This window comes from Marmota monax, unplaced genomic scaffold (assembly GCF_021218885.2).
Source record: "Marmota monax isolate L192 unplaced genomic scaffold, Marmota_monax_Labrador192_F-V1.1 WCK01_AAM20220418_F8-fsc00017, whole genome shotgun sequence".
NCBI lineage: Eukaryota > Metazoa > Chordata > Mammalia > Rodentia > Sciuridae > Marmota > Marmota monax.
This window is the reverse complement of record NW_026695241.1, coordinates 9349834-9421922: the sequence shown is the minus strand read 5'-3', so window position 1 is coordinate 9421922 and position 72089 is coordinate 9349834. Positions and strand designations below refer to the sequence as shown.

General features: G+C 36.5%; 1 long non-coding RNA gene across 1 annotated transcript; it reads left to right on the top strand.

Moving 5' to 3' along the window:
• Positions 1-24458: 24458 nt before the first annotated feature.
• LOC124090376 (uncharacterized) lies at positions 24459-33879 on the top strand. Its single transcript, XR_006851077.2, has 3 exons — positions 24459-24612; positions 33450-33537; positions 33658-33879. It is a non-coding gene; the product is annotated as an uncharacterized LOC124090376 (long non-coding RNA).
• The last annotated feature ends 38210 nt before the right edge of the window (positions 33880-72089 follow it).

The window sequence follows — 72089 nt, the reverse complement described above, 5'->3', positions numbered from 1 at the left end:
TTTGGGCTCATAGCAACACATTTTTTGATCGTGCTCTTTTCTATTTCATGCCCTTCCTCCTGAGGTCAATCATAGTATGTGTATTGTTGTAGATCTTTATCTTGTGTCTGATATCTGCTACATTATAAACTCAAATCTCCTGTAAAACTTCTTATTTTTCCACTTTAATAAGTCCTTCTACCCTGTCCTAAACTAATAAGTATAAAATCAATTCTTTCAATAGGAGGTGAGGTCAAGAATGCTTTTAGGACTCCATTATAGTGATTTTTAGAACTACTTGACATCTTTTTATCCAATTTCCTCAATCCATTTTTCTGATTTTCACTCTTTTGTGATGGTGTAGACTGATTTTACTTAATAGGAAGCAATTAGAACATTAAGAAGAAGTACACAAAGACTAGGGGCCTGGTTCTTTTTCTAAACTTTGCCACATTGCATTCTGACTGTAGTTTCCTTCTCCCTAATTTTCTGAATCTGGCTCCCTTCTTTCCAAAGTCTTTTGGCTTCCAGCCCTCAATGGTGGGCCCTAAAGCAGTTTTAAATCTTAGACTTCATTGAAAGCTTTATAAACATTTTGTCATTGATAGTGCATTCTCCAAAAAGGCATCCAGGAAAGGAGAAGTGAAAACGCAAATGCCACTCATCATTCATCTACTGCAAAGTGACATTATTCAATAAATCTGACTTAAAAATCTCTTGAGAAAATCTGAAGCATTGAATTTAATGAAGACTTTTAAATTTTTCTGAGAGAATTTTAAATCTCACCCCTCTTAAGAGACCCAGTCTAAAAGCCAGTTTCATTCAGTTTTTTGAGGTTCTCTTTTATTGATTTTTCAAAAAGAAAGAGGGAGCAGTGTGAGGAAATATTGGAACAGAAGAGTTTTGAAGGAGCAACATGACCCCTCCCATGGAATAAATGAGAATACAATCATATCATTGAACTATAGTAGAACATCCTTCCAAACAAAAATTAGCATACCACAAATGTGCAATTAACAAGCAATAAATCGCACTAAGAAGTGAGTCGATAAATTAAGAGGTACCAGTCATCACAGTATATGCCCATGTCCTACACTGGTGAAGGCAAGTGGTTCTCATATTACAATCACCAGGAATTAGGTCATTTCTGCAGTTGAATTGTTGCAAGCAGTTAAATATCTAGTAGAGATGCTACATGGTGAACAATAGCCATTGCCTTTAAGTTCTGCAAACTATAGGGGTTGTTAAACCATTTTAAAGATAATAATAATAGTTGCTTTTATCTGGAATACAGTGATTTTGCAAGAACATTTAGATAAAGCAAAAATTTATGGCTTGGATGAGAATGATTTTATTTGTTTTCTAGGTGCTATATTTACTAGCCAGAGTCACAGATAACAAAGTCATACAAAACATATTTTAAGCCAAAGACAATTCAAAAGTAACAGATGCATGATTTGTGAATGGATTCCAGAGAAAACACCATCTGAGGCGGTGGCAATTGTTTCCTAGGATTCTGGGTTTTTCAATCGTGAATTGATACATCAATGGTTTAAAATGAAAATAGTGGAATGAGGTAAAAATTAGAAAATTTGTGCTGTCATGTAGAATATGCCATAAATTAATCAATTTAAGTGGAACTGAGCATTCTATTTATTTCAAAGGGTGTAGACAAGAATTTAGGGGAGGAACGTACCAAAGATACATTTACCTGCACATTTGAAGAAAACCAAGTACAGTTTGGAGACAAAAATAAATTTGTAAATTTGTGCCTTATTTTGTTGATAGTAAAAATATCAATTATAAGATTCTAAGCAAAGGCGTGAGCTGATATGGGTTGTATTTTAGAACTATTATTTTCCCAACTGGTCTACAGAGTACAGAACACCTCAGAGCTGGGATCCTTTAAAAACTGAGAGATAATGAACTTTAAGAACATAGCAAAGAAATGGTGAGCGGTGTTTGGACCCAGTTTTCATTTGGGAAGTTAAAATTGGGCTTAATAAGAGATTGCGAGTTGGGAAAAGGGCAGTCAAGTGTGACTTCACGTTACTCTTACCAATTCACTGGGATTAAACCTTTATAGAGTTAGAATGCTGGTGGAAGCAAGTGTTTTCATCATTTTAACATTTAAATGTTTAGTAGAAATCTATCTAGCACTATAGTTACACATTTAAATATGAATCTAGGATTGGGGCAAGATGTCTATACTAGTGTTGGAAACTTCAGGATCTTTAGACCATAGGTGATACTTAAAGTCATGGAGCGGGCTGTGGAATGGGAATATAAAATAGAGGAGCTACAAGATGAAAGTCCCTGGGAATTTTGAGACCTGTAAACTAGTAAGAAAATACCAAACAGAATACAATGTCAAATAGCAATAGGATTTAAAGAAAAAGAGAGGTTAGTGTTTTATTATACTTTGTTTTCCTAAGCTTCTGTGATAGATTGGGTTTGTATGACAATGGGAAGTATCTCATAGACACACAGAAAAGCTGATGGTTCAGCAAGGACATAAAATAAATTTAAGAACTAACTCCATTGGATGTGGTGAAGTGAGACACAGAACAAGAAAAGTAGGGGTGAACTTACCTGTTTGAGAAGAAGGAGAAGGTGGAAAACTAAATATTCTTCTTATTTATTTATTTTTTTGGGGGGGAGGAGTATCAGTGATTGAATTCAGGGGCACTTAACCACTGAGCCACATCCCAAATCCTATTTTGTATTTAATCTAGAGACAGGGTTTCATTGAACTGCTTAGCACCCCATTTTTGCCCAGGCTGGCATTGATCTCTCAATCCTCCTGCTCAGCCTCCTGAGCTGCTGGGATTATAGGTGTGTCCTTCTTCTTAATGACTGAATGTCAAATCATACATCATTCTTTTCTGATTTAATCTACTTTTCTGTTAAGTATGTAGCTAAGTAGTATGCAGAGAGGAGGAAGACGTTTTGGATACTGGTGGAAATAAGAAAAAGGATGATCTGTTTGTTTCCAAGATTATAAAAAGGAAATCACAGGAAAGGTATTGGGATGGTATTCCCGTAGGGAAAATTTGTTATTGTGATTCTAGATTGGAAGTGAGTTCAAATAGCATGATCGTGTGGTTTTTATACAATAAAATTCAGCTACCTCATTGCAAGAGAAAGGTTGAGGAGATAATTGGTTTTATCCAAAAGAACACAACCTAGAATGGGTCAGGGAAAAGGAGGGAGAAGGGACACAGAGAGAGAGGCAATTGAAGGTGGTAACCTGGGAGTGGCATCAATGAAAAATGGAATCTAAATGGGGCAAATAGCAAGTGAGGCCTACACAGGCTGGTGAGTAGCCAAAGAGTCTGAATTCATGAATGGGTTATAGCTAGAAGGTCAGAGTGTGCAGTATTTGAAACTGAGATTTGTAGGTAACAGATTTGCTGGTAGTGTCCAGGCATTAAGTTTGACTATGTGAGTTAGTATCCAATGGAGGATGCATGAAAAGGGAAATAAGAAGCTGGGGAAGAGGCAGACATGATCATAAAAGTTGGTGTCACCATGAATGAAGACAGATATTGTAGTGGAGAGTATAAGAGACATCTCAGTGCTGGAAACTTCAGTGAATACAGATTAAATGAACAAAGATGGACTTTGAGAGGGAAGGACTTATCATATATAGGACAATGGGGATGTCCATTCTGAAGAAGAGGAATGAAGAATAAAGACCTATCACACCACCAGGCCCTGATACTTTGAGACATGAAGAGCCACTTCATGGTCTACAGCAGAAAGCCATCATCTCTTCAGAGTTATCACATGTTATTTTACCAAACAACATTTTATGTCTAAGGGTTTCCCTCCTTCAGCAGATTTCTCTTCAAGTTATTTAGGTCATGTCTACAAAAAAATATATTGATATAGCTGATATTGAATGCTCAATGTCCACAGGAAATTCTGGAGAAAATTAGTGTACATTAGTTTTAACAATAAATGTATTGAGATGAATGCAGATGCACATAGCAGAGGGCTATAAACTTTGGAATCTGAAAAATCTCTGTGTGTGTGTATGCATGTGTGTGTGTATGTGTGTGTGTGTATGTGTGAGTGGGGGAGTGTTTTCAGCCACTTCCTACTTACTTATCCTTTTATAAATCATTAACTACTTCTGACTCTTGATCTTCATACCTGGGAATTAGCAGTAATGGTAGCTCTTAGCAGAACTTCTGTAAGGATTAAAGCCCTGTGTATAAAATAATTATCACAGTGCCAATGCATGTCAGACTCTAAGTAAACAACAATTATTGTACTATATTGAATCAATATAATTTTATTATTATTACTATATATTACTACATTCATACACACACATGTATGTACGCAGACACACATCTTTTAAATTTTCAGTTACATCTTGCAATTTGTATTTAGCTCATTTATGATAAATAACGAAACAATATATAGGAGAAATGTAATAAGAGGAAGCTCTGGCTACAAAATATTTTAATTTTGAAAACTACACCTTATTTCTCTCATCTTCTTCTGAAAAGCATCCATCTGTTTTTATGCACTGAAGCCATAGTCTTTTCTGATTAACATACAATGATCCTCAGCATTTCATTAACAATTCTGTTTAATTTCCAGGCTGTTTGAAGTACCTGGACTAGCTGCACACAATAACACAAAGAGAAATCTGAGCTCATGCTGCATGATGGTGAATGAAGTGTTTGAAGAATAAGAATCAGAGAAGTGAAGTCAATCAACCAAATGTCTTTCAACTATAGGACTTAACTCCTCTCTTCATTTGTCATATTCACATTAACTTGGACTCAGAGATTTTTCTGGGAAACATATTTTATGAAATTGTAATAATAGCACATGCTATGTGGAAGCATTGTTCTACACATTAGACACACATCATCCCATGAAATCCTTACACCAGACCCTTAAGGTCTGGAAGGAGTTTAATTCAAATTGTTTTACTCAAAGAACTTTCAAGTTAAAATTATCTTTAGAAATTCTCCAAGTGCAAACTTGTTAACTATGCAAAGAATAGAGAAAAGAGACTAATCAGTCTGAGAAACCTGCTCAAATATCCAGAATTTTCTTGCATAAGTTCTATTGAAGCAGTGCCAAAAATTCAACAAAACCCTCTCTCATTTGATGCTACAACAAATGAAACTATCAATTGCTATTTATTTTGAATCCATATATGCATGCAGTTGTACATGTGTAGTTTTATGAAAAAAATATCTGAAGTGCATAAATTTGAAAATGGAAATGATTATCATAGTGGATATAGAGTACATATCATCTGAACTCAATTTAAAAAAATGTGTTCAGAGGTTAAATTGAACCATATGAAAATATTGTTTTGTAGGTTAAAATCAGTAGAATATCAAGAATTTCATACAGATCAGTCTTAAAGTAGCAGTGGTGGTTACTAGGAGGTGAGGTTATAAGAGATTTCAGAGCCTGCTAGAACAACTAGGACACCCACAAGGGGAAAAGTAGTGTTTCAAAGAAAGAGGAACATTTGTAGCTAGGATGCTCCTGTTGCTACAGTGACAGAGTCGGGGATGACCATGAACACTAAAGCATTTAGAACTAAATAGAGCTCCTCTACGGGACAGCAGGACAGTGAACTCTCACCTCTTCAAGCAGTGGCTCTCTCTCTTCCTTAGAAACCATGCACAGCTTGGATTTGCACTGGAAGTTTTTGCTTCTGTGCTATTTCCCCTAGAGGGAGAGAACAAACATACTTTGTTATACTCATGAATCATAGGAATACTCAGACTGAGTACTTAGTAGTGCTCAGAAGATAAGAGAGGTTTCTGGTTGTGATTAATGCCTTCCTCTTCACAAGAAAGAATAAATAACACAAATGAACGTGGCATTGTTATACAGGTAGATCCACCTTAATCTTCTGGTTTATTTGGACTGAGCAAGATTCCAAATGGTGTAAAGCATATTACTGCAAACATATAATGGCAATTTCCATGAGATTATCAACTGGCTACTTCTGTGTTCAGTGCCTAGCTCTCTGACCATCCTACACATGTAAACTAGACTCTTGTTTGGGGCTCCATTGTCATTTCAGAATCCCTCAAGGCTCTGTGAAAATGGTCCAGGCCTGTGCTCTCAGATATGAACCATCTCTGGTGCTGAGGACTCTCAACCTTGCTCCCTTCTTAGCATCCATGAAAAGCTGGCTCCTTCTTACAATGCAGGACCACAGCACATCCTCCTACCTCTACCCCATTATAACTCACAAGCTGGAGTCAGTAGAGGAGGGTGCAGAGTCTAACAAACTGTGGGTGTCAGGTACCAAGTTCTGCAGTGGTTCTTGAAATTTGCCTCCTCAGACTTTAGATGAGGAGGGAGCACTCTCCCATCCCTGAGGATCAAGGGAAGCCTCTTCTGCCCTTTGTCATTTCCTTGGAGAATGGCGTGCTAAGGGCCACCAAACCAGGTCTTTTCCACTTTCTTGGGAAAGCCTCCACATGAGGGTGAGCCCCTTACTTAGGGATGTTGGACATTTGTCACAAATGTTTTACTTTTGTCCTTTGGGACTTCAGCTGAAATATTAAGAAAGAACTCATTTAGCTTCCCATTAAACAGATGGATTTGTAAAATAATAATAATAATAAATGTCTTTTAGACTTTAATACTTTATTTCTTATTCACAACAACTTCTCATATCCATTATATACAACTGCGGCATCATACATTTGCCATAATGCAAATAAAAAATCAGAGTTCTACAAAAGGAAGAGACTCTCTTGAGACAGTCTGGAATTCAGGGGCTCCACAGAGCAGGTAGCTGCTGCAGATCTGAATACAGTGTCATGCCCCAGCCACTTGAAGTTAGCAGGGACTGATTATCCAGCTGTCTATGGGTCACTGGTTTTGAAGCTCTGATAAAGTATTGGTATTTGCTTCAAGAAAATCCTATCATTAAAAGTCTATAATTTTATTCTGGGTAGACACCTATTGAGATGATTGTGTAGCTGGAGGAAAAAAAAAGTTCCTGCAAAAAGAAATATCTAAATTTGCTAATATATAACTTCTGGAATGTTTTAAACTAGAAAAGACAAAATGGCAGAGTGTCACCAAACATAGTAATTCAGAACAGACTAAAAATAAAAATACAAATGGTTGAAAATAAGGGCAATAATATTAGATAATACCATCATTATGGTGATATCATTGCATATATTTATGGATGAATAAGTCATCTAATTATTCTGACTTCATCTTCTCTTGGCATGCAATAACTTCTGTCAACTTACTGAAAATCTTGTAACTACGCAAGTGGAAAAGAATGGATACAAACACTGAAAGAAGCAACCTTAGGCAGGGGTCCTTGGGTGTTTGAAGTTAAACCAAGGCTAGAAAGAAGGAGTGTCTGTACAAATGTTACCTCTACATATATTAGTCCAGTATTAAGTAGTTACTATATCCAAGCTATGGTGTCCCATGTTAGGGACATAGGTGTCGAGGCATGATGCAAGTCTTATTTCCAAGACTCAGAGAAAACCCATGTAGCACATTAGAGATGATGTAACCTATGAAAGAACAGAGATATAAACAAATAATCTGAAATAGTAATAATTTTTAAATGATGCTAAAAGATTAATGTGAGAAAGGCCAATTTTCAGGCTTGAACTGACAATCCTGTAACAATCCTGATATGAATAGGGACAAGTTTTAAAGCCCCATCCCAGATACTCAGTGAAAATTCGAGTCCCTTCTATCATTGAAAGTTTATAGTTGTAATAAAACAATTTATAGAAATATTGCCCCTAGCCAGGCAGCATTTCATAATGGCTTCTTCCTTGCCTGTCAGACAGAGATGCAAAGATAAAAATTTTTCATTTGATTTGTTAACCCCAGGTCAAGAAATTTTATTTCTTTCTCTGCTTATTTGATAATGTATTGGAAGTTTAAATAATTAGAAGAGATTTAAATGCACATAATGTGCATTCAGGTTTGCCTCTGTATGGTGTATGTTTATAATTTTAGTATTGGCACTTAACCTCTGAGTCTCCATTTACTGTTCACTAAAATGGGCTGTTAGGAGGATACATAGGACAAAGCATCTATTATAGTACATTGCACAGATAAGTACTTTGAATTTGACCTGTGATAGTGCATTTTGATCTATTATAGTGCATTATGCAGGTAAATACTTTGTATTTGATCCTCAAGATGAAAACTAAATTAAATTTTATCCAAAATGTAATACTGATGTATTCTCACTCATAAATTTTCATTGCGTGCTTACTATTAGGAGTTAGGGAATTCAGAGATGGTAAACTCACAAACAGTTTCTAAATGGTTTACCTACTAATTGGGGAAAACTTAATAGCAACAAATGGATTATAAAATAGCATGACACCCATAGGAAAATGTCAAATTTGATATGGCTGAGCATGACACAAGCATTAAAAAAATCATGAATATATTAAACTATAATTGCTGTGTAAGTCCAGTATCAATTAGAAACACCCCCTAAATAAAATATTTATAAACCTTCAGTCAGAGTTAGGGGCTTCACCTTAGGTTGATGTGTTACTGGCCAAGATATCTTCAACTATCACTATTCTTATTCTTGTTTTCTGCTCCCATGTCCCAAGTTCTTGTTAAATCCCATTTCTCATTTCCTGTCATCAGAGCTAGAAGGCTAAACATCTCAGTCCCTAGATTTTTAAAGTTCAAACTTCAACCTGAAATAAATTTCTGCCTATATTACATAGATTTGATTACTGTTCTCCCATAAATCTTTCTCATTTTGTTCCCATTTACTTTTGCTAAAATCTGCTTCGTGTGGTATATGGTAGACAATAGTTTTCTTCAAAAATTAAATCTGGGGATTCTATGAGGAGGGAGAGTTCATAGATATCCTTGTGCTTACAAAGGAAAATGATGCACATTCCACTTCAGTGTTGATCCATATTATCCTACCACAGCCCCAAAGGCTTTTAATTTCTCCAACTCTCACCCTCAGCAACTCCCAAATCCAGATTCAGTTGCTGAATTTGAAAACTATCATCTGATGGTAAAAATATACCTGAATAGGCATTCTCTATTTAAAATCACATGTTTATGACATGTTGATATGAAATATTGTTTTTCTATTACCTCAAATATTGTGTAAGTTCCAGTTCCAGCTGTCAGAGCATGATTTAAATTGATGACACTAAGAGACATAAAACTACTTACTAAGGTACATTGATAACTTTTGTGAAATAGTGTTTTGTGACTAGCACCCATTACAAAGTGCCAGAAGGACATTAAATATAGCTCAATGGGTTTTGTGCTGTTTCTCCTTTCATAAATATAACACAAGCAGAATTTAGAAATGTGATACAGTTTCAGTTTTATTTCCGTAGTTTCCTAGTCAATATCCATACGACTACTATGTCTTCTATAATGTAGCCATTACCTTCCTTTCTAATAGTATATTAACAGTCTCAAATATTAGAGGAAGTTTCTCCATGCAACCAACTTAAATTTTTAATACCTTTGAAGAATAGTGTTCCAAGTTAAGACAGTCTCAGAATTGTGATCAGGCCACAATGATCAATTCACAAAGTAACAAATTTGCAATGAATACTTAAAGTGATTTATGGCGTGCAATTTGTTTAATGGTGCAGTTATTGGGGTTCTATATTTCTGTATTTGAAAAGCAAAATAAACATACATAAAGATGAAAAGAAGGATGATTACTAAATTCATGACAGGTGTCTAGAACACCCTACAGAAATGTTGAAATTCAGGGGGTTGGATAATAAAGTTGGACAACTGAAAAACAGTCAAATAGTCTGATCAAGATATTAAATAAGCAGTAGACTCATAACCTTGTTCATTGTAGGTTTCTTATGTTCTGAAAGAATAAATTATGCACATGTGTCACCAAGTATTATACAGGATGTGTACATTTGCAAACATTCAATTATTTTCCTTGATTGATCAGCTTCATTGCCAATGAATTCTGTGTAACTTCAGTTACCAGGTAGCTTCATTAATTTTAGTAATTTCTTCATTATGATAATAAGTCTGCTTGAAGCCCAGGGAATTTTCCGTTTTCCCCCAATTCTTCCTACCCCATCTTTTTCCTAAAAGATTCAAGTTGTATTATTTTGATCCTTACTTAAGAGGTTTTTTTTTTTTTAACAACTCCCCAAGATGGAACCCCTGTGACACCAGATGGACATTTAAGACTAATTTTCAATTCATGAAAATACCATTTTCTTCAGATATACAAAAATACAATTTCCTGAGCCTTCCATGGAGTTTTTCCACAGTCGGTTCTTTTTCCGGCTCTCCTTCCCTTGGTATATTCTCCTAAATCTAGCTCCATGACACTCCTGAAGTGATTGATCACTGGCTTTCCTGTATTCCCATCTTAGTGAGTGTATTATAATGCTTTAAAGGTGGGCCATAGTTTCCATATGAATTTATCTTCCCTACATGCTGGGAGCTGATAGGAGACGACCAGACAACTGTCTTCTGCTTCTGTTGCCATTTACTTCATGGGAATCCGAACTGTTCCCCTTCTCATTCTCTGAGAAATCTCCATCTGCTTAGAACCAGGTAAGTCACCTCAGATGTGTGGTCCTGGATGCCCACCTGATGACTCTCTTCTCTTTTCCTCTCCTCTTCCTACCACCACCACCACTACTACTACTAGTTCTCCTCCTCCTCCTCCTTCTTCTTATTCTTTTTCTTTTCTCTCTCTCTCTCTCTCTCTCTCTCTCTCTCTCTCTCTCTCTCTCTCTGTGTGTGTGTTTTAATCAGCTTTTTCATCACTATGACCCAAAGAACTGACAAGAACAATTAGAGGAGGAAAAATTTATTTGGAGGCTCACAATTTCAAAGGTCTCAGGACATAGATGGCCAACTGTTGGGTGGAGATGAAGCAGAACAACATGGCGGATTAGTGAAATGGAGGAAAGTAGCTCAGGACAAGATGATCAGAAAGCAGAAAGAGAAAGCTCTGTTCAACAAGCACAACATATCAACCCCAAAGGCATGCCCCCAGGACCCAACTTTTCCAGCCACACCTTACCTGCCTACAGTTACCACTCAGTGAATCCATAGCAGGAGATTAATGTCATGATTAAAAGCTCTTGTAACCCAATCATCTCACCTCTAAGCTTTCTTGAATTGCCTCACTCATGAGCTTTTGGGGGGAACTTCATATGTAAACTGTAACATTTTGCCTGCTACCTCATGCATACACATATATGTCATACTGATTTGACTAGGAAAAATATATTCAGAATCCTGGCAGAAAATGGCTTCTGCTATTGTTTCCATTATCATCAGAATAAATCTCAATTTCATATTTGTTAGAGATGTAATTCTATGCTATAAATCAAGGCAAAGGTTTTTAGCATACACATTTTCAAAACAAAGTTCAGTGATGATGCTATTAACAAGCTTTATTTTTTATAATGAACACCACAGAGCCTTCGGTTGCTGCACTTTTAGTGGCAATATGTATATCCTGTCATTAATAAACATACTATATTAAAAACATTTGGCAGAATATGGTCCAGCAATAATAATAATTTGCACTCATAGCTCAAAACTAATAGCTCAAAGCACTTCACAATGTGCTGTATAATTTCTTCCCTTTCCCATATGCTACTTAGTTCATCCTCATTCATCCTGCAAGGGAGGTGAGTATATGACTCTCATTAAAATAATAAAAATAAATGAAATGTTTAATATGAAAAAAATAGTCTTGTATAACTTTCTAGAGTATCTGGAGAGCTGGAAGTAGGGGCAGGAGACATTGTAAGGAATATCCGTATTTTCTCTGAGCTACAGGGTAAGAGGGGTTGGGGGCAAAAGAGCTTTTGTGGATGAAATGCTAATTTGGGTAGTCAGGCTTACCTGGAATCCTAAGGATCCAGTTTCTGAAAATAAGAGAGGAGACTTTTCTAGGAAAGAGGAAACTGGTACAGATTTTCTTTGTAGAGCAACTGGCTTGAAGTTCTCTATAGAGGATTCTGAGATCTATAACTAAACCTCAGTGTGTGTTTGGGAATCTCCGAGTTTCCCCTCTGTACCTGGATTATGAAGGTTCCTTCTGACAGAAGGCTGGATGTTTTAACGTGTTTACCTGGTGTGGTTCCCATCTCACAGAGTCACAGTCCCAGAGCAGCTGTTGGCTCAGGTCTGAAAAAGTATTGATTCATACTCTGCTCAAGTGCCTAGCTATTACCCATAATAAAGCCCATCCTCTGCTCTCCTTGGAAAGTTCAGCCTCTGCTATTCCTTGGCTACAAGTGGAAATCAAATTATTTTAATAAATGTGCATTTATCTGGATGTTTCTGTGTTGTTAAAAATAGGTTTTGTAAGATTTTTTTATTCTTTTTTATCAAATTCCCTTCAGAATTTTTTTTCTTAATGTAGTCATTATTTTCTTAATGTCTGGAGTATCTGTCATTATTTCTCCTTTTTCATTCCTAATGTTAGTCATCTGTCTATTTTCCTTTTCCTTGATCAGTATGGTTATAGTTCTATCAACTTTGGTTCTGTTGTTCCAGTATATTTCATTTTTCTTTCTTTGATTCAGAGAATGGTGCTCTTTAACTAAGCCCAATTCAGTGGTTGGGTGGGAGACAAATGTGAATGAGGGTTTGCTGAACCTTAAGCAAGTCTTTCACATCAAGCTGCATCTGGTTTGATGCTCTACTTCTGTGAGTTTCTCTTTGTCCCCTCCAGTGACTAGCTCATATTAACCTTTGTTTGTTTTGTTTCCCAAACTTTGTCACTGACATTTTGGGATTGGAGAGGAAGATTGCAACCAAGCTTTTTGGAAGTGACAACTGAGATAAGCCTGCTGTTACATGAGCTTGTCCAAAACCCTCCCCTTAGGAAAGATTTATTTGCCATGAGCATCAGTCGGTTTTGGCTCTTTCCTTTCCTCCTCAATACTTCTCCCCACCTTGTCTCCTCCTGCTCTTCAATCTCTACTTTCCAGTGACATTTCTAAAGAGAACAATTGGGTTCTCTCCTTGCCTTCTACTTTTCAGGCTGTGTTAATGAGACCGGAAGTTTCTTATCTAAAATGCCTCATCAAGGCTTATCAAGTGTTTTCTGAGAAAGATGTACTATAATTATTATTCACAACATATTTTTCTAAGTAATATTATTTTAAGAAAAGTAGGTTATTAGTCTCTCCCTCTCGGAATTTCTCAGTCTTTCTTCATCATGATAAATACACGTATGCATGAACACACACACACACACACACACACACACCCACATACAAGCAGGCATACTCCATGTAGAGTGTTGCATCAATAGATGGGCATAGTTTATGCCAATATTTGTCAGTAGAATAAATTTGGAAAGATATCAGTATAATCTTAACAGTGATTTCTTGGACAGAATGGAAATGAGAATACAATGAGGAAAATATTTATTTTTGCTCATGTTTTTTTTTCCTGTTAGCTTATAATATATTTTTATAATACATATTTTAAATATATATTTAAAGGTCATGCCTATTCTGTGTTCCATTTTATTTTATTAGCTTTCAAGTTAACAAAGACAGTATAAGTGAAAGATTAGTAAAAAAATGTTTAAAGCACCATCTCATAGAAATATCAGTTTATTAGGGACAAGTTATACATTTTTGTCTACTAATAATTAGTCTACAGTATTGAAATATTATGGACTCATGTGTTAAAGTATTTTAGAGGCAGGGATATTATTTTATGGTAGTGCATATTTAGAAGTGCATATTTAGAAGTGAGGTACATCATTAAAATAAGTTACCCTTTACTATGATTATAATATGTTCCTCCAAAGTTCTTGTGCTGGAAAGTGGTTCCTCAAAGTTGATGGTACTTGGAGGAATGTCATCTGAGAGGTAATGGGAATTAGATGAAGTCACAGTAGGGGACCTGATTATTATATTAGTACCCCTATATGAAGAGGAAGAGAAACTAAAGCTAGCATGCTTGCTCTGTCTTGTCATGTGATGGATATTGCAAAGTTATGAGACAGCAAAAAGAACCTTGTCAGATGCCAACACCATGACCTTGAACCGAATAAACACTTTTTTTTAATTTTTACAAATTACCTAGTCTCAGCTATTTGTCACAACAACAGAACACAGACTAAGACACTTTACATTCGAAGAATCTCATTTCTCAAAATACTGTCATTTGACACAGAGTTAGGCAAAGCTTCTCTGAGCAAAGATTCTGGAGCCCTGTGGACTATGAGAAGCTCGAATACAAATTCATGATAATGAAGAAGATGGAAAAGGAGCTTAAACTTTAAATTTAGAAAATCCTAGATTGAAATTCAGTTCTGCCACTTCCTAATCTTGTGACCTAAGTTTAATCATGCCATGTAACTCTCCCTGACCTCATCTGTGAATGGTGTATAATCGCCTTCCCAGAATGGGCAGAGATTGCATCAGGTGAGGAAGGAAGGCAGAGCAATGAATGGGCCCCTAAATGGAGGCTTCTTCTTCTGCTTTTATTTCAATCTTTTGCTGAATTTATATCTGAAATTTACTTATTTTCTCTTTCTGAGCCCAATGCAGATGCTTCGTTATTTATGTTGAAGGGCTAAAGAGAATTCATTAACTTTGGCCTCCAAAAATATTCACCAATAAAGTTAAAATACGTGAGGCCCCCAGAATCAGGCAGATGATTTCCCAACCTTAGTTTAGTCTTCCCTCATCTCTTATCTACACTCCTCAAGAAAGAAGAACATTGCAATACTCATTCAAATTACGATTCTTTTCCATTTTCTTTAAATATACCTTTAAATTACTCTTGTCCACTGGGTATTATAGCTTTATTATTTTATCTGTTGCTCTTTCATGGGAGCAAAGTATAATAGAAGTTGTCTCAGCTTTTGTTTTAGTAAAATAATAATCATGTTAATTGGATTATCCCTATTGGTAAGTATATTTTTTGTTTCTTTCGGTATCATGAAAAAAGTACAATGATAGTTTAGGTTTCTCTACTTTAATCTTGAGATTCTTTCCCTGACCTGTGTTTTGCAGGTTGTCTGTTTAAGGGATAATTCATTTTGGCATTTTCTTAATGGAATATGTTGCCCTTGAATCCAGTTTGGTGTGCAGTCTATCCAAACTTCACAAATGGCATTACTTGCTTGCAAAATTTCAGAAAATTCCAGTTAACCTCTTCCCTTCTTTAATATAGGTCAATATTAAATTCCTTCCCATCAGATTAGTCACTGGGTTGACAGCCGACATTTGGTTATCTGTATTTAGCCATCACATTTCCTGGATTTTAATGAGCTTGATCAAATTTATAGTTCAAGACCATAAGTAAATAATTATTATGTAAGCAATTTCACTTTGTTTCCATAGTAATAGAAACAGGGAAGTTCACTTCATGTTCAATGTGGAAACTTTAAATAAAAGACAGTATGAAAATCTATGCCAAGAAAGGTTATAAAGGCTCATCTTCTACTCAAAGTCTTTAAAGTCCAATGACCATGACCTTATCTGTATCAAGCAGATTTATGTAAGTTCTATGTATTAGGAAGCAATATCTTATAATAATAAAATCTCCACTTATCTTTAATTTGCTTTTTGTCTGTCTCATTTTATGCTTTAAACCACAAGAGAGGGACATAGAAATAGTCTAATTGGTGAGATAGGTACATAATTATATGACTTCAGACATAAAAAATTCACAAATAAAACTCAACATTGTATGTAATGAAGCTCTAAATTGTATGATGTAAATAAGTGGAAGAAAGGGTTATTGAATAGTATGGAGTAGCTGAGAAAGTCTTGCTTGAAAATGTGAAGAGATTGTTTAATCACCGGGGACATTTAATTCATTGAAGACAATTTTTAAGCCCCAATTATGATCTATATATTTAACTTGGTAACAATGATAAATGTGTTTACTGTTTTTTGGATGCTATATGATTTAGTGGACCATGTAGATGCATTAAACCCCAAAAATATAGTGTGATGAACACCATAATATCAAGGGAATTTGGAACTAGGGGAGTGAAATATTTAATTCCTATGAGCAGATAAAGTAAAATCTACATGGGAAGGTATTCTTGATATGCCTCTTGAGGTGTAAGTAGGTGTTCTAGGGAAAAAAATGCAAAAGTTTCTAGGTAGAATAGGAGGGTATGGGAAAATGGTTTGCTTATTGTATTCACGAACACAATTAATAATAACCACTCTCTATTTAGGCCTTTTGACTCTTACCTGCATGATCCTTAGCCACTCTGATTCTAGGCTCAGCAAATGACTCTTAGACCAATAATATGTTAACAATTTTGGTGGAAGCATTCTTATAAAGTCCTGCAAGTCCCAAATGTATTGTGTGTTTAGTTTTATTTCAATATAGTTGTTCAAGTCAGATTCATGGAAATTCCACAATATTTTAAGGGTATGTAGAAGATAAAATGTATCCAGTTAAAATTTAAAGTGTCAAACAAGCAAAAGTTATTAAGGCCTCCTTTTATTAAAACCTCAATTTTATATTGATGAAGAAAACAGGCAGTGAATGTTTCTCAAAGGGCATATGTTCTAGTAAGTTCTGTAGAAGTCGTTAAAGAAGATCACGGAAATAAGCAGTTCAAAGAAGTCAGGATGGACACAGCTGAACTTGGCTAATCAAGTTTTAGTCTTCACCTCTGTGTTTCAGTGCTTCACTGACTTCTGATAGCCAGGGACAAGTGACTGCTTCATGGGTCCCATTCTGTTTTTTTGCAAATGATAGTGACTATCATGAATATCTTGCCTATCAACTACCACTATGCTTTGGCTGAGTAGGAAAATGATACCTCGTGAGTACATTGCTTTCCATAGCAAAAGAAGCCAGATCTAAGGGGCTTCATGTAGACACGAAATTTTATACAGAAATTCCACAAGACCCTGAAAGTTGATACCGAAGGTGTGATCAGTCAAGAGTCGTAGCTGTCTCGGCAGTGCATTTTTCACATGAAGGCTTATGAACAATTGGGATCATTAGGGGAATGTTATGACTTGAATCTGGAATGTTTCCCAAAGGTCTTTTCTTGAAGCCTTTGTCTCCAGCTGGTGAAGTGGTATAAACTATAGCAAGTGGGATTCAGTTTGAGGTAGTTGGTTACTGGGGGCCTGTCCTTAAAGGGAATCTCTTGTGTCCATCCTCTCTCTATCTCTCTCTCTATCTCTATATCCCTCAACTTCCCTGCAAGCATAAGCTGAGCAGTTTGGCTCCATGTGCTCCCTTCCATGATTTTCTGTCTTATCACAAACCCATAGAGACAGAGCCAAGCAACTATGGACTGAAAGCTCATAAACCTTGAGACAAAACAAACCTTCCCTCTTTAAGTTGTTTTTCTCAGATACATTGAGAAATATACCTCAGTGTATTACCTCTATCCTGATATTTTGTCCCCTAATCTCCTCTGCTCTGTCTTCGGGTTCAGCTCTGCAATGTGCTTAGTAACTGGGATGTCAGTGATGTAGTCAACAAGTTGAAAGGTGGATTTCAGCTGGCAATCTGTACAGTTGTACTTGCTCTCTCTTAACCAGCAGAGCATAATACACATGAAAGGCACATTGAGTAGTGATGAGTCACCAGATAAAGGCCATCTAGAACAACCAGGTGACATCATCTAAATGTGTAGGTGAGACTGTTTATGGACAGAGATGGGAACTTCTGGTTTATGTCCCATCTAGATCACTAACTTTGACTGGAGATCATTGTAATTGGTGGTTATTTTAAGGCACAAATTTGGGGAGTCCTTTGCCATACAGCATTAAAATAAGATAAGGAATGTGTGATTGTGTCCTATTCAAAGACAGAAATAATAAAACTAAAACAATAGCTGTTGGATGGTTACTCTGTTAGGTGGTCTTCTCAGTTATGTGTACTGGAACATTTCTTGTAATCCTTATAATAAATTTTTAAATAAATAATGTTATTACAATTTCTATTATATATAAAATAACATATATATACATATATATGTTATTTTATATATAATATATATATACATATATACAGAGAGAGAGAGAGAGAGAGAGAGAGAGATATGAAAGCATAGATGTTTTCCCATTGATTCACTTGAATTCTCATAGCTGCTAAATGGCAAAGAGAGTGAAACAATGCAAGAAAACATAGTTTTTACCATATAAAATATGAACGTAAGTCCTTAACTTACAGTGAACTTCAGTTAGCCACATTGTCAAGGAGATTTCAGGTTTCATTTAACATGGTAATAAATGCCAGAATTGTATATTGAACTGGCAAAGAGTCACTTTGGTAAAGAAAGACAAAGGAAAAGAACTGAAAGTATCAGGAATCAAGAGGCAGATATTGGTGGAAAAATAAAAGATAATGGGAAAAAAGTTAGAAAAGAGGGAAGATAGAAAACAGTGATGAAGGAGGAAATAAGTGAGCAACTATATTTCTTGTCCAGAGAAGCTAGAATTACTTAAAGACTGATTGATTTCCACAGCCCCAGTAGAGTAGTAGAGGCCAAATTGTAATGGATTCAGAAGTCAATGTGAATTCAAAATGTTAAAGGTACAATTGTGGCCTGTTTTTCTCTACTGAGAAAGGAAAACTAAAAAGCAAGAAAGAGCACATTGAAAGTATTATTACTGAGAAGAGAGGGGAGGGAAGAAATTATAGGAAAACACACGAAAGATACACAATAGGGTTAAATCACTTCAAAGGTGGGAGAGAATGTAATCAAGAACTAAAATACAGTAAACAAGAGAATGTTAGCCTCTTTCATTGAGAAAAAATTGGAGAGAAGAGGCATCAATACAAGTAAGTACGGACATCACTAGTTTGGCAGGTAAGGGTGTTCGTGACAGATAACATGTTTTCCTCGGAGAAGCAGATTCCTCTGCTGAAAATGAGAGCCAGAGAGGGTGGACAGCATGCTTTAGGAAGATGGTTATGGAGAAGGCATGACATCAGTCAAGTAAAATAATTGATCAGCTGTGTTAAGGTCTTAATGGAGTTCAGACTCTCTGAACGTGTGTACTAATGAAGTACATCTTGTGTAGTGCAGACATCAGATGCAGCAATAAAGAAGCCCTTAGCAATGGCAGGAACAGCATAGAGAAGCGGGAAGAAATGAAACAGTAAAAGCTGCAGGTGAGCAGCAAAGCTGTCTATCTTGGGACCAGGCTCCAGGAGGGAAGAACCTAAAGGTGGAATGAAATTAGTAAGAAACACACCCTTCTTCCCATGACCGCAAGACTCTGGTTAAAACATATTCCTCTGTGTTCCTTGGAAACAATAAGTGTGTTCTCAATCCATGCATCTGTCCACAAATTTCCTCTGCCCAGAAAAGTCTTCCCCAAGATCTTTGCTTACTAATTTTTTTTTTTGTCTGTGAACATTTTAAACAAAAAATGCCACTTCCCCCATGGAAGATACCCCACCTCACAGGATAGGGTAATTTCTGTTGCATTATTTGCCCGGCTCACTGTGTTTATCACTCGTCCCACTCACTACAGTGTAAGCTGTGTGAGAACATTTACTTGGTCTCATTCACTACCCTTTCCTTCTTCTTAACACAGTTTGTCCTTAGAATCAGTGAATATTTGTTGCTTTGTCAATGCTAATGATCTGAGAATCGAGGATAGAGAATTTGGCAGGTGGATTAATATGAATGAGGAAAAGTTCGAGAATGTGGCCACGAAAGCAATTACTGAAGTAGAGTATAAGTGAGGGCCCTTGTTATTGAGGAGGCCAAGGATGAAAGTCTAGAGAATTTAATGGAGTTGCCAAATATTTGTTTGGCTCACAAGATTTACACTGTAGAGTAAGACAATAAAACATGAATCTGATTCTTCAACAATAACAGCAAGTTTCAAAGGAAAGTGAGGTGTAACTGAGAATTGCTGGGAGTGTCACCACATTCTCTGACTTGTGAGATACAGAGAAATGGTCATCTTAAAGGTCTGTTTGAGACCTTAGTGGGGATTTTGGACCTCAAAGATAGCCTAAATAGAATTTTTAATTGATGCAGGAATAGTGTCTTTAGTAAGGGTAGAAGACACTATGCTTAACATAAATGACTATTTCCAGACATGCAGTGGGTTCTTTTTTAAGGATCTTTCAGTTTAGTTACCCCTGGATAGAATATGATATTTTTAGGCTTTGAGTCAGAGATAATACGGACATAGTAGTCTCAGTCCAGAGACTGGCACATGTTGCACTAATTAACAAACAGATGATGGTAGATCTTATCAGGATTCAGCACCTGTGGCCTTTATTTGATTTTATTTTGAGTTGATGAAAACATTGACATTTTTGTCTTGCCCTCCAACTGTTGTGTCCAATATGGTAGTCACTAGTGCATGCGATGATTTAAATTTTAAATGAAATTAAAATAAAATAAAATTAAAAAGTCTTTCAGTCTCACTAGTCACATTTGAAGTTCTCAGTAGCCATATGTGGGCTAAGAGCTACCACATTGGTCAAGGTAGATAAGAGAATATTTCCACCATTACAGAAAATTCTATTGGAGCACACTGACACAAAATAAACACAACTCTGGCCCCTTTTTCCTAACTCATTCTGCACATTTCATGCATTTTGACCTTCTATCCTGTTCTACCCTTTTCCCTCTAAGAATGTGGGGAATTACATTAAAATGCATGTTCATTCACTGATACTACATTAATGCTCTGCAAGCTTGTTTGAACACTAGGCCACCATCAATTCTGTATTTTTATCCTGGCTTCCTCCATATCTTGTTTTGCTTTGATTTCCTGGAAACCAAAGTTGCTAAGTCCCACTATGCTTATATCTAAATTACGAGACTGTGCATCAACTGATGATTTCCACAACAGAAAAAATAATTGCTCTGATTTTCCATTTTGTAAAATTGCATTCCTTGGTGAAGGAGGATGGGCCTGAAAGTAAATGCTTTGTTCTAGCTCCTCTGGCTCCTAGATTTATCATGTTATGTTCGATTTTGTAAAATAATTTTTAAAATTTGTTTTCTGTTTTGATCATCAGTAGAGCCATTTGCCTGTTCATTAACCTTTCTCTTATTGTCTTCTTTGTGACTTAGGTAGTTAGTCATTTTTTTCCCTTATCACTGTGATCATTGTTGGTATGTATTTATAAGATTTAATGGTCACAATTGACAATTTCTTTCTCTGCCCTGCAATCCACATTAATTATTCACTAAGCCTATTTTACTTGAAAATTATATTTTTAATTCTCTAAAATTCAAATACATACAATGCTATGTGTATTGAAGGTAAATATAATAAAAGGAATGTAATGGTTTTTGTGTGAATGGTATGTACATACTTAAAATTTCTAAATAGATAATATGCTAATAGTATTGCATTTCATTTGTTTGAGAACAAAAACAGAAACACAACAAACCTTTATAACCTTCTAAAATCCTATTAACGTTTCTGTGTTCAGGAAGGAAATGACTTTGACCAGATGGCCATATCATTGTGCTTTCTAACTTCCAAGAATATGCTTCTAAAACTCAATTGATATCAAATTTCAACTTTTAACCATTTCATAAATGTTCAGAATAGTAATCGGATGAAATTTTGTGATCTTCTTAGCAAACACTTAAGAGAATCATATTACACAAGTGTCCTAAAAGTAATCAAGGAAGTGGATTTGTTTTTGATTCTTAAAATCTAATGCTTTTTCTTTCTTGTATTCGTTATTTGCTAATAATCAAGTATGAAAAAAACTGATTTTGTAAAATTGATTGTTTCCTAAATAAAATTTGAAAGGAGTAAACATATTTATTAATCTGAAAAGCCACTATGCATAAAAGAGAAGCAGGAATAAAGATTTTTGCTTTGTCCCATTAGTTCTCCAACTGTTGCAAGCTATTTTTCCCAAACTATTTATCAATATGGAGTGCAAGCCCCACCTAGGCCACATTAACAGTGAAATGGAGGAATAATTATTTTTTTAAGAAACATTTGGGTTCTAGAGAGATACAACCTCTGGCTGGTTGGTATTAATACCACTTTTGTAAGTTTGTGCCTGTCCCAGGGCCAAGTATGTGTTCTGGATAAGGCTATGCTAGACCATCTACAACAGGCATACAGACAGCCTGGGGTAACTGTGACCTGAGCTAATGAATTGTGGAGAGATAATTTTCTCTGCCTTTTTTTTCCCTTTAAACAAATTGCAGCCTCATATTTCAACCAAATGACCTTTCTAAAACTCCACAGTGACTAATTATAAGAGAATGAGGGGCATTTACTATTAACAGAAACGAGATTAGGTTTTGCTGTAACCTTGGGAGGCAATGTAGTCAATGATGTTTATAATCGGGGGTGATTAGAGGGGGGTCTCCTCCAAAGGCAGCTGCAGATTGCTCCCAGCGCCGGGCTGCTGAGCTGTGTCTATTTGATGCCACTAAGTCAGCAGCTTTAAATACCCTGTCTGATTTCTAAGTTGTTAATAATCTTCAATGTAGTACTATTAGAAGTGGGGAGCATAGCCAGGAGGAAAAGAGAGTATTTGAGATGAAACAGCATATGAGAAAATACACATAAGAAAAAGTAAAAAAAGATTAGATGAAGCATACCACTTTACCTATTCCCAAAATATTTGTGGAGAACCCATGATGGATAAACCCAGAAGTTCTGGGAATTTAGAGTGCAGAGTGGGCATGCAGAAGCCCTGACTTTCTGGTGCTCACAGCCAAGTTGGGGACACAGAACAAAAGTAAGAAAATAAGTCAAGGAAACATACAAATCGTGACGTGATTCAAAGAAAATGAAGAGAATGTCCAGATGTATGTTACTAAGGAATTCTCCAAAAAATTTCAGAATGGTTTTTAAGATAAAACTGAAGGTTGAAAAGGACACAGGCATTCCAACATTTTAGGAAAGAAGGAGGAAGGAAGCAATGAGAAAAGTGAGCAAGTTAATACACAAAATGCTGATGATGCTAAGAGTTAACCCAGCCACAGGTGAGTGGGAAGAACAGGTGCTGGAGAGGAGCCTTGGATCTGAAGTATCTACAATGGCAGATCAATGTGCCCGACTCTAGGTGAAGGAATTACTTTAGGGTACTGAATAGTTGATATGTCTGGTTTTATATTTTATGGGGGAGTGCACAGATTAAGCAAGGAGAGGTGGAGATCAACAAGATGATTGCAGGAGCCCAGTCCAAAGGTGATGACGGTGGTACTTCTGCAGAATCAGAGACATGGAGAAGGCTGTCATACATTTTGGAAAGAAAATACATAAGCTTTACTGAAGGATTAGTAGTGGAGACAGGTGAAACTGAAGATTTCTCCCAGGTTTCCAACTTAAGCTCTAGGGCTCTAAAAAGAGCCTCATGCCAGTGTATTAGAGTTCTCCAGAAAAAACAAACCAATAGGTTATAGATACACACACAGAGAGAAATGAAGATAATGTGGTTTTATGGCTATACAGATATATATGATAGGTAGACCGATAAAGATTCATTATGAGGAATTGACTTAAATGATCATGGAGGCTAAAAGATCTCAAGATCTGCATTAGGTAAGCTGAAGACCCAGGAGAGCCTTGGGTATAGTTCTATTCCAAGTCTGAAGGCCCAGGAACCAGGAGACCACATGATTGTGAGTTTCAGACTGAAAACCATCAGACTTAGGACCCAAGAAAAGCCAATGTTCCAGCTTAAGACCAAATGTAGGAAAAACTCAATGTCCAAGTTCAAATAATAAGAAGAGTACCCTCTTAGCCCTGGGAAAGTCAGACTTTGATTCTATTCAGACTTTCCATGGATTGGATGGGCCCATCCACATTAGCCAGGGAAACTTGCTTTGCTTTGCTTCATCTACAAATTCAAATGTTAATATTCTTTAGAAACACCCTTGCCAACATACCCAGAATAATATGTGGTCAATTATCTGAGTAATTCATGCCTCAAGCAAATTGAGGCATAAAATTCATCATCATATCTGTAAGCAGAAATTTAAAAGGTACAAGCATATAGTATCTCTGTCATGGGAGGGAGTGAGATCACTTAAGGAAATAATATAAAGAGAAAAAAAATAAAGCAGAGAGCCTGGGACTAGCCCTTCAAGAACTGCACATTTTTAAAGTTGGGAAAGTGGAAGAAGCCAGAAAAGAGACGTAAAAGTTGTGTTTTCATTTAAGGAAAACCTGACGATGGGTACCAGATGAGCCAAGAGAGCCATCATTAGCTCTATCTCCTGAATAAAATTTGAAATTCTGAGTCTGTCTTTTTAAATATAATCTGTGAAATTTCAGTCTTCTTGCACTTTGCCACGCTTTTGCTGTGCGCGCGATTACTTATCTCAAAACAGGAGTGTACGTTCAACCCTGACTTTTCCTTTTTTATGGTTCACATTGCATGCTTGTTTTTATTATACAGAGTCATCTGTCTTGCTTGGTTTTCTGCTCATAGAGCATAATACCAGACTAATCATTTATAAAGAAAAGTTTATATCTCACAGGTCTGAGGCTGGAAAGTCCAAATTCAAAGCATTGCCATCTGGTGAGGGCAATTCATTTGTATGAATGCAGTTCATGGTAAGAAATAGGATGCAGATAATGACAGTGAGTCACAAATGAGAATGGAGGGAGCAAAGCAGAGGAGGCCTTAACAGAGCTCACATGTCGAAGCCATGCTGGGCAGGTCATCATATGGGTCCAAAGAAAGGTAAGCTTCTAGATGGAAGGGAAGAGAGATTGATAGTCCCAGGAAAAGGTGGCCAAAAGTTACATCAAAAGTGTACTTTTTTTTTTTTGGTGTATATTCAATACTCAAAAAAAAAAAAAAAGGATGAAACGTTATGTATGTTTTTTCTCTTAAGAAAAGACTAATGGTAGAAAATGCCAAATCTGATTTAGTGATAGCACACAAGACCCTATCAATTTCCACATTTCACATAGCTCTTTTCCTTGATCTCACTCTTCATGGGAGCAAGACAGCAGTGGCATATTGGAGGAGAACAAAAGCAATAAGAGAGGCTAAGGCTTCATTTATGCTGTTCTATTTTTACACCAAGAAAAGAAATCTTTCCCAGAGTCGGCAGTCTTCTTGCCATTGCCAGGTGCAAAGAAGCTGAGAAAGTGAGTGTCTAGTCTTACATATAGTGGAAAATCAATGCTAGGAGACGAATCGTGTCCCTGAAATGCATATGCTGAAGTTCTAACCTCTGTACAACAGAAGGTGAACATGTTTGGAAGTAGAGTTGCTTCAGCTTTGATTAATCATTTCACATGGGGTCATCCTGGAGTAAGATGAACTCCTAATCCAGTGTTTCATTATTATGAAAATAATGACATGGAGAGACACAGGCATGAATGTAGGAAGAATATGTTTGGACCAGAGTTTGTTTGCCTGAATCCAAGGTACTGCCAGAAACCAGAAGAAGACCCAGAATAGGCCCTTCCGTAGTGCCTTCAAAATATGGCCCCTCTGACACTTGGTATCTTAGTCTATTTCGTGCTGCTATAAAAGAACATCTGAGTCAGATCACGTATAACAGAGACTTACTTTCCGTCCGTAATATTGGTGGTTGGAAAGTCTGAGGTCAAGGAGATGTTTCCTGATGAGGGACAATTTGGGTGATGCTGCATCATCCCATGGTGCAAGGGGGAGATGGAAGAAAACACGTGTAATAGCCAAACCCATTCTTTTGTAAGGGAACCTCTCAGTCAGGCATGGAGGTGCAAGGCTGTAATCCCAGTGACATAGGAGATGCTGAGGCAGGAGGATCACGAGTTTGAGGTCAGTCTCAGTAACATAGTGAGACCCAGTCTCAAAATAAAATAAAATGGACCAGGTAGGTAGCTCAGTGGGAGAGTACCCCTGGGTTCAATACCCACCTCCCCCAAAAGGAAACTCTCCAAGGATAAAATGACATTAATTCATTCATGAGGGCACAACACTCATGATGGTTTTATCACCTTTTAATGGTGTTTCTCTTCCCCCACCCCCCACTCTCTCACTTTCATTTTTTTTTCCTCCTGAACTGGGGGTTGAATCCAGTTGCACTCTACCATTGAGCTACATCCCCAATTCTTCTTATTTTATTTTTTTTTTAATTGTGGGATAGAGTATCCCTAAGTAGGCCAGGCTGGGATTTAATTTGGGATCCTTCTGCATCATTCTCTCAGGTCACTGGGATTACTGGTGTGCTTCATCACCTCCCATGTCCATAACACCATAACAATGGAAGTGAACTTTCCAACACTTGCTTTTGGGGGGATGCATTCAAGCCCTGGTACTCTGAGTCAATAAATTTCAATCATTCATTAGTTTGGGTGCTTTGTTAGAGCAGCCCAGATAACAAAGAATTCAGTATTTATAAAAAACTGTCTGGTTTTACTTACAGGTGGTGAATAACATTTCCTCTATGTAACCATAGACAATTAGTAAAGATAATAGGTCTATATTTAACAGTAAATTTAAAGTAATTTTAAATTCTGAGATATAAAGCCAAGTCATCATAAAAATGGAAATATGTTTAGCGATTTTTCTATGGATTAATTTTTTAAAGATTTTGAGTTGTAATTAAGATTTTATTTATGGTGAGGATTATGTTTTATGCAATTACTTTGGTGCATGTTAGCTGTCCTCTGGAATGAGGCTTATACAATGCTATAACCCTATCATCTTTATAGCATCGACAAACATAAAGGCAGAACATTTTGTTGGAGTTAAAGCAAAGGAAAGAGTGAGAAGCATTCGTGTAGGGCTTTTTGAAAACATGTCAATGTTGAAACTATGAGTTCAATATTAGATAAATCATAATTTATATACATTTAATTTTAGCACCACACCCCATTCTTTCATTTCTAAAAGAGAACTTGAAGAATAAAAAAAATTAATTATGTAAAAATTAATCACAAAGGCCATCACACTATTGTTTCAAAATGTATAAGAATATCTGACAAACTGCATGCTACTTTGGGGGAAATTTAGCTAAATAGTTTCAGTATTTAGTACAAAAATAAAACTTTATTTTATCACAATGTTTATCATGTCAGAAATTATTGGCTAAAAAAATAAATTGCATGTTCCTAAAATACAACAAAGTATCAAAATAAGTATGAAGGATTCACTTATTTAAAAATCCAAGGAAAACACATCCATACTAGGGATTTATTTGTGCCTAAGAAAGGAAAAGTGCAAGATCAAGACCAAAAATAATTTGCTTCAGCAGAAGAAATTTTAAGCAAACTCTGAGTGAAATAAAAACACATAATCAGGATTAAATGGGATACAGTCCCTTGAGCACCATCAATGGCCCTACTTTCCCTTCCTTGAAATGGGAAGAATATTTGCATGAATAGGTCTGTGGCTGTTGGATTCATTCCTTTATTGCTGTTGTTGTTTAAGCTTAAACTCTTGGTCAGTATAATAATGAAAGTAATGTGAAACAAGACCAAACTCTCCTGAAACTGATTTCAACTCTACAACTTCTTAACCTTGTACAAAGGCACTCGAGTGACTGTAATTCCTAATAGGTAAGCGAACAAGCCTGAATGCTTAAGTCACACCCATGGTCCTGGCTTTTCCCTGGAAAGAATTGTAGCTCCCAGGTGATTCTGCTGCAAATGACCTATGACGGTCTTTTCCACAAGTGAAAGAAACAAACTCAATTTGAAATCATTGCTTTGCATCACATGTTGGATTCTATGATGCAAAGCAATGATTTCAAATTGAGTTCTTTAAATACCTAGTGATTGGAATAGGACCAGCATGTGGATAAGGGACATTAGCGCCACTTAAAGAAGAGGTCTCTGAGATCAGACATTTTAGTGTGTTCAAACCATGACAGGTTTGAGAAAAACAACAAACACTATAGCAAAATCAATAACATGGTTGAAGGAAAACAATTGTTTTTACAAATCAGCTTGCAAAACAGTAGCCATGATCCATTTGTTTGACTGAATTTAACCTTTTATACAAACTATATTTTGCCTGTATATAGCTTAAAAGTATAAAGTTATAAATAGTAGAAGAGTAAGTTCAAACTTTTAACCAAATTAATGAGTAAGAGAACCTTAACAATTGCAAGCAACTTCAAGTCTTTTAATAATCATGCATGGATTCCCTAGAAATTCGAGAAATTTTCCTTAAAGCAAAATTTATTCATCCTCTGCCTTAAATCTTTCCATGAAGAGGATCTCACCACATTAAAAGCAGCACACTGTGTTATGATATAACCCACATTATAAAAAATTCTTTTTCAATATTCACTAAATGTGTCCACTTATATTTTCCTTCTTCTGATCTAATTTCTCACAAAGACAACTGACCTTCAAAGATGTGAATTGTTGTAATCCTTTATAAATGAAATATTCCTGAGTTTGTCCTCAGTTCCAAGGTGGTCTCCCGAATTTCTTCTGACCTTTACATACACCCAGGTTGGCCACCTTTCTTCTTAAAGTAGAAGTTGGGTTCCAGATACACAATGAGGCCTTCTTGGTTGTGGACACCAAACTTTGATCAATGCATCTGAGGTCCATGTTGATTAGTGGTGACTCAATCATCCTCCCAACTCACATTAATCTTATCGTTGTCCAAAATTGCCTGTAACATTTTAACCTATGGTGCTGTTTAGCCTGGCCTCTCTCTCTTAACTCTTTTGAACCATATGCTTCTTGACCTAAGTTCAGGATACTGTATTTGTCTTTATTAACTGCCATCTTCTTAGACTCAACCCACTCTTTCAGCCTGCCAGGCTGTTTTTGAATCCTGGCTCTGTCATCCTGTATGTTAGTTATCTCCTTAATCTTGTTGTCAGCCACAGATTTGATAACATGACTTCTTTGTCCTCATCCAAGTCAATGATAAAAATGCTAACAGGACCACACCAACCATGCTGCTGGCACTCCTCCAGGCTGTGAATGCTGTGTGTATTGGAGTCTCACTCAACTGGCTGAAAATCTATTTCATCATATTAAAATTTCAAACATTCCTTCTTCTCATAGGTAAAGATATTTGCAATATGGTTCTTTTCTTCTTCCTTAAATAGTTGGTTGTTTATTCCTGACACTGTTGCATTTTAGCCTAACCATCAAACTTTCCTTTATAGATACAGGGCTCCTTCCCCAGGTCAGAACTGTTGTCATTTTTAAATCACTTCGCTGAATTACTCTTTTCCCAGATATTAGTGTATTGATCTTTATCCTTCATGTCCCAGATAATACATTAAGTCCTGGAGCAGTGCTTCTCAAACATAGATATTCTAGGCTGAACAATTCTTGTTTATGATAAAAAATCCAAATCTACCTATATATTCTGCATTGGATTAGGGCTGTTTTAGGTATCTCATCTATCACATTCAATACAAATAAGCATTCTTATTTTGCTTAAATAAATTTATATTCTCCTTCCACTATTATAATTCCAAAAACAGCAATCAATAAAATTATACCCATTTTCCCATCATACACTGAGAAATCAGGCTAAAATGTCTGGTAAGGCTTCTTAGAGAGCCAAATGGAAGAAGAGCAGAGCAGTGAGAGCTTTCCTGGCTCCTGATCCAGAACTGTGTAGGGAAAATAGGAAGAGGCACCATGTTTGACTGCATGTTCACATGCTTCACGTCTGTTTTAACATGAATGTCAAAATAAGTGGTTTTGCTCACTGTCCACTAATTAGCTTCCTTCCCACATCATTGATTAGCTTTGTAGTGACAGTAAAATAAGACTAGGGATAGTGTTCTAATATAACATGCCCAAGGTTCAACAGTGTGATTTAGGAATAAGTAGTTTCCTATAGCAAAAATGAATGGAATTGTTTATTCTACTTCTGTTGCTAATGAGATCACTATTACTGGATCCAAAGCAAACTGACATCAGGAACTTTATCTTGTTCAATTTCATCTGTTTCATAATGTTCATGTTAATTATAGATCAGTAAATAGGTATGGAAAAAGGAGTCTTCTTCTGCCCTTCCAGCCTTAGTTGGGATGATAGCCTATTATTAATGAGCTTTTGTACCAACAGAAGACTTATCAAGATTATGGAAACTTTGTGTTTCTCTCTTACAAATGAAGAAATGAGACAAGAAAACTTCTAGGGAGCAAATGACAACCTATCAAAACTATTTGTAAATCCTCAGTGAAAATGTTAATGACAATAGTTGTGTTTAACACAGAATCTCCCACAGGTATTAGAGACATTAGTGGCCATCTGCATATCAAACTGGGAACCAAAGGACCATACATTTAAGCAAGTAAATTTAATCTTTTCTTTTAGACTTCTAAACTTCACCTTTATTTGTTCAGAACTCAGGCTTTCTAGTCCCCAGCACATTTTCATAAGCAGAATTTTATTGCAGCTATTTTTATGACAGTGGAATTTTGTTTCATTATTAGAAAATAACCATATTGTGTAAAAAATGTAAATATATATATATATATATATATATATATATATATATATATATATATCTACATATGCCAATAGGTGCACACATATGGATAAAATTAATATCAAGTAATTCATTTAATAGGTATTTCTTTGCTCCAGCTCACGTTTGATCTATACCAAAACCTGATCTAACTCTGAAGAAAAAAATTAAAGTGGGTCCATTGTTTTAATAACTGTAAAAAATGCTGAAGAAATCTGGTATATAAACAGTGTGCACATTACTAAAGTTGTTAGGAACTTGTTGACCCTGAATCAACTAACATTTCACCAAATCACTTGAATATAGAAACTGTATTTGGGAAAGACACTAATTCTTACACTGTATGGCTGATAGGTTAGGAAACATTGACTTGAGCCACAGTGATCAGTTGAAAATGAAGATCAACTGACTTTATACAAAGGATTAAAATGTGTCCTGTAATAACACACTTCTGTCCTATAATCTCCAAAATGGCTTTTGTTAGATAGTTACTTTACTTCTTTATTATTGTTACAAAATTTTCTGGATTTCATCCTTTTTCCTTTAAAAAATTATTACTATATATGTTTTAAGAAAAGATTAAACAGTCAAGGAGGATCAAAAAGGAATGACCAAGAACACCTGTATATAAACAGGTAAAGAGAGTATATATGTGTGTATATGTATGTTTGCACATGTACATTTTTATTAATAAAAATGTTTTCTTTAGAAAATCTATCTCACAATTTAGTATATAATATATACTACATATTTAGTATAATATATATACTTACACACATAGAATCCATTCATAAATTACATAAATATAACCTAGAGTTTTTAAGTGTGTGTGTGTGTGTGTGTGTGTGTGTGTGTGTGTGTGTGTAGAGAGAGAGAGAGAGTGAATAGGTTCATAGATATAGCTAGATTAAAAAATAATCATGAAAAGTTCCTTTAACGTATAAAGACTTACGAAAACAGGAATACAAATTTTATGCTAAGTTTTGCAGTTTCTACCTTGTTCTTAAAAGGTGATTTGTTATTATTCATTATTCTTGACTGTGTGCAATTAGAACTATTTCTGTAATAGTCATAAAATATTTTTAAAGTTATAATTATATTTAGACTCATCTACCAGACTTCATACAGCATTTTCTCATAATACAGCATGACCATACATATTAAACCGTATTTGTATACTTATCAACTAAAGAATTCTACAAATAGCATAGCTGTTTACTCTCACCTTTTTGGAACATTGTACAATGGATGTGATTTCTCAGCTGTTAGTTACAATGACAACCTTGTGAGTTGGGTGAGTGAAAGTCACTGGTCTTAGAGTGAGAAGGTATGTGTTGTGGTCCCAGGTATGCAACTCATGAGCAATGTACTCTGTCAGCTGATTCAGTCTCCAGGTGATAGATACCTTTTGATGATTTCAACGACAAAAGTCAAGTGGCTGCAGAGGACATTTTCACGATTTTGTAACATTCTTAGTGATGCGTAGTAAAGATGGAGGAGAGGTGTTAAAAACGATGCAAAGATATTTTGTCCTTTAAAGATTGAGTTATAGGTGGTTGGTGAAACGAGTTTGTTGCTCTCACCTGCTTGGATTAATATTCAAATATGCTTCACCAGAGTACTTCTCAACATGGAGATTCCATGGAAATAGTAAATGCTGGCCTTTATAGTATCTTACAAGGACTTCTCAAGGCCTGATTTGGTATATAAAATGATCGTGTAACTAAATTCCCTTGCAATTGTTTTATTACATTTCTTGTGGCTAGTGGCAGAGCACTCGCCCCACACATATGAGGCACTGGGTTCAATCCTCAGTACCACATAAAAAATAAAGAAACAAAATAAAGATATTGTGTCCATGTATAACTAAAATATTTTTAAAAAGAAAAGAAAAGATATTTGATCCAGATTATTGCTACTGGACTTATTCTTTACTTGAAAAAGAAATAAATCATGTTTGTTAAGTACTCAGTCTATTAAGATGGTGGCCACCACAAAGATTGGTCAAAGCAAAGGAAGACTGGGCAGATTTATCAGGTCACGTCATGGACAAAAATATCGTGTCATTATTATAAAGATCCCCTTAAATAAGGGAGGGTGAGCATAGGTTATTTTAAAATTGAGATACTTAATTTTAAGAGGAGAGAGTTCTTAATTTCCCTAATTGTCAAATGAGGGGGATGGAATCCTTGTAGATTTCAGTAGAGCTGTATGATTTATTATCTAAAAGGATAACATGATTCTCACCACTAGTAAAAAAAACAAAACAAAACAAAAATACTAATCACCGTTTAAATAGTGCACAAGTAGGAAATGCTAAGAGTGCCAAACAGAATTTAGGTAAACAGTGAGATATCAGTGTCATACCTTGATTGAGATGGTTTGGGTGAGGTAAACTTTTGAAGGTAAATGTGGGCCATTCACTGAGTTGATTCCATTGTTTAAGGGGAGAAGTTTTCAAGATGGGAAGTGGGTATAGAAGGTAGGTCTAGGAGGGAGGCCACAGTGGACCAGTGCAGCCTGTTCACAGAACAGGAGGGTACTGTGGTACATACTATGTGGCTCTGTCCGGCAGTGACCCTAATCATCAGAGGTACCCTCAGAATTTGTATCATAGTTTCATTAAAATAAATTATATACAAATAAGTATAAATATATACTTGTGTCCATGTTTTAACTAAAATAATTTTTAAAAGAAAAGAATATATATATATATATATATATATATATATATATATATATATATATATATTTCAATTGACATTTCAGGAACCTAAGATAGGACAATACCATAAAAAGGTACCTAAGGAATGAATCTCCCACTCACAGAGACAAATGTAAGCACCCAGCAGATGCTTGTTAATTTCATCTACCTAGAGAAAGACAAAGGAAAATCTATAAGAACTCAAACAAGCCCACATTTACATCTAAGACAATATTTCTTTTTTCTCTCAAACCAGACTATATAGTAGATTCAATACAGTATATAATTTTCATTCAAATGCTGGCACAAATGTGAAAATGCAGACAACATATTTGAATAAGCCTTTTATATATCTGCATGGAGATTTGAATACATTTACTCAAAGTTTACACATCAATTTATTATCTGTTTTTTTTTAAAGATATGACGAAGTTCATCACTCTAGACAGGACCCTCGTGTGTCATATATGAATCCTGGAGGGATAGCTTTCCCTAATTTTCTTCCAGATGTAAGTGCACTGCCCAGAAATCCAGTCTCTCAAGTTTGTTCTAGTTCTGTCGTTATTTACATCTCAATATGCCAGGCCTATGTATGCTGAGACTAAAAAAAATTCTCCTTTTGGCTCAAGGTGCTCATCAGCCATCTGGAACTGTTTCCCAAGCTTCATCCATTATGCAAATGAGGCTTAAGACTCGTCATGTTTCATCTACTGATACTAATACATTAACGCTGGATGTTCCAGCACAAGCCCTTCGAAGACATTGCCTTTGCATGAGGCACTGGCTTGAGCTCACACCTCATTACTTCTAATGGCTCTGTGGCACTTGAGGTTACTGGGCTTCTAACTGCCACTGCCTAGGGTATTACCAATAAAAGCAGTTTTCTCTACTTTCCTGAAGCATTTTCTTCATTACATTTCTTTATTCCTCTTTCTTTTAATTTTAATTTTTTGTGCATGTGGAATTCCCATCACTTGAGAATGCATAATAACTGTTAAGTTGAATAAATGGGTTTGTCTTTTTAAAAACAGCAAAACAAAGCTCTAATGGGGAAACATCCATTGGAAATAGGAAACATACACACACACACACACACAAATAAATCTTTTGTAGCAATTGTCAGTAACTTTTCTTAATAGTGTAACAGTGTTTCTTAGTGTTCTTTTCTTTTTCTCTTTTGTTTGGAGTGTGTGCGTGTGTGTGTGTGTGTGTGTGTGTGTGTGTTGGTACAGAGGATTGATTCCACTGAGTTATGTTCCCAGTTCTTTTTTATTTTTTATTTGAGACAAGATCTTTCTAAGTTGTTTAGGGCCTTGCTAAATTGCTGAGGCTGGACTCAAACTTATGATCCTCCAACCTCAGCCTCTCGATTCACTGAAAAATGTTCTGTTAAATATCATGTATTAGTTACAGCACTCGGGAGACACACTGCTTGGTGTTATTCCACTTTCTAGATATGTGAATTTAGATAAGTGTTTTAATCTTTCTGTGCCTCAGTTTTATCTTTAAAATGGGAATAATATGACAAATATTTTGGTAGGCTTGAAGTAAGAATTCAATGAATTAGGTACTTAAACTTTCTGGCACACAATCTGTACTAAATAAATCGTCATTAAATAACATTGCCTTGATAATAATAGTATACAAATTTAGAAATAATTTTAAAAGCACAGTTACATGTGAGCAAAAGTTTAAGCTATTATGCAAATTAAGACTGTTGTACTTCATGCTGAGCATATATATTGAGAAGATATTCAGTTTTCAAAGAAAAATATCTTAAAATTTATACAAAATGTCTGGAAAACTTCATTAGACTGCTAATTATGAAAATATGAAAATTATGAAATAACTGTGTAGGTATATTTCAGGAAACCATCAAAAGGCACTATTCCTGAACATTACAAACAATATTTCCCCCAAAACAGAAAATGATGCTGCTTTGAAAACACTTCCATCACAATGTGTGATATTTACCAGTCCGACAGGAACATAGATGCAAAAATCTTTAAACAAATTAACACATTGAATACAGCATGGTTTTAAAACAAGATAATGATTATTTGTGGTATTCCAGAAATGCAATATGTCTTCATAAAGACAATAGAATAATGTTATTTATCTTAGTCAAAATTAAAGGAGAAATAGAATTGCTATCCAAGATGCTAGTCAAACACACGGGATTTTCCTTCCTTCCCTGTACCATTCATATGTCAGAAATTCTATAAGAAAATAGAAATTAATACTAGCTCTTGAAAACATTAGTAGATACTAACAGCATAGCAGAAAGTGAAGGACGGTAAAGCACTTTCCAAATCAAACCCTAAGGTAGCAATAAAGGTAAATATTGGTATATGTAACTAAATACATATTCAGAAATTTCTCAATATAAACAAATTACAAGCCCATGCTACAGGGCAAATAAGTATCTCAGAAAAATATTTGCAAATTTTATGACTAAAGATTCATCATTTTATAAAATCATTTCATAGTCACTATGCAAAATGAAAACAAAACACCTTTATCATAAGTTACTGGTCTCACCAAGAATTATATATACATATATTTTTTTTCACTTAGAAAACCCACATATAATGGAATTCTAACATTCACAATAACACAGATATACCAAAAATGAAAATTGCTAATGATGTGTAAAGTAAAACAAGACAACATATATTTCCCAACTTACTCAACAAAAATAGAAGAGAATAACCTTGCAAATTAGTGAAAATATTTTGGGGGAAATGAGTTATCACACTTCTTATGTGTATATATATAATTTATAGGTATACATAAAATACTATATGTGCATATATGTATTTGTGCATATATATATATTTATATAATATATAAATTATACAAATATTTTTAAAGTATTAAATACTTTGGCCCTGGATTTTCACTTCTAGAAACTTTAGCAGAATACAACAGTTACTAATAGGGCATTATGTAAAAATGTGGATGTGTAACTGATGTGATTCTGCAATCTGTATTTGGGGTAAAATTGGGAGTTCATAACCAACTTAAATCTAATGTATGAAATATGATATGTCAAGAGCTTTGTAATGTTTTGAACAACCAATAAAAAAAAGAAATGTTTTTTTGGAAAAATCTATAAGATTTATTAATAGAAAGTATTGGAATATATTTCAATATCCAAGAATAGAAGATAGAATGTTAATATGTTATTATACTTCAGTGCAATAAGATGCTCTGCAGTCAGTGACTTGAGGTAGTAGGTATGTAATTACATGAAAATACCTCCTCCTTATGATTTTAAGTAAAATATTAGATATTATTTATAAATATAAATAATTACAGTATGGAGCAAAATTAATTGTTGCAGAATAATATCTCTACTGTCTTATATATATGCAATTGATTTTCATTATTCACAGTGGTTAAGTTTTATATAAAATTATCTCAAACACTGAATTAGTGAATGCTATAATATTGTTTCTAAGGGAATGTATTAGTCTGGGTTTCCCAGAGAAACTGAATGCGTGAGCACGCGTGCACACACACACAGAGTGGGAGAGAGAAATTTACTATAAAGAATTGGCTCAAAAATATTAAGACTGATAAATCCAAATTCAAAGTCTTCATTCTGGAAGATGGAGACCCAGGTGAGTAGATGCTGCAGTTTCACCTGAGTCTGAAAGCCCAAGACCCAGGACATCCCATCATGCAAGTTCAAATTCACATCTCAAAACAGAAGACTAATGTCTCAGCATGAAAAGTATCAGAGAAAAGGAATCCTCTGTTACTCAGCCTTTTATTCTATGCAGACCTTCAACACTTTGGAGGAATCCCACCCACATTGGGGTGAGTAATCTCCTTTGCTTAGTTTAATGATTCAAACATTCATCTCATCTGGAAACACTCAGTAACACACAAAGAAATAAGGTTTAACCAAATATCTAGGCATCCATTGGCCTAATTGAGAAAATTTAAGGGTCACTTTTACTCAAACACTTAGTCAAATATTCATTAACCAATCAACATTAACCTTGTTTTATGTTTAGTTCTGTACAAAGACACTTTATTTAATGCATGCCATAGGTTTACTATTAGACTCACAGCCAACACTGTAACTCATGCTTGAAGATGTTCATCTAACAGTTTTTTTTTCTCCATAAGTTATGTCACAAACGTGTGCTTATGAAAACTAGACAGCACTCTGCACTATGCATGAGCTATTTCAAACAATACACTGACCACCAAAAAACATAAACACACAAAAATTGAAAAACTAGAAGCTAAACAGTTCTGGAAAAGGATGATTACTTACAGTTTAGACACTGAAAGAGACAAGGAGCATGTACATGAGGAACCTCTAATCTCCAACCCCTCTGCACGAGTCTGTGAAAGGCTGTAAAAGCACCATGAAGATTGATTTGGGGTTTACAAATATATTTTAGCAATGAAAGAAATTTTCAAATATGAAATCTGAAAATTGAGTACCAACTGTATGTACATTCAAGCTAAATTAAGTCAAAAGGAAACATTATATCACAAAATAGGTGTACAACTTGTTGGACTTGAAGGCTAAAGGAAAGCCACATCTGTATTAAAAAATTAATTTTTAAAGTTCCATATTTTGGAGAAAAATACACTGATCATCCTCAGAGCTCAAGAAAAATAATAGAGTAAGATTTTTTTTATTTTTACTTTTTAATTTTTGTTTTATTTTTTTTCCTTTTCAACACAAGAATAAAACTTATCTAAGAACAGAGGAAGACTGAGCTAGAGTTATAAGTAAAGGAAAATGGATCCTGTGGCAAATTTCTAGCAATAAATGAATCCAATATTACTGAATTTGAAGAGTAACTCTTATTATACTGTATTTTGATTTCAGTCAATGAGCTGAGTTCCTTCTTTTCAAGAACCAATTTGGCATCAATTTTGTAAATCATTTTAGTGTCATTTCACAAAACTGGGTGGGACATCAGAAGGAGTGTATAGGATTGGCAACCCAGAGCCGTGGTAAGAATCAACTCATTGAGAACATACATAGAAAAATACCATTTCTGATGTTAAAGTGTTTTATAATATTATTTTTTATTGTATTTGCTCAACAGGCCCTAGGCAGACATACATCTTAATATGATATTGTTATCCTTTTCAACACAGAAATTGGAAACTTCTAAAATAAGTATCGTTAAAGTTTCTTATATGCAAGTTTTAATAACAGGGAGAAATAAATAGCAGTTATTCGTTAGTTAGCAAACATCACTGAGTGCTTGTGATAGGCCAGGGACTTATTTCTTTAGTCATTTGAGAAAGTGTATCAGGGAACCTAAAAAACAAAGGAAAAAAAATTATTTCAACTAAAACCACCCTTTGTTGGGGGCAATACACAAAGCCCTGAGTCTATTTAATAGGGATATAAATCTCAGACTTCTATGTTCAGAAGAAATGAACCATATAAAGAAATACTGATAACAAGCTGGGCACTAGGATTTAATTTACTTAATTTGACATAACCCGTGATCAGTAGCTGTGAGTCAGAGGACTGGAGGAGTGGCTAAGACAGAAGTTGGATAGAGGAGGGATCAGAGGTTAAGAATAAAAGGTGGGACTTCTATCCTGAGGACAATAGAAAATCATGCAGAGACTTTAAATTGGGAAACAAAATGATTTAGAACAGAGATCAGACTGCTTTCTGTAAAGGACAGACAGTAAATATTTTAGACTGATTATTCAATGAATCTTTGTAGCTGAAAGTCAGCATAATTAATCTGCAAACAAATAAACATGACCGTGTTGTGTGATAGACTTCTATTTACATAGCAGGTGCCTGAGCGAATTTAATCCAAGGCCAATTTTGGTCAGACAGTGATTATCATATTCCCTATGGCTGCAGGATGAAGAGTGGATTTATAGGTGGTAAGGATGGAGGCAGAGAGAATGCATGTAGAAGACATTGTTGCCAAAAATGCAAGGGCAAGAGTCATAACTAAAAGAATACCAGAGCAAAGGTGGATAGAAAAAAAATGAATACAGAAAATATTAAGAATCTAAAAAGATGTAGGAATCGGTGACGTGAAGGATGTAAATATCTGCAATGGATGAAGGTTAAGGATGATTTGGACCGCTGGGAAGATGATGGTACCTTTCCCAGAGATAACATACACAATAGCTGGATAAAAATCAGTGCCAAATAGCCAGGTGTGGTGACACATGCCTGTAATCCCAGGGGCTTGGGAGGCTGAGGCAGGAGGATCACAAAGCCAGCCTCAGCAATGATGAGGCACTAAGTAACTCAGTGAGACCCTGTCCCTAAATAAAATACAAAAAGAGGTTGGGGATGTGGCTCAGCGCTCTAGTGTCCCTGAGTTCAATCCCCAGTACAAAAAAAAAAAAGTGAGTGTCAAATGGAAAGGGATATGATTCTTATTGTAGACAAGATGATGTGACAATGTCATGGTGTCCACATGCAGAGTCTATGAAGTCAGAAATTCAGAACAGAGAGCTGAGGAAAAGAAGTGATCTATACTTTCAACCTCTGGCATTTTTCTACCTATAGGAAACTTGAGGCCAAGAAATATCTAAGTGAATTTTAAAATAATAGCATACAACACCATCAAAGAGTGATATGTATATTCTGTGGCCCATCAATGTGTGTGAGGTGGTAAAGCCAGCTTCCACTGAGAAAATAATTGGAATGTTGAGTAGCATAGAGCAAAAAAGAAATCATTTTGCATTACTATAGAATGGAGTGCTTGAGGACGTTTTTTCCTCTCTAAACTTTACAATGCTAAAGATGATCTTGTAACTATTATAATCCTGACATAATAAATTGCTAATGTTAAAATGTAATTATTTCTCACGGATTCAATCTGAAAATGTCAGCCTGGTGGTTCTGTCCTTAATGACAGAAGCCCAGCTCTTCTACTGACAGGCAGATTTAGATACTGAGGTGAAGGCTCTTAAGCCAAAGATGATAAGAAAGAAGGCTCTATCCCTGGTAATGCCAATGTCTATTAAAATTATCTTTGTCAGGCATGAGTAGATGATGCTAATGTTGATTATTTCTTTGTGTCCTCTTCTCTTTTTCTTTACTCAGTGACAAGAATATAATTTTTTTTTTTTCTGTAGGATGGAATCCCATGACAATGTGTTCTGTTATTACATGGATTTGGGATGTATCAGAACTCTAATAAAAGTCCATTAAAACACAGTTACATTAGGCAAATACCCAATGGATGTGCATGAAGTTTATTCCTGCATAAGTATGTTCATGAAAGTGCTTCACCATATAATTTTAGAATGTATTTAAGATAAGGGAATTAAGAGCAGTTCTGCAGGTCATTTTCCTAGCTGTAGGTTGCTGCTTTGCAATTGCATTGTTCTTCTGTTTAGAAGTGTCCTATTTTTCTATATGTCATCAATCTTGACATCCTGTGATACTTGAAGACAAATTCATTCATCACCAAAGTAAGTATTTTATTTTCTACTTTGTAAAATTTTCATACTCTTAAATTACATGTATCTAAATACCTTAAAAACATGTTAGAGTCCAAAATAAATATTTTGGTATAGATTAGATTAGAGAACAATATACCATATTTTTCCACTATGGTCATTGTTTATATTCTCGTATATTCTGAAAAGTTGGTATTTTATTTTTCCACTGCACAGAAGACAGTCAAATGGCTACTGTCTTTATAAAGTAAAGATGCATCTTGTGACATGAAATTAAAAGTGTAAGCATGAATGGAAGTTCAGAATCTTATTGCTTAATATGCTGTTATTTCATCCTGAACACTAAGAAAATAAAAGAAGTGAACAATGATTCTATGCCTTTAACTATGTACCGAATTTAATGTTTATTCAATGGAAGTGGATTCACTAAGTTGAATTTTATACATGTCGAATAAAGGCTTGTTCAATCAACTAAGATATTCCATATGGGAGATTAGCATGTCTTGGTGGACATTTTATGACACCATTAAATACAAAGTCATTGAACATTGAACAGAGACATGAGGTGGGAGGGAAAGGGAAAGAAAAGGGAAATTGCATGGAAATGGAAGGAGACCCTCATTGTTATACAAAATTACATATAAGAAGTTGTGAGGGGAAAGGGAAAAAAAAACAAGGGAGAGAATTAAATTACAGCAGATGGGCTAGAGAGAGAAGATGGGAGGGGAGGGGAAGGGGGATAGTAGAGGATAGGAAAGGTAGCAGAATACAACAGTTACTAATATGGCATTATGTAAAAAAGTGGATGTGTAACTGATGTGATTCTGCAATCTGTATACTGGGTAAAAGTGGGAGTTCATAACCCACTTGAATCTAAAGTATGAAATATGATATGTCAAGAGCTATGTAATGTTTTGAACAACCAATTAAAAAAAAGTCATTGAACAGAACCAGAAGAAATAACCTTTCTATAAATCAAAGACAAACTTTGCAATGCATCATAAGAAAATGTTGTATAAAAAAATGCAGTAAAAACATGCCATCAGTGATTTAATTACAACCAAGGTTCATGACTTGTCTTTGTTTTTCTCTTCCAAGCATGCTTCTCTGTGATCCATGAGACTTCATTATTATGCAGTTTATCTTGCACTGCATGCTGTACTTCATGTCATGGGTTTTCCCGAATATTAAGCTCAGATGGATCCATCTTCAAAAACTATTGGAAGGTTACATGTCATAAAACAATATATCTCATAAAACAGCAAGTAATCAAAATTTTAACCATTCTCTCTGCTATCCAAGGCAGACACAATCTGGCTAAGAAGTGGCAGTAATTTCGAAGTAGACATTACAGATTCTTTCAGTCAAGTACTCAAACAAAAATCTGATATCTATTCAAAGAGGTAAGACCAAGTGCTGCTCCTCCTGGTTTTGACCTAGATCAGCAGATCAAAATTGGAAAATGTGTATTAGACATGAACACTTTAAGAACTTTATGTAAATGATATTTTCTCAATTGGTGTGCTTCAAATTATCGCTTTCTTAATTTTTTCCTGACTTGCATTAATATCATTCTCCATTTAGCAAAATATTTCTAGAAGCATTGCATATGAACTCAGACTGAGAAATAGTTAAAATACATCTCCCTATGTCAGTAACTTTCTTACACAATAAAAGATGGATAAAGTTTGCTGCCAAACATTACCTTATCTCTACATCTATTTGTCTCTTAAATATAATTCACCTAGATATCATTTATAGAAGTACATTTGACACAGGCATAGGAAATTGCAGTCATTTAAATTTTCTGCATTTACTACATAATATCAGAGCTAATTCAACTTTACTTATTCTACTGAAATTGAACTCAATTATTTATTAGGGCTTAAAATGAATTACAACTTGAAAAATCAATAGGAAACTTGTAAACAGTCTTTCTTATGTGAAGTTCTAGATAATTTCAAAAACCTCAATGCATGCAGAAGTTGTTTAAAATAATTCAAGTTCTCTAAAGAGCAGTTTAATTTCTTCAGGACTAAAGGCTAACTATGCACAAAAATAAATCAGAATTAATCCATATGGCTCTGAAGAACAATCTGTGACCAACAAGTCTGAGATAGAAGAGATAAGACAGCAGATGTTAAATGAAAAAAAAAAGATAAAGACAGAGATTAGAGTTGTTTAGTGATATTATCACTTAATCCTTCACCTGTGCATGTTTGTGCTAAAATCCTTTCCAGTGTTTTCCCATTCCTTGGAGTATTTGTTATCAAACCCGGATTATCTATCCAAATCATGAAAATATTACCTAACAGATGACTACTCCACTAAAAATTATTAGAAGGAAATTGTTTACTTGATTCCAAAGGCAAGTGAAGGTGTTAAAGGGTATAATGAAGATTTTATATATAAATAAATACAAATTCACATACATATATGCCAGATATATATATCTATAGATTGGTATGAGAGAGAGAGAGAGAGAGAGAGAGAGAGAATTGTACTTGTACCAAGGACTAAAAAGTATGTTTTAATTACTTCCTGGTGCTTTCACAATAAGTCATTCCAATTGGGAGATGAATGTCAGTATTTTTAAAATGAAATCCACAATACGTATCTAACTGTGTCCATTGCAGTTAAAAATAGTCTGTATTCTTCAAAAGCATGATTAAAATGAGCCAAGAATTTAAAATAATATTTAACCATAAAGAATAAAACAATATAGATTAGGATAATTAGAAAAAGATATACTCCATGTTTGTATAAATATATCAAAATAGTCTCTACTGTCATATACAACTAAAAAAATAAAAATATTTAATTATAATAATACAAAGTTCCAGGCACTTTTTCTTGTATGAAAGTGAACATATATTATTTATCTTTGAGTGATATATCACAATAATAAAGGCTTTATGCATGTTTGGTGTGATTGCATAGATTGATATTATTTATGCAATAAAACAATCATTGTTTTTATTCTTTTACTTATTTACAGTTCAGTCCATTGTGCTAATTCTGTGAGGTATTGGTTTTATATTTATTCAATAATTATCATTGAAGGAGATGAGTCCTTATTAACAAAGCAGTTTGTACAAATATCAGTACCAGATGTGTGCTTTACATTTTTAAAATGCACTTCATAAACATTTCATAGCTATGATACTTATGTATTTACTTTGATTTGTGTGTAATTTATTTTCACCAGAGGGCAAATTGTTGCAATATATAGAATGACTTAAATCTATGACATATAGCATTATTGCTCATAGCAATGTTTTGTCTAACCTTAGATCTGTTCTAGAACTCCAAAAGTGACATTGGTCTTCTACACAATTTATGCAAATCAATGGCAAAATATCAAGAGTTTTCACTCTGCTAAAATGTAACATTGGTAAAGAAACTCAGCTGCTTTACACATAAGTAACAGAGAGTCTCATGTTCAAAAAAATCACTCTTCAGTTGCCTGCTTTCTTCTTATACCCAGTAGAAGCACACACCCCTTCTATCTACTCATGTCTTCTCCACCTCAACATAGAAGCCTAGAACTTCAGGGCCCTCCATGAAACCTTATTACCCCTACTCAATTGGTGGGGCTACTTTTCTGATTTTGTCTTGCAAGTAAGTCCCACATTCCTACTTTTCCACTGTATTTGTTTATTTTTTCTTCCCATGGATACATTTCCTTTAAAATTTATTCTATATTTGGTATTGCCATCTCTGCTTTGAAATTATAGATTCCAACCCCATTCTACCCCATAAAGTGGACTTCCCGTGTGGTATCAGAACTTCAATATTGAGCTGCTCTTTCCATTTGAACTTGTTCTTTGGTTATCAGTTGGCCCTGTCTACCATTCCTGCCATGAGTCTGCCCACTGTGGCTAACAGCCTCTCTCATGGTCATCTGCATTGGATGGTGCCATCCACCTTCCAGCTATAAGTCAAGGATAGGATGACACCTTTATAGCTCTGGATTTCTCAGGTTCTATGCATCAAAGAATGTATTCCTATGCATCAAAGAATAAATGGTGGCAGGCTAAAGAGTTGAGAAGCTACTCATAATTCCACATTAATGTCTCTGTGATAATCGGTAGATGGATCACTCCATCAAAGTGTAATTCATTTATTCAGTCAGTTGGCCATGAATTTCCAGTATGTTGATCACCAACTCCATGCCACATACTTCTCTAAGTGCTGGGAATCTCAGTTTCAGCAATACAGACATCTGTTATTTCCCATACATACCTTACTCCCTAGTGTGAAGGAAAACATATTAAACCAAGCCAAACATCAACCAACCCTCCACATTCAAAACAAAATAAAAGCAAACAAAATAGCAAAAGAAAACAAAATTAATTGTGAATAGTGAAAAGTGATATGGGTAAAATAAATGTGTGCTGAAATTTATAATGTTGGTGGTAAATGACTAGTAACTGGTTTAAACAGAGGAGGAGAGCTCTCTGAAGAATCACTTTGTATGAGGACCAAAGGTCATGAGACTTCTGGGGGTAAATACATCTCAGCCAAGGAAACAGCAGGTGCAAACATTAGGACACAGGAAACAGCTATGAATTACAGACCACTTGAATGGAAGTCAGTAAATGAGGACAGGGTGGGCTCATGGTCTTCCAGGGACAGGCAGTCAGGAGTTGGGGATGGGAGGACCCTTAAATGTCACATTTTTTTAAGTATAAATTCAAAGCTTTAAAATAAAAAAAAAGTCATATTTTGTCTGTGTGGAAAATTCACAGTGGGTGACCAAGAGAAGAGACAGGAAAATCAGTCAATCAAGTACTCAGAGACAAACTGAGTTGGAAGCCTTGGACAGAATCCAGGCAGGGGCCATGAGTAAATGACAACTGAGAGCCTTTTGGACAGAAAAAAGACAAGAGTCAGGCTGTACCTTCCGTCTGTGATTGTGTCTGTGTGCTTTGGTGTATGCCATGCACAGCTGCCTGCTTGCTCTTTTACACAGAAAATGTACATTGCATATCAGTAATGGTTTCCCTCTGCTTTCAATGCCAAAGCCAAGGTGAATCTCTCAATATCCATACCCTGGAAAATTCTGAAGATCTCTTTTGATTTCTGAGTATTCAAAAAAAAAAAAAAAAAAACAGAACAGTATTAAGGATCCTCTCTGCCTTCAGCCTTGGGTCTCTGTGTGCAGTTTTGTTTTGAACTGGATTTGTCTATCATCAGTGACTCACCACAACTATCAGGTCATGTGGTAGAAAGTTCCTTAAAAGCCTCACTTAGTGTTTTATTAAAATTTTACTGACAGTTTTGATAGTGAACAAGGCACATAACCATGAAACATGAATTATATCTTTGACTTCATCACTAATTCTTCTTCTTCTCACCTCTCTCTCCCTCCCTCTCTTTCTTCTTGATCTCATCATTTGTTCATTTTCTCCACTGTCAACAACCCAGCTTTCCTTCTTGACTTCATATTGTTTAGTCATATCTTCCCCCTTTCACTCTCAAGAACTTTGTACAAATTTCAAGACTCACTCATAACAGGTTAGATGTACCCTCCCATTTCAAAGATGAGATAATTAAGGCTATGAAGGTATTGACTCACTCCAGATTGTACAGCTGCTTAGTACAAGAAATATGAATCCAACATAATTCTGTGAGAATTCTGCCCTGACACACCCAGCCTAAAGGCTAGCACAGAGCATGTGATCTGTGCTCAATAAATGGTAGCTTCTTTCCCCTTCTAGATCCTTCTATAGTCATTCAAAAACAATTAATGCTTTATGATTGTTAAATGCTTCCGTTAATAAATAATAATCACAATTATCTGTACTGTTCTGTGGTGAACACCTTGGGGTCATTTGTTTCTGTGCTCTCCTAGCTCTCTTTCTGACCGTACGCCTGGCTTTCAGCCTGTTTTATTTCAAACACTGACTTTCTAATACTAGTTCATCTCCATAGAGCAGCTGTCAGACACAGCCTCACTGGTGGCTGAGATTGATCCCTGTGTTGGCACAGTGTCACTGAGCAACTCGATTCTCCTCTTATCTTGCACCTTATGCTTGCAAAGGTGTTAGCAATATGACTTCCAGCCCGTGGCCACCGCCACTCGATTGTCAACTTCTTGACTGACATGTTTGCAAATCCTTCCTTCTGTAATTCTTGTCCCCAGAGTTACACACCTTGGATGGTGATGTATGCACTGAATACCATTAGCAGATGCCATGATGATGACTCCAATTTCATTTCTTTCTCAATTTTACTTCAGGTGAAATTCTATAAAATCAATCAAGGAAACACCTTTTGTCTTTTTCGGGACCTATGTCAATCTCAAAGTCATTTCCATTTCTTCCAGTTTTATGGTTGAGGTTTCAGTGTTGCCTTACCATTTCATTTCCTTCCTATATAATTCTATTACTCTTTAAAATGTCTTTTTTTTAAATTCTAAACAAATAAACAGAGAATTTTGACCCTTGGGGTTGGGTCAGGTTTGTGGTGATGTTTAATGTTATCAGTAATTTAAAAAACGCTGTTGGGGAATATCCTTTTTTAGACTCAAAATCACAAAAAATTTTTTATCTATGTTTAGCAGCACAGAAGTGACTTTTCCGTCCATCTGCTCATCCACACTGACACTGTCTCTTAGATGGCTGTTGGCATGTATCAGTCCTCACTTCCTGGAACCAGACTCTGCCCTCCACACCCTTTGCCTGGATTTATCAGCTTAAACTATCTGATCATTTTATGACCCTGGCCACTGTATAAAACTTTCATCATTCCCCATTTCCTATAGGACACAGATGACAATACTTCATAATTTGTTCCTAAATGTTTTCCTGATAGATCTAATAGGCACAATATAGTCCCCATCTTACTGGAATATCCTATTATTAAAACCCAGTTAACTACCTCTCCAGATCAGTGTCTCTCCTACAACCAGGGACGGTCCTACGCATATATGTCTAACATTTTAAATGCTCCCATAAGCCGATGGGTAATCCCTGTGTGTTCAAGATGGTGCTGTAGGGGCCTCACTGTCCAGCTTTGCTCATCTCTCCCTCATGCTCCTGCACTCTCTACCACAGAGCTAAACTGAACCAAATGAAGTTCTCAACTTTCTCTCGGCTTAGAGACCTTGACATGTACATGCATTCCTATACACCCACACATGCATGCACACACAAACATACACAGACACTACAAACAAGGCACACATACATATTACATATAAGTGCATTATATACACATCCAACATATGCACACACACATGCATATACACACTGTATGCTCTGACACACACACCACACACACATAAATATCCCTATCACATAAAAGTTCATATACAGATGCATGTACACACACATCACAGGTACACATACCATATAAACCACATTCATTCATGCACAATATTCTAAGCACACACATCACACACACACACACACACCACAATCTTACCCACATCAGAGCATAAATACATACCAAATGCATTCCATACATGTGACACATGCAAACAACCATGTGCACACTTTACACACACCACAATCTTATGCACACCACACACAGTCACACACTGACACATCACATATACTACTCATCACTAATGTACCACATGCACACCACGTACTAGACACATACACATGCACACCCCAAGTACCCTTCATATGGAAGATGGTCATGCATCTTGGATGAAATATCTTCCATGGGTTTTGTTATTACAGTTGTTCCTGAACTGCCCTTTGGTGCTCTCCCTTGAAGCGATCATCACTGCTCACTTGGTTTATAATTACCTGTGCTTGGTTCTCTAGTAGACTCTATGCCCTTTCAGGGCAGGTCGCACTGGGTTTTCCTAAGTGTTTCCAGCATCTCAGGTGATAGTGCCCATCCCTGGCGCACATTATACTCCAGTGTTTGCACACAGGGATAGTGCATGAATGAGGGACTAATCCCCACTAGCTTAGTTCACACCTGCCAGTTCATTCCTTTGTTCCACCTACTCAATGTCCAGACTCAGCAAGGATATTGATCCCTATCTCCAAACAGATCACACACCAAAACAGCTCTGAGGATGATAGATATGCAGTGTCCTCTTTCCTTAATGGGCTCTCATTGTTTCCATCTGCAGAACTCCTGCTCCCCCTCCAATATTCAGAGTAAGCATGGTTTTCACTAGGAAACCTCCTGCCTGCTCCAGCAGCACCCTCCTTTGGGTCCATAATATTTTGCATGTGTTGCAGCCCTGGAGTTAATTGACAAATTTATATATCTTATAAATCAGTCTTATATATCTTATGAATTAATCTTCTATATGATCATCTATACATGTGTTCTCCATAGTATTTTCAATTCCTAAAATCTGCACCAAGTACATAAATGCTTAATAACTAATTAATGGATAGTTACAAACAGATCATTTTTGACTCAAGATCAAGATTCTAACTTTGTAGAATTTCCTATCTAGATGTCAAACTCTTCTCATACAATATGAGAATTACCTTTGATTCTTTAATATTAAAAGTCTCAACTTAGGTATATAAAGTCATCTATGCTCATCTACACAATTATTTCAGTTCAAAAAGAACTACTTCTTATTCTCCAGAAATCATCAAAAAAAATTTTCTGCATGGATTTTCATGGATTACAGTCATGCTCTGTGCTTTATGATTTAATACCTGCTCTTAATTCCAGATCGTTTTTTACGACTCTGAGCTACTTAGACTCTCTTATATTTGATCATCTTCTCTGACATCTTAGAAACCCAGAACTCTACCTGCCCACTAGTTGACTTAATAATTGTGCTGTGAAGGGCAACGTTGTACCAAGTACATTCTAGAGGCTGGAGGTAATTTTAGTAAATAGAGCATATCAAAACAAAAAAAAATGATAACAGCAATAACAAAAACAATAAAACATCTTGCCCTAAGGCAGCTTACATTTGAAAGGGAGGAAATAAACAGTTTAGAAAAAAATAAACAAATAAATAAATGTATTATTTACTAGAAGGTTGTATAAATTATTGCGTAAATAAAATCAGTGTAAAATTTGCAGGACAGCAGGAATGGGGCAGTGGTTGAATCTCAAATGGAGTGGTAAGTGAGTCCCTTGCTGTAGATAACACTGAGCAATGACTTTGGAAGAATTGAGGTGGAATCCAGACATTTTCTGTGGTTTGTAAAGCAGGAAATAATGATCTCAAATGCCCAAAAGGAGAAATAGTTGTACTAACCTAGGAAAAATAAGGATAGACCGTGTCTACGACAGAGAACAAGAGGGGAAGATTATTAGAAATGAGAATAGGAAAGTAATAGAAGAAAATAGATGGTTATTGGTTTTGGCCAGAAGAGTTCTCCTGTTGGGCTTAATGCTATCACTGGGCCTACTGTGTCAGTTACAGACTTTAACCTAGAAGCTGGGAGATCAGTTAGGGGATTGAAAGAAATAATCTATCCCAGAGATTATTGGTAGAGGTGTTGAGATGGATGTTCTTTGAAATTAGAGTAAACAAATTTGTTATGAACTGAACGAGAAGTAGGGGGGTGGGAAAGCAGCAATAAATGTGGCTACAAGTTAAGTTACTCTGAACAATGGAGAAATGGAATTGTCATTAAATTCAGAGAGGTTAGTTTAGAATGGTGGGAAAAATCAGAAATTTAGTTTTGAATGTGATGAGGTTGAGTCACTTATTGTATGATGATTAGACACTTAAACTGAGATGTGAAGTGGGCAATTCTATATGATTCTGGAATTCAGAGAAGAGACACAGGATGCAGGTGAATTTAGTACGCACAGATGGTTCTAAAAGGTATAAGATGAAATGAGGAGATCTATGGATTAGATCCCATCCTATTAGAAGATGTGGGGAAGTTGGAGAGAAACCAGCCAAGTAGACTGAAAGTAATAATAGATTTAGAGAATCCAGTGAGGGAAGAAAGCCAGTGGGTTTGTGGTTTAAGGAAAAAATGGAGTAAACATTGAAAATGTATCAAAATCAGAGCTCAAAATAGATGAGGACCAGAAAGTGACCATTGCCTTTAGCAGCATGGAGATTATCAGTGACCTTGACCAATGCTACTTAATGAAAGAACAAAGCAGGGCCTGACTGTACTGCTGCTCTGATTCTTCCATCAACAACTCCAGGAAGCAGTGAATCCTTTTATCTGTGTTTTCTCACCTCTTAGACATTGCTTCCCTAAGTAAGTTTCGGTACAGTAAAATAATCCACTACACCTAAGTGACTACTCTGCTAAAAATAATATTGGTGATAAAAGAAAAGAGAAAGTGGGTAAGTTTTTCTTGGAGAAAAGAGGAGAAGTAATGAATGCTAATAGTGGGGACTGTTTCTATCACATCCAGTGAGATTGTTCAAGAACAGGAGTGTGCAGCATGCGGGTCTTCCAGACTCCTGGAGATGTCACGCGTCATAGCTTAGGTGAGCCGAACCATCCAGCACAGCACAGTTTACAGATGGAGTAACTAACTGTGCACAGGTGGCTCTGCATAGAGTGGAATGGCATGGGGGATCCACACACTTTATTTCCATGTTTCTTGTCTCTGAGCATTTCTCAGCACAGCATTGTATCCACCAGTAAACAAATGTGGTTTTGTTAATAAAATATAGTCTAACTCTTTTCAGATACATAAACAAAAGACACTTCTCTCTCACATCTGGCGCAGGTGATGGAAATAGGGTTCCCCTCGGTGGAATGGGCTGGCTGAGAAATAAAAGCTAATAAAAATAGAACGATGAAAAGAACCACAGGACACAGAAAATATTTTCAGAAAGCAGATGCGGGATGCGGTAGCCGATCATCCCTATGGAGCGCCTATACTAAAAAGGCAAAATAGAGCCCGAGCTTGCTTTACTTACATCAGGGAAAATCAAAGGCCTTCCATAGAATGTACTTCACCAAAAAAAGGTAGACGGTGGGCTGTCCAGTTCCCAACAGTTAAGCCCATCTCCAGAGCTGCTGTGAGGGATCTTCCTATTAGTGCAAGGTCATGTGCCTCAATCTATTGCATGGAAGAGCCACTTTTCAAGGTCAAACCTAAAATCTCCCTGGCTGCCATACTGAAAAAAGACCCCCAAGTAATTCACAAGTGACTTCCCACATACACTATTTAATAGAAGCATTTTAAGATTTATCAAGGATGATTTTTGATGATACGCCTGCCTTCAAGACTAGATTTAGAACTTAATTTCACATAAGCTGAACAAAATTTCTTTATTTCAAACCTCCTTTTTTACCCAAATTCTGAAACTAGGATGCTTTAATTGCAATCTCCCATCTAATGATTAAACAAATGGATCCACCTCTCTTATCTTCATGCATCTGTCTTTATTTCTTCCTTATCCTTTATTTATATATCTACTCAACAAATACTCTGAAATGCTCAGCAGGCAGTGGGCTCTAAGCACTAGGAATTCTAAGAAAACAAACACATGATATTCACTGTTTTCCCCCAAGATTATGATTTTTAAAGAAGAATGGTTTTATTATATATTATGTGGTGGATCAGGAATGTGTTCCAGGCTCAGCTGGGAAATCCTTCTTCATGGAATAAACTGGAGTCTTGTTTTGTCTTCAGGCAATAAAACAACTTTCATCACCCTCCTGTGCCTCTGGTTTGGGGATGGCTGGAAGGCAGGACTTCACTGGCTTCCTTTGCTTCTTTATATGGCCTCAGACCCTTTGCACATGCTCTCCCCAGCAGGTAGAAGGACTCTCACAAGTAAATGGTTCAATAAGAAGGAGGTGAGGCAACCCAGCCCTTGATCTCTATCCAGGAAGCTAGTTTGTGACCACTCCTGCTGTTGTCAATGGGTGAAACCATCCCCTACCCTGCCCAGAGTGAAGTCAATGGCAAACAGACCACAACTCTCAATGGGTTACCTTGCAAAACTTTTGTGGCCACCTTTAATCTGCCATATCCACTAATCTTTGAGTGGATAAGGGGTATTAATTAAGAGTGCATTAGCATGACTGAACAAAGAATTACTAACATTCAAAAGAGTGGCTGATGAGATCACTTTCTTCAGCCAAATATATCTGGAAAGTCTATGTTGGAGCTTAAATGACAAAATATTCACATTGCCAAGTCAAATACAGATAAATATGCAAGCCAGCGGAGCCTTAAATTCTTTCTCCTTAACGTTTTGCTCATTAAAAGGAAGTGTTTCTGAGAAGGCAAAGACTACCACCAAGTTCAACAAAAATGTGACACTTCATTTTCAAGATCTGCTCCAGCTCCAAGTAACGTCTCCCTCTACTACCTTACAGAGCGATGGGGTAGCAAGAGGACCACCTGCAAAATGCAAACTACCCAGACACCCTGAGCACCCTGACCCTGCAGGGAAGTGTGAGACAGACAGAATAAATCTGCTCTTTCCCTTTTCTCCCACAGAGAAGAGGCGTCATTTTGCAGCTGTCGCAATTGTTAAAGAAAAGATAATTACACCACTGTCTTGGGCCCTCTTCAGACCACACTGTTCCATGACTTGAAGTCATAGTGTGGAAGAAAGATGGGCTTGGGCATAAATGTCAAAGGTCAGTAAAGATCCATACACAGTAGTCACTGAAGCCCTTTAAAAATAACTCACACCCGTAAGAGAATTGCTTAAGAATTGTCATATCCAGTAGGTAGCCATGTGTTGTTATTTTTATGAGTATATGACTTTTTGCATTCAAACGGCCAACATTCCAGAGGTATCTCTACTCTAAAAGCAGGAGTCAGATTATCAGATTATTTTCTGCCTGAGATGTCACCACCCATAGATCCTCTTTTAAGTACTGAATGCAGATTTTGCATTTTCAAGAGGAGTCAACAGTGTAGTAAAATAAGATCAATTTTGAGACCCCTTCTTCAGTTTTATAAAGTGACCCAGAAAAAAGGAAAACAGCAATTAAACACAAACTCAATAACTGGTCAGGTACTCTGAGCACAGTGATGATGTTTGAGGCATCCGGATCCTCAAGACATCATATCTTCCGTTCCTGGATAGGCTATTAAAATTTGGGTGGTGAGAGAGAGAGACAGAGACAGAGACAGGAGAGAGAGACAGAGACAGGAGAGAGAGACAGAGACAGGAGAGAGAGACAGGAGAGAGAGAGACAGAGACAAAACAACACAGGGAAAGACTGAACTAATAGAAGTTAGTGAAATGAATTCTCTCATAATAAATCATTCCTAAGGAGTTGTGTATTTTAAAAGATTTTCCCCCAACATGAACAATCTTACCAAAATGATCTATTTTTCTCAGCAACATGATTATGTATGAAAAGAATGTATGTTTGTATCAGTACAAAAATCATTTTTAACTTGTTAGCTTTCAAAATCAGAAACCTGACTATGAATTATTATACTTATTGAATTAGAAAATGGAGATTTTTCTTCTCTCTATAAAAATAGGGTGACTTTTAGCTTATATGTACTTGATATCTGAACTACAGTTTTGGCAGATAGCATTCTTTTTACCAGGCAGTAATAATAGTGAGAGCTCAAAATGTCATCAAAGCAGAGTACTTTATATTTAACTAGCAGTTTATATTTGCAAATGATTTTCTTAACTCTGATTTCACTTAATCTTCACAAATCTCTGAAAAACAAGTTACAGTGAGTGTTTCCGTGTGAGATGCAGTTTTCAGATGAAGATAAGCACAGTGACGATCAAATTATCAAAGTCAAGATTCAATAATGTCTCTCTTCTCCTACAAGGGTTCTTACCTGTGTAGACTCATTTGACATTCAACCCCTTAGGCTTTTGAACCACTTGGATGCTACACCAATTCCTAATTGAATGTTTTATATTCTAGTCCCAGATGTTAAATATGTACTTAAACTTGTTCCAAGTTGCATCTTAAGATGCTCAACCATTTTCAACCTGGTATAAGTCCTCATATGGCTGAAGATTCTACCAGTGGAGAACAGAAGCCACTAATCTCTTAATTAATGGCATTTCCAAAACCCAGACATAGACGTGTACCTGATAGAAACATTCAGCATTCACCACATATTTATGGTCCCTCCAACTTTTACAGTCTCCTTTGACGTGAGGTCATGTCCACATAATTATTGACAACTAGTGAAAGACAAGCTTAACTAGCATGTGTACCTTCTGGATCAAAGCAGGTAAAGAATTCCCGGCTCTAGTTTTGTCTTCATCTTGCTGCGTGGTCCCAAGTGTGTAGTATCAGCGTAAGGAGGACAACTTGGCCTGAATACACCTGACCCATGAGTAGGAACCCAACAAGGTGGAAAGCCACTTCATGTGCAGGGTTTTGTTGATCTCACGCATTCTACCTCATATTCTACCTCAGCACCTTCAAGGAACAGAAATGGTCTCTGGATCTGGAGCAGGTTTCATGACAGTGACCCTGAAGTGATTCAACACATCGGCTACAGAGAACTGGAGTCCGAAACTCTCCATCATCTGCCCTGCAACCCACAACGCCTCATGGAATGCTGATGTTGGAGAGAGACCAAGCAAACAGGGCATTGTGCTGCAGCCCCAGCCAAGGTAGAGGAGCAGTGGGTGGGCAGAATCCATCACGGAAAGCGAATAGGTTTGGATGCAAGGTGGTGGCATGAGCCTTTAAATATGTGCAGCTCACAATGCAAGTTCTTAGAGCTTTAAACGCAGTAGTAGTGAGGTCTCTGAAATGATGATTTTCCTATGGATCAGTTAAAGACTGAAGGAACAGAGTTTTCACTCTCAATGGTTTTTAAGACACAAGAAAATTACTAGCCTTCCCATGGCACACCCACTTGGGCCATTGACAAGATGGGATATGTAACAAAAAGACTCAAAGGAATACAGTTTCAGGAGACATGTTTATTTTCCTACAAAGATATCTGGTTAATGATTTTGTCAGATCTTAAAAATGGTAACAAACGATCCACTTCCTCCAAATAGCACCAGGCTGCTGACCAAGCCCTCACCATATGGTGAGTTTTGGGAACTCATAAGATCCAAACTCGCAGGGTGTGGTGGAGCATGATGGTCATTCCAGTGGCTAGGGAGGCTGAGGCAGGAGGATTGCAAGTTCAAAGCCAGTCTCAGCAATGGTGAGGCACTTAACAACTCAGTGAGACCCTGTCTCTAAATAAAATACAAAATAGGTCTGGGGATGTGGCTCAGTCAGTGGTTGTGTGCTCCTGCATTCAATGCCTGGTACCTCCCAAAACAGATACAAACTCTATCAGAAACCATCGTAAAACATAACACATTTCAGTAACTTTTTCTATTTCTTTAATAATTAATAATAATAATTAAGAGTAATCACATAAAATTCCCCCTATTTTAATCATTATCTGATGTGACTCTATATGTTTCTATTCTTACTTAGACATTTACATACACACATGCAGATGGGTGTATAAGCCCACAGGGTAAAAATAAGAGGTAAAGGCTTAGGATGTGAGAGCCAGGAAAATATAGTGATTTATAACTGCTAGACTAGTTTTGGAACTTGATATTTTTTTTCTGAGTCTCTTTGAAATGACATCTATCTGCCACAGCTAAAATTTTTTTAAAAAATGCCTGTACATGTTATATTGTAAGTATTTAAAACTGGGTAAGATTTTGTATACCAAAGAGTTCAAAGTCATGACATGAATATCATCTGAGTATCAATAACTAGTCTTCCTTGGGAAATGTTATAACAGATTTATAGAAAAATGAGTCATTAATAATATTATCCACATGTAGGAAGATTTTACAGCCTTCCTAAATCATTTGTAGAAGGTTTCCATTTGGTCTTCTCTCTCCTGTTTCTTATTTGACTTCATACATTGTGCATCAAATCTAATCCAACATTATCTTAGTTTCTAACCTTACACATTCCCTATACTTCATAAATAAGTATTCACTGATTTTACTTTCAAAGTGGTATTTCTAAATTAATGAGTGAAACATTTACTGTGTGACCTTAGGAAGAACACTTAACCTTTCTGGGCTTTACTTGTTTCATCTGCAAAATAGGGTAGCAGAACTCTCATGAATTACATTACTCAGTAGCATTTTAATACTGTTCCCAAAGCATATTTTATCTCTTCCAAAAATGTTTATTATTATAGACAGATTATGGCAAATGAAAATAGAATAAAAACAGTGCATTTTAACAACCACCCAATAATCCCAGATTTTTTTTCAAAAATATTTTCTAGTGTTAAGCTTTCCATACATATCCTTCATTTTTTCTATTGAAGTGTCTTTTATTTGAGGAAGGGAATCAGTGCTTAAAAGAAGCTTTTGCATCCCAGAAACCACAGTTCCTACAAACGCCTGTCCAAGGACAAGAACATATTCATAGGAAGAGTCTTTGTCCTATGCTGAGGTTAAATACTTACCACTCCTAGGGAAAGCTTACATTTCTTTTGTGCTATGTGTCTGTGAATGTTTTATGAATCCAATTGAGCTTGAGAATCAAGTTTCTTCGACAGACACGGTTTATTCAGAGGAATAAAGATACAGCAGAAAGTTATTGATTTTTGAGGGATCTACGCCTTGTGAAAAATTAACCAGACATTCCTTCAAAATCAATACGATTATCCTTGCCGCCTCAGAGCTGTTACACTGAGTTGACGAAAGAATGTCTCCATTGCAAAGGGCATTGGTTGGTTTGGGGTCTTTTGCAAGCCACGAGCAGGTGACTTTCCCTATATTTCTCTTCTCTCCTTCCATAATGCCTAACTCCTTCGTCTTTCCACAGTGCCTGCATAAAAATGCCTTCCAATTTTTCAGAGTCTATCTGAGTCTCTTATGCCCTCCACTGTGGTGGCATGGAGGCTTGAAATCACCCACTGAATGTACTTCTAGCATTTTCAGTTAGTAGAACATAGAAACTAAACCTACCTCACTCTCAGTTTTTATCCGTGCCTTCCAATTGGGGTTGCCACTCTGCTTCTGGGAAGTTTTCAATTCTGATTACATTTTTTTTGTTTTAATATACAACTGATAATGGATTGCCCTTTCCCTTCTCTGCTCACACAAAAGGATTCCTATCCTTTCCACAACTGCATCAATACAAATTCAAACATTTCTGCATTCCTATCATTCTGTCCAGCCCAATGCGTTCCCTGAAGGTCAGGTGCTGCCCTTGCTGATAGAATAGCCAGAAGAATATTGCAAACCCTCTCCTCATGATGCCCCCTGGCTCATGACCTTGCTCCAAGGGATTCTATTGGGATTTAGGGCGAGGAAAAAAAGCAATTGTGTCCTGTGCTTTTGGAGGGCACTTGGTATCCATAGTTTTAACCCATGAAATGTCAATAAGACACTCTCTTATGGCGGCAACCAAAAATGTCTCCTCAGATTTATAAACAATATTTGGCAAGCATTACTCTCTGCATTTGAGCCTCTGGTTTGCAGCTTAATATCTGCCTTGATATTTAAATATCATATTTAAATACTACTCCTAAAAAAAAAGACTCGTGCTAAATAAACACTTTATTTGTTCCTTTGGCTCTGAACAATGCTCTTCAATCCCTGGTCTCTGAGAAACATGGTCCTTGGCATCTCCTGCTTCTCTTTTCTATCATTTCTTCCTGAGCATTTGTTACCAATTCACTTGATCTCTTCATGATTGACAGGATATAGCCTGATACATCTAGCCTTTCAAAGTAAAGTCCTATTCCACTTTGCAGTGCAGTAATTTCCCTAGAAGAATATCCAAGATAGAAAATGTGCTCATTTCTAGGGTTTTCTTAAATAACTGTCAGTGATATGTAATATATTTGTCAGGCTGGTTTTACTAGGAACATCTCACTTTATTTTACTCTTTAATTAAATCACCACTTAACTGTTTATACTTAATTGAGCAATTACTAAATGTCAGGCATCGGGTTTGTCTTGGAGAGATTAGATGCAGGTTAAAATGAATATGATCTCTATTCTGAAAGTGTTACATGCATGCTTTTAGGAAAAGATATTTATCCAATGATCACAGGAGTAAAATTTCAGTAAGTGTAAAACAAAATGAGAAAGAACACTGAAAGTATGGGGGGGAAGAATCGTCCTGCCAGAAAGCACGGTGACAATTATCCAGGAAAACTGTAGCTTGAGAAGAATTGGTAATGAAGAGTCATAGGAATAAAGTTGGTAAAGGAGAGAGAAAAACATATTGCTGGGGAGCATAGACCTTGCAAAACCTTGGGGAAAGGAAGTGTGCTCCTACCTCAAAGAGGTGTGCAGGTGTGCTCCAGGAGATGCTGTCAGCATGGGTTGGGGAGGGGGTTTACTGTGAAGCACCCAGGTTTAAGGAATGAGGAGTCTCCTGATTTGCCAAAGAGCAATAAGAAGACTTTGGAATGGTTTAAGCCAGATCAGGGAATGGAATGTGAAATGCCCGTTTGTAACTAGAAAGAACCACTCAATGTGTTGTGCAGGAACAGCGCTACAGATGGGTATACAAGTAAAACTGATTTTGGATGAATGCTGCAGAAATGACAGCAGGTTGATCTGAGATGATGCTGATGATTAAGGGGTTAGCGTGCATGTACAGTGTACTTGGAGCATTGGCTAGTGGGGAGGAATATGGGGGTGGTGTCTGGTAATGTTAGTTAAGAAAGGAAATAAGAAGGGGAAAATAAAATGGGTTGAGGAGTACAGATTGTAGGTCCACTTTCTAGAACTTTCTAAAGTGTCTTTGAGACATTTGAGGAATATGTAGAGCAGCTGCTAAGTACATGGGCCCGAAGCTCAAAGGAAGCTCATTTTGCACCTGCTCTAACTCTGAAGTCCTGCCGATGTAGAGGGGGAATGCCGGGGGTGTGAGGAAGATTGCCTCCAGAGGGCACTGAGCAGCAGGTCCGAGTGTCACGGTGGGCAAGTGGTCCAGGCTGGAAGGGAGAGCGGGTCACAGGAACAAGAGAGGCAAGGACTCAGCCCCTAAGAAAAGGGTCAGGCCCTGGCATGTCACGGAAGCCAGGTACTGACAGGATTTCAGAAGAAGAAAATGATCCCGGGTTTAAAATGCTGCTGAGGAATAAGGCAGAGAAGATTGGAAGTGGCAGGCGACAGAGGGGTCAGGGTAGACCTTGGCTAGAATCATATTGATAGACAGATGAAGCTAGAAACGAATGAGAATGGATTGGAATGTGAGAGGAAAGTCACGAAAAAGAGGAACTGGTGTAAGTATTTATTCAGAGAAATATGGTTCTCCAATGAAGCAAAAAGTTAAAATGAAAGTGGAGAAATATTTCTATCTATATACATATTATAGAAATATATATACACACAATTATAATAAATACACAATTATAATTATACACAATTAGAGTAATATGTGCACAAAAATGAATATATATATATATATATATATATATATACATATATATAAAACATGCAAAGAAAAATATCTGAGTATCTCTCTCTATATATATATATATACATATATATATATATATATATATATATATATACACACACACACACACACACACACATTTACAGCACACAAAAATACACATTATGGCTTTAAGAACATTAGAAGACAGAGATTGAATATATATGAAAGAGAAGATTTTTGTCAAGAGGGGAGTTGAGGAAGAGGGCCTGTGTGTTGAATTCCACATACAATAATGTTTTAAGTACAGATGCATCACCATAAAAAATAAAATCAGAGACAAGGCAGAGTAAGTGACAGGAGTTTTTCCATGATGGATTGCTGGCCTAAAACAAGCAAAACCCATAATACTTGCTTGTGATTCATGAATCCGACCTAGGCTCAGAGTGTGGTTCTGCTGGCCTTGCAGGAGGTGTCCTGTGCCCACGTCCAGCTTCCTGGAGTTCTGAAGGCTGGGCTCAGCTGGATGCTGAGGTTTCCCACCTAATCACTTGGCTTTTCCACAGAATCTGGCCACCTAATGTCCTTGCAAAGTTGTTCACACTCTCTCTCTAGAATTGTAGCCAGATTCTGACATGGTATCTCAGGACTTGAATAGACAGAAGTTTCCGAGGCTACTTAATGTTAGCAGCCCAGAACTGGCACAATGTCTTTCCTTGGCTCTATTGAGTACCCTGAAGCTGAGGGGTAGCCAAGTTTCAGAGAGGTTATTGCATGAGTCCAAGCATACCAAGGACCAAGCTTTATTAATAGTCAGACATAACAAACCCTCTTCAGAGGTGCTAGTTTAGAAAGTTTGACTAGAGAGTGCACCTCAGAGCAGAGTCCTGGACACACAACAATTTGAAAGATCATACAAAGATATGGGGCAGCTTTATAGCCAATAGAACAGCAAATAAAATGACCTCACATTAGGAAACCACTGTGCATTTAAGGAATGGAAAGATAAGCATAGTCAAGAGTGATAAGAAACAGAAAGATATGGAATTCTCTTGCCAAGAGACTGAATTTTATAACTTTCAAAATGGAAAAACTATTGAACATTATAGGCTAAAGAAGTGACACAGTTTCATTTCCAATAACATCTTTTTGTCTTGCATGTGAATTATCTGACTGTGTCCAGAAGGGAATCAGAAGTGAGTCAGGAAGCAATTGTTACCTTGCACATGAGGACAAGATAAAATTCAGTAATGTTGATGATAGAGGGATGAGATTCCGAAAAGATATTAGGGGAAAAATCGACTGGAATCAGTATAGAATATGTAAGCATTGTTTGGAAAAAAGAGACACAATTTTAGTATGAATAACAGACTCAGGATGATGTAGCTATGGAGGTGACTGGAGGAGCTGGTTGGGGACAGCCTAAGAGATCAGGAGATCTATTCTGGACTTGTTCTGTTTGAGATGCTTATTCAACATTCGGATGGATTTGAAAACTCAGCAGTCAAATATTACAGCTCAGGGGTGGAAGACAGTCAAAAGCACTTATCTGGTATTTAAAGTCACTGGACAGAATGATATCACTAAGGGAAGGAGTATAAATAGATAAAACTAAAAGGAAGATGGAGAGATTCTGAGGTCAGGAGGAGAAGGAAGGGCCAGTCAAGGAGACGAAGGACAAATACTGTTATTGCCAGATTACATTAACAAGAATACTGGCTAGGGGGAGATCTCAATGAATCCCGGGAGGTTCCAGCAGCAGGGAGACAATTGGAGGCCATAGAAATAACATAGGGGAGAGAGGACAGTCTTAGATATAGGTGGTAGTAGTGAGAAGGAGTGGTAATCTTGAAATCATTTGAAAAAAGCAACAACAGAATTCACTGTTCTACAAGATCTGGAGCAATTACCAGACCTTTGCATTTTGTTCTTGTTGTTCCTAGACAAATTCAGAATTTGAGACTCTGAAATCAAACAGTTCACCTAACTGAAGACTGAGCCATTTGAAAATTATGAAAATGAGGATGTTTGTATAGAAACATCAGGTTGATAGCACAGAGCTGATCCTTTAGCTTAAGACAAGAGGGACCACTTCTGCAAGGCACCTCTACCATGCCTGGGGATGATGCAAAACCCAGCCTCCCATCACTGTTTTCTTCTTTTAAGAAGTCAACATTTCTTCAAGTTCTTATAACTTTTTCGCATAGTCCTATTTTGATGTTTACCATCTTCTGAAAAACAAATCCAGAGTTGTATCCATTCGGGGAAAAAAAGTGTAAACAAGAGCTAATTAACTACACCTCTATTATGTTGCTCCTCCCTGTTGACTTGGATCCCTTCAAAAATACTTTGGCTTTACTTTGAATTAAATAAACTCCTGCTGCCCCCTAGTGGCAAATTACTGGGGAACAAAATCTCTGAATCATCATTTTGTGACAAACATGCCCTGGGGACAGGGAAATAGTATGTATAGGAGAACTCTAGAAAGGAAGTCACCTTATAGTCATCAAAATTATCACTATATATGCATAAGTGCATAAAATATTAATTAAGTTGTTATTGTTGCAGTCAATAGGACTCATCCACAGGATTATGTAAATAGTGGCATTATTGTATCATTTGGCAATCAGAAGTCAATTATTTCTTTAGTCTTCCTTAGTTACTGAAATTCTGAATCTTTTGTATCCACAAACCCAGTTTTCATCATTATGTGAGCATCTGCAACTTGAGTAACTATGATAGCAAAAAGGAAAGGTGTCCCTTTTGAATTTAAGAATCTACTTTTCAAATTCTATTTCCTGATTTTTCTCTTCCATGTTTGAACTCTTTCCCAGTTTCCATGGCTCTTGGAAATGCTGCTTCCTTTAGGAGAAACTCAACCTGCACTGGTGGTGTTGGGCTTTGACTTCATCACAACACAACTCTGCAGGCTCAATGTCCATCCCCTCTTTTCTTGCTCACAGGCCCATCAGGAGATGTTTGACATTGCTTTCCTAAGATCCTTCCAGCTCAACTTCTTGAAACTACTCAAAGGTGGCTACATAACCTTCTACCGGTGATATCCAAAATTTCCAAAATAAGTAAGGTGTTCCAAAACAAACCAAATAAGCACTACTTCTTTGCAAAAATGGATAAAAATTACTCTCATTTTTTTTTTTCTGGAAGAGACAGCCAATTGAAAATACCACACAGATATTCCCCTCTAGGTACATGATTACTTGGGTCTTCCAGGACAAGAGTAGTAATCACTTGTTTTAAGAAAATCCCCACGGTGATTTTTCCTCAACAAAGGTGCCTGTTGCTTGCATTACTATAATCCACTTCTATGGAGAAGGAACTATGTTAAAAAGAGTTTTTAAAAACAATATTTTGTGCTTATGTAGTTAGAAAGTTTTACTTTGGCACACAAACATATTGAAGTTCTATAACTTCTAAAATTATATATATATATATATATATATATATATATATATATATATAAAATATTAGATGGCAAAAGAAAAAATGAAGGAGAGAGAGAGAGAGAGAGAGAGAGAGAGAGAGAGAGAGAGAGGAGAGAGAGAGAATATCACACTTTAAAGATGTGAGAATTTAGGAAGTCAAACTAATCTTGTATCTCCTGTTTGCCCTCATCTGAGAAGTCTGATGTCCTTCTAGGCAAAAGTAACAAATATAATCCCAGGATCTAGAAATAGTCTGACATGTAGTAGATGATCAATGGAAGTTTTTCAAAAGAAACAAGAACAGAGGGAAGTGGATGGCAAAAGATAAAATGAAGGTGGCATCCACTGAGAGAAAATGCCAGTAAAGGAAAACCTATAAGATATGTAGTGTCTACTGACAAGAATTAAAATTTTGAAATTCCATTTTGAATTAGGAATTCCTGGTGTATGCATGATAAGTCTTTCCCTGTAAATTTATATTTCAAAATGTTGAATACTTCATAATGCTAGACCCATGGATGGGATGCTGCTAAGTTTGAGGCTGCATCAAGAGAAAGGTGACTTAGGCATAGGTTCCTGTTGGTCTCTTTGTCTCTCATAGCAAAATATGTTCTTCCCATGGTCATGAATATCTTGTCAATAGCGGAGGTGTGTAGTCAGTATTTTTGTTGCTCTGACCAAAAGACCTGACAAGAACGACTTGTAAAAGTTTATTTTGCTCCCCACTTCAGAGGGTGAGTCCATGGTAAGCTGATTCTATTGTTCTGGGTCCAAGATGAGGCAGAACATCATGGCGGAAGGGCCTGGCAGAGGGAAGCAACTCAGTTCGTTATAGCCTGGAAGCAGAGAAAGAATTTGAGTGCAAGGAGCAGAGGATAATAGGATCTTGAAGAATACACCCCTAGTGACCTACTTCCTCCAGCCATAGCTGTGCCCTACCTGCCGACAGTCACCATCCTCCAACCCATTCAAATTATTAATCCATCAAATGGTTTAATCCACTGATTAGGTTTCATAATCTGGTAATTTTACCTCTTAATATCCCTGCATTGTCTCACATATGAGCTTTTAGAGGACACCTAATATTCATACAGCAACAGGAGCTCATCTAATAAGTAATCTCCATAGTTGAAATATTAACATTTAAAAACAGACTTAAGGAAGAAGGTGATACTGAACATAAAGTCATGCTGTGGTGGTAGAGGTATTTTTAGTTTGGTACGGAATGTCGTTTAGGGGAAGGGGCTTTTGGAAAATGATTTTCCCTTGATTTTACAAAGTGGACATTGTTTGACATTTATATCACCTAATGATTCTATTTTAGTTTAGTCATAATGGTGATATGCTATGCCTTATCCAGATATTTAACTCAGTCTCTGTAATCTACCTATGCATATGGAAGAGTTAGGAACTCAATATCATCTTTCTGAATAATGGCCCAATTGAAATCCTTGCTTTCTATCAACATTTTAATGTTCTAGAAATATAAATACATATGTTTACATACTTATAAATAAATATATGAATAAGTAAATGAAAATATTCAAGATTCATCTGTTGATAATCCAAAAAAGTGAGATATAAAATGATCTTTTAAATTGGGAGCTATAACCCCTTGTGGTGTGCTCAAATTTCAGCATTTATCATAGTAATCATATGATCAGTAATATACCTGCCTTTATCCCAACAATTGATATAGATAATAATTGGAATCAATAACTACTTTCCATTATTAACCCAACTCCTTTGTCTCAAACCTTAGAATTGATTTTTCTCCCCCAAAGGAAATTAATTGAATTAATTTTAATTTTAATTGATTTCTAAGCCCTCTTTCGGAGATAGAGCTTTGCTTCTTATTTTTTCCACAGAGATTTCTCTAAACAGCATTCTTTCTTGCTATGCATTTGATTATGGAGGTAATTTCCCTAGACTGTATTTAACTGGGACCACATCAGTGAGAAATGGGTTAAGCCAAAATTTCTGTAGCATAAGAGTAATATAAAGTAAAATAAAAAATCCAGACTTTAAGGTAGATCCCACTAAACGAAACCCTCTCCTCTGATACTTACTAGAAATACGAGATTGGTCGACATATTTCACTTTTTTAATCATCTTCATAATGTGTTGAATTGTGTATGCTCTCCTTTTCCTAGAAGTATTTTGATGATTAAATGAAATAACATTATTACCCAATGCAAATAAGTGCAAAAAAAGAATAGATTCCACCATTTCTTATTCAAATTTTCATTACAGTCTATGTGTCTAGGTTTTATTAAAGTGTTCTATTGAATTCTTGCTATGGTTTCCATATGAGGTGTCCCTCCAAAGCTTCTGTGTTAATAGGGGAGGTGAAGTGATTAGATTATGAGAATTGTTACTTAGTCCATCCTCAGTGGTAACTGTAGACCAGAGTGGGGGGGGGGGCTGGAGGAGCTGTATCCAGGGAAAAGTGAGCCTTCCTTTCTGTCCCTCCCCTCTCTCTCATTCCTCTTTCTAGTTGCCACACAAGTGGAGCAGCACTCTCTGCCACGCCCTTCTGTCTTGATATTCTACCTCACCTCAGGATCATAGCAAAGGACTCAGCCCAACAAGGACTGACCTTCTGAAACCATGAGCCAAATAAGAATTTCCTCCTCTAAGTTGTTCTTGTCAGGAATTTTGGTCACAGCAATGAAAACCTAACTAACACAAAATGCCTAATTAAAATGAGCATTTGCAGCAAATTAAATTTAATATATAAAGAAAGTGTATATTTAAACATGCCTTAACATACCATCAGAGACCTTAAATGTGTATTTCACATTTGTGAACGGACTCCCCAATATAACATGTTAAGTGATAAGAAAAAAAAAACATTAAGAACAGGGGCTGAACAGAGGAGCAGTCTGAGAGACCCCTAGGTAAGGCAAGAGAGACAGTAAAGAATGAGCAGAAAATGAATTGGTAATCTTTGTGTAAATGAGTTTTAATATGCAGTGCTAACCGGTAAGCTAAGGGGAGAAAGACATTTTAAATATAAGAAAATCATTTCTGTAATATCTTAGAGTGTCCTAAACTTGGCCTTATATAAATATTCTGTGTCTATCAGTTAATTGCTTAAACAGTGAAGTTCATTTTACTACTCCTGAAGACAAAGTTTTCCTATGTGCTATGTGCTTTTCCCCTTACCCAGGGGAAAGTATGTATAAACTGAGTTTTTTAAAGGTGGGCAGACATAAAAGAATGCATTAATAAACTCTACGGAGGTAATGTTTGAGAACTGATTTAGGCTGTGTTAACTGAGTGGGATACTACTAGAAATAAGCAAAAGGGTTCATCGACATTTGAAGTTGGAAAGAATTTTCCTCCCATACTGAGTCTTGATATATACACGTCATATGTTTTAGTGAGGTTGAACCCCGCAGACAAAACAGGCAGGCATCTCTCCTTCCTTCCAAGTATTTAAAATAATAAACAGCTACATCAGGTCCAAACACAGCTGGATATTTTCTAATAATATTTGTAGAAACCAACATCAGGCAATGCTGGTGTGCATGCTTCCTCAAATATAAACATGGCATCAATAAACTAGTTTCATTTATTTGATGAGACAAGAAGCTGGGGAGATAATGGCAGATGTTTCAGTCATTTTGTCATTGACTTGCTCTATAATTCTCTGTCAGTCGATAGGCGTACGCTGCTTTCTGTTGCTGAGTTGGTCAATGGAAATGCAGTTATCCGTGCTCTTCTTTGACTTATTTATTACCACACGAATTGAAAGATAGCATTTATGAAACACGTTTTGCTAAGTACTGACTATATATATGCACAGTACCATCAGAAAGAGTCAAAGGAAGGCTCCCAATGATGTTCAGAACAGTACTCAAAGAGATTATAAGAAATGACAGAGGGTAATTTTGGTTTGGGAATCATGAAATATGGCATTAATTAGCAATTCTCACAGAATCTGCCATTCCCTTCTTCTAAACCTATTTTTTCTTCTTCTTTCTTTCTTACATTTTATTTGTTTGTTTGTTTGTTTGTTTCTGAGCACATGCTTTCATGAAAGCCCTTGGATAAATTCCCAAGGTTGCAAGTGACCTATAAGAAAGTAAAGCATCTATGTTATGCTCACATCATAGAACATTACTGCTAAGTGGTCACCTGATGCAGACCTAGGCACTCAATTACAAGGAAGGCTTCTGAATGTACCACCAAAAAACTTTGTGGGTGATAATGCATTTCTTTACATTAATCCCAAATTTGACCTCCTCCAACCTCTACCCTTATTGTCTTTTGTGAGAATTTAATAAGGAAGCTTAATCCATATTTTTATACATTCGGGAAACAATTAACAAATAACAATTAAGTGTCTGCTATAAACCAGGTTTTATGTTTGATACAGGAAATACAATAATGAATAAAAGTGGCTTCTCAATCACATGCAGTTAAGCATCTCACTGAGCGGTGACCAAGGAACAAACAGAGACATGGGGGAGTAGAGTTAGCTATTAGGCACTAAGGTATGTGAAGCCAGGAACATAGCAGAATCATCAAGGAGGTTTTTGGAATCAGATGTGATCCCTAAGTGAAGAACAGAAGCAGGAAATACCCTTTTTAGACAGGAAACAGAAAGCCTTCCCTTCCCAGCAAGCTTACTGGTTATAGTGAGCACCATAGCAGAGCTGGATGAGGTGGCTAGCAAGGAGGAGCCACGTGTCTTCTCAGCACATGTCCCCAAACACTCCTAGATCTCATATGAGACAGGTGTTTCTGTTACTTTACTGATGAGGTGTCGCGACCCCTTGCCCGCAAGAAGACGCAACTCAGGAATCTTCTTTCAGCAGTTTATTCAGGCCCTTGATATTTTTTCTTCTCTCTCTCGGATGCCCCTCCCAGCCTTAATAAAGCATCTCAAGCCCCAATGCGAAGCTGCCACGTGGAGCTTTCTCATAGGGTGGTGAAAAACCATGCGCCAACTCTCCCAAATAAGGAGTTGTTTGTCACAGACCACAGCGGAGCCAGCGCCATCTTGTAATGGCGACCATAGTCTGCAGAAATGGCTCACCACAATGAGGCAGCTGAGGTCTAAGGAGGTCCAGTTATTTGTCCAAAGGCCTTGGTGAGCAAGTGGCTAAACAGAGATGTGAATCTCACCCTTGCCCTGGCCTCTCTCCCTCCAGGGCTGAGGTGTGAGAAAGAATTCATAGCACAGGCGATCTGTGAGGTTTCTTCTTCTTTTTCTCTTCAGGAGTACAGAAGATAATTTCTATAATTACAAGGAAAAATCTCCAGTTTACAAGCCAAATCCTGATAATGTGGAGCATTTGGGAAGTTAACAAATGATCTCTGTTGTTTCCATTCTGAGTTCAGCATCATACAGACTTCTGCACTGAGCGAAACCCCCACCACCTGGGCCTGACTCTTTCTGTCACCTCCAAACACCCTTCGATTCCTTCTCTGGATTCCAATCCACTGGCATTACCCCTCAAACCCCCACCGCTCTCCAAACAAACCTTCCCACTCTGTGGCTTTGCCCCTCCTCTCCCCTTCTCCTGAAAGCTTATTTTTCCATGTTTTACTGATAGCCTTGTAGTTCTTTGTGTCTCAAATATAGATACCCAGCTTTAGCACTTACGATTCCTTTGTTCTCCAAATGCACAACCAAAAGTTCTCTCCCTCATTTTGGCCTACATCATTTCCTTCAACACTGTTATTACCTTCAATTATTTTAAACGTTCCTCTCAGGAATGAATGCATGAGAGATTATGAGCTCTGTTAACTAGAATGATGCCTGTCATGCAGTGATACTGAAAGAGATGGACAGATAATGCGTCCACGCTTTTAGTGAATGTTTACTAAGGGCTTCCTGTGTGTTGGACCCAAATAATAATTTTAAAACAAAAAAACCTTATCAATATCAAAGTAATACCAAATAATGAGGAAATTAGGAAACTGAATTTGAAAAGTTAAAAAAAAATCTTGTTTTGAAAAGCAGGCAGTCAACTAGAAGATGGATGATCCGAAATTCACATTTTTCAGATTTACTCTCTCTGACTCCAAAACATTTGTTTATTCTTGCTCCTATATCTTACAAAAATCAAATTAGTGCTAAAGGGTATGCAATGGAGAGACATCAAGGAAGGTTCTGAGCAATTTGTTCTGCCTGGAAAAGTTAGGGAAAGCTCTCAGAAATGACTTTTTCCCTGGATTTTGAAATTTGAGGAGGAATTTAACAGGTGGAGGAAGTGGTAGGAGATATTGTCTACAGAAAAGAAGCTGTGTGCACAGAGGCTCTGGAGCGCAAATAAACGAAGGTCTATTTAACACCTGCCTTCTTGAAAAGAGTCTCAGCTGTGGAAGCAGGGCATTTATGAGTTACTTGTAAGAATATCTACAAAACAAGATTTAGCCACTAAAATTCAAACCAAGACATTGATAGCTGTCATCCAGCCCACTGAATGTGTAACAAATCAGCACCTGCTCTGTCTCCCAATGGCAGACCCACAAATCCATCGCTGTGCAGGGACATTCAAAGCTTACTGGAGTAAATAGGGATGATGAAGTTGAGCACCAGAGGCCACGGGCTCGCCCTGTCAACATACTAGATTCTTATAAAGGATGCAGATTGCCGTTTGTCGTTTTTATATGCGTGTTTATTTCAGACATACCGTTGAATCTACAAGGTTAACTGCCCACTGAACAGCAGCATGATGTCTGAGAAAGAGAATAGGAGTATTGATGGTCATGCTTTGCAAGACAAACTGAGTCAGAAATATCCTCAGAAAGCAGCATAAATATTGATATTCCAACATCATTGGGAAATCGTTTCTGAGATGCATGTAAGTTATCTTGCAAGGATTCATCAAAAAAAATTTATTATTGATGTAAATATTGGAGTGGAGTTACTGATGGTTCCAGTCTATGCATTCCTCTTGAAACCTCACCGTGAAGCAAAGTCTGTTGTCTGAAAGGATGAATTTACCCAAAGGTTACTTGTGATGTGAATGTGCTAATGCATCTCAAAACCAAAGTGTGCATTATGTACCTGACAGAACCATTTTTCTTAACAACTTTCCTTACAGTGGGCTTGGAGCAAGTCAGCTTTATTTAAAAATTTTCATTTAAACTTATATCTATCACATGGAATTAGGGAATTCGCTCTATGTGTGTGTGTGTATGTATGTATGTTTCTCTAAAGGGTATTTTATTTCATTTTATTTTATAATTAGAATGAGAGTAGGTGTCAGTTATCAGAACTCAAACAGTACAAAGGCCATTTTTCTAAGAAATTAAGGTAGTGCTTTCATTTATTCGAGCTGTTCCTCTGAATTTGCTTGCATTTTAAATATCTGTAATAAGTTATGTGCCATTTCTAACTGTATTAGCACGGAATCATTTACTTTTCCAAGAAATAAGGTGATGTTCTCTGTTTCATCACTTTTTATGTCATGATCAGGCACATGTAAGTGTCTGGGGCACTACTGGCTCTCAGGGGTTTTGCATACTTAGGAAGAATGAAATTGGGCGAAAAGCTAACCAACCCAGCCCTCATTGCTCTCCCAGCAGCCAGTGGGAATGCATATGTGAGCTGAAAGATTGGTATGGTTTGAACGAGGGGAGCTGTTAAGTGCACCTTCAGAACTCTATGTAGGATATAAAATTCTGGAGATATAGCTCTGTTTCTACTTCAACCGAACCAACTTTAATTTCTACACAAAGGGAATATTAAATCTTGAAAAAGACTTTAAAAAGACAAAGAATATGTCCTTGTGAACACATTAAATGTACCAGGCTTCCACTTTGTCATAAAACTAGCTTGAACAGAATAAGACAAGGTGAGGAATGAGAATCATTGCTTTTTCCAAGCCAAATCCGCCAATTGTCTGCCCAACAAATCATTACAGATTCCATTAAAATGTGAGCTAATGAATTAAATGAATTATAGAATGGAATAGTCACTGGCAACAAAATTTTTCTATGCCTTTTTAAAAAGTATTCCTATAACTGATTATTTCAGAGGGAGGAGGTAAAGAAATGAGTTCATTAGCAGCAGACCAATACTCTGAGAATAAACTTTCAAAATGTCCCACATTTTTTAATGGAGAATAAAAGGAAATATGTATAAGAAATGCTTATTGTATGCAGAGAAAGTAAGTGTTTAATAGATACAAAAATAATCTCCTAGACTCATATTCAAAGAAGTGATATTTGTAGAAGTAAATTTATTTGAGCTATTCTTCCACAAATCTCAATTATATTAGAAAGGTTTGCACGAATATATTACAGAATGAATTTTTTCCTGTATTTTACAGTCAAATGTAGATATATAATGAATGAATGAAAGCTGCTTCTGGGTCCTATTATTTCAGTTTGGCTATGAAAGAAAGAACCACTTCACTTTTGGGTTGGGGAGAACATAAATGTGAGTGAGCTAAGAAGGATGGTGTCTAGTGGCAAACTCAGGGGACACCCCTGGGTTAATACACTAACCCCAGTCTGAGAGTCTGGTGGGTTCAAGCTCTACCTTAAAATAAAAATAAATTACAAAAATCAAGGTATACGTGAGACCTCAACCCCACAAGAATGTGACAATGTTCACTTCCCTATGGGCTCCAGGGGGAAATGTGAGCTCACTTGGGCTTCTAATTTGAAAGGAGAACCCCATGCTTCTAAGAGGAAAGGTGGGGTCAACAGTCAGTGCATTTTCAAAGGTCTGAATTTCTACAATGGCTGCCATAAAAATAACTCACAACCATGCTCAGGGCATTAGAAGAAGCTCTGCTGACATCACAGCCATGGAGAAATTTACTTTTTTTTTCCTTGAAATAGTGCTTTTGACTTTCTATCAAATCAGCATGGTCCGAAGTTTGCCATTGTTGCTGGATTTCTTACTCCTTCAACTGGAACCTTAAGAAACCTGCCTACAAAAGCAGAACTGTATACGTGCAGTCT